Genomic DNA, 51,996 nt, shown 5'->3' with positions numbered 1-51,996 from the left:
TGGGCTTGGATTTGGGATCCTTTTCAGTTAATCGTATGATAAATGTTATTGTTTTTACAAAAATACCAATCCATGATAGATTGGAACTACGAGAGAGAGACAGAGAGAGAGAGAGAGAGAGAGAGAGATTGAAATTCCTCAGTTCCTGGTGAGGGGCTGCTGCTGTTTCCTAGTTAGCTGATGAACTGGCTTCCCCTTACAGTTTATATTTCATTTGTTTCATTTGTCATTTCAGGGTAACTCTGGGGAGAGGACTTAAAAATCTTTGCCCTCCGGTCACTATTTTACCCAGAAGTTCTAATGCTTATGGTTTTCTTGTATCAAAGTTAAAACATCCTTACGAATTATTCCAATATAGAAGTGATGCAATTTCTAGATTCTGAGGTGACATCAATGATTGTAACATCATTTTTGTATATTCATAACCGAGAGAGAGAGAGAGAGAGAGAGAGAGAGAGAGAGAGAGAGAGAGAGAAATAGGATAGCAAAACCAAAACCTGAGGGCAACATCCACAATAAAACTAAGTGGTGACAAGATATCCGCATGAACTCCAAAATCTGGACTGGCTCAAACCAAATCACCCCTCCTGCACCTGCTCCAAGATCTGCAGAGCCTTAGCATCTGAGGGAAGGAAGTGAGTGGGCACCTGGCAGACCCAGAATTCCAATACTTACGTGCCTTCAGGCAATTGCAACTACGGAATTCTTTGTGGTTGCCTCCACTACAAAACAAGGTAATAATAAAAATCATCTATAAATCTGTAGCTAACCATTTCAAAACACAAATGGACTATAATGAGTAAGCTCAAGTGAGACAAAAAAGTGATCAACCAGATGGTTTCATCACGTCTCAACCTGGTACTTGCAGAGGGTTCCATTGAGCAGAGCTTAGTGTTGAGGCTGTGGGTGCAGCTGTGGCTTCCTCACCCCCTCCAGGCAGGTGTGGAGCACCATGGTGAGCGGAGGGGGGCCAGAGTTCACCGTAAAACCAGAAATGGTAGTTAAGAAGCCAGAGGAATTCTGAGCCTCCCCCCACCAACCTTCCTGGCAACCAGAATTGCATTCCTGTGTATCTAGCACCAGAATTCCTAAGCAATTTACAAGCATTAGCACTGAAGTTGACAATCGGGAGAGTAGGGGGGGCCAATAAATAGCACATCTTCCCTGCTAGGGTTCCTAACCAACTGAGAAATTCCACAAATGTACCAGCAGATGGGGAAGCAGCCTTGGTGGATAGGGCTTGTCAGGAGAGCCAAATGGGCTTGCTAATTCCTCACAAGCCCCCTAGTCTAGACTTAGAGCGACCCACTGGAGGAAGGTTTTGGGTCTGTAGAACAGGCTCACATCCCCAGTATTGCTGTCTGCCACCAAACTGGGCAGGAAGGAAAGGAAAAAGAGGCCAGATCTCCCACAGTGAGAACTTTTGACAAATTAACCACTTGATCTAGAAATGTGGACCTATGGGTACCACCCACCAACTGGGTATTTTACTGCATCTCCATGGGGCATCTCCTTCCTCGAGGAGACTGGGGGAGAGAAGAGTTACTGCCCCAGCATGCACACCTAATGTTTCACAAATTTTTGTACCTCGATATGGTTTGGCTGTGTCCCCTCCCAGATCTCATCTTGAACTGTAGCTCCCATAATCCCCATGGGTCGTGGGAGGGACCCAGTGGGAGGTAATTGAATCACGGGGGCAGGTCTTTCCCATGCTGTTCTCACGGTAGTGAATAAGTCTCACGAGATCTGGTGGTTTTACAGAGGGCAGTTCCCCTGCACATGCTCTCTTGCCTGCCGCCATGTAAGATGTGCCTTTGCTCGTCCTTCGCCTTCCACCATGATTGTGAGGCCTCCCCAGCCATGTGGAACTGTGGGCCCATTGAACTCCTCTTTCTTTATAAATTACCCAGTGTTGGGTATTTCTTCATAGTGAAACAGCCAAGTAGAAAGGAGTCCCAGAGAAGCTCCAACCGGCTAGGGCACTGGGAGAACAGGGTAGCGCCATGGAAGTTCGTGCCATTTCCAGGCGGGAGGAGCCTGACCCCTCCTGTTCCTGTGTGGTAACCTGGGATTCAACCTGTGAGATGGGGGCCTGTTAACAGGAGCCCCTCTGGCTTTGCTGAGAGTCTTTTTCCTTTTCGCTCAATATATCCCATAACCCCTCACCCTTCAAAATGTCTGCATGCCAAATCTTTCCTGGTCATGTGACAAGAACCCAGTTTTTAGCTGAACTGAGGAGAAAGTCCTGCAACAGTAGCAGTGTGAAAATGGTCAAATACATACCTCTTAACCCATTGGGCTTAACTAGTAAGTCTATGGTGTACCCACAGCCAAAAGTTTACCCCTTACTCTGTTTGCTCATCCCAAATTATTTCTGGCCATCGTTGCCCACCATATCTCATCAGAGGTTCTGCAACAAGGTCAAATGGTGTCTATGAGATATTCTAACAATGACAGGCCGACATAGCACATGTCCCAAACGTAAACCCTCTCCCATGAAGAATTACCTGCAGAGACAATAAAGTTCAAAATTCTCCTGGTCAGCCTGGGCAACATAGGGAGACCCCGTCTCTACAAAAATAAAAATAAAAATAAATTAGCCGGTGTTGGGATGATCGAACTCAACACCAGGTCGTGGGGGTGACGAAGTCTGGCAGAGTCAAAGGAATAAGAAAAGACAGTTTGAGAGAGAAAGTGGGTCCAGGGGGCCATCACGAGTGTATGGAGGCTACGAAGACCCCGAGCTCTGGAAGCCCAGACAATTTATTGGTGATCAAACAAAGAAACAGGTGGTGAGAATGTGGGGTTGAAAGGGAGCGTTGCTGCATTAAGCACGTAATTTACAGCTGTGATGGTTTAGCATATGCTCTGCTACTTGAGATAATGGAGAGCAGATTCTTTTAACTCAAGATACAATTGATTCTGGGAGAGCAAGGAGCAAGGAGCCAGCAAGTCTAGACACATTCCAGAGCCATGAGCCCTGGATTCTATCCAAGCCACGCCCTGGGCTTAGATTATGGTGTGTGAGGGTAGCCTTCCACCCTTTAGCACAGAGCTTGGTGTTCCAAAGGCCACAAGGGGTTTTAGACCCTGGACCCCGGACATGTTCCAAGACTTTTACATTATGTCAGACATGGAAGCCCTGCCTCAGCTTCTCTCCCAACACTCAGCTTTTCTCCCAACAAGCTGGGCATTCACCTGTAGTCCCAGCTACTTGGGAGGCTGAGGTGGGAGGATCGCTGGAGCCTGGGAGGTCGAAGCAGCAGTGAGCTGTGATTGTGCCAGTGCACTCCAGCCTGGCTGACAGAGCCAGACCCTTTCTCAAAAAAAGAAGATGAAATAAAAATTAAATCTCCCGGCAAGCTGAAGCTCAAAGGCATTAGAGAAAAGCCCTGCCCCCCACCCCAGGCCCCTGCCCCCCAAAGTCTTTTGATCTTGTGAGCTGATGTTGGAAGAAACTGAAGTCCCCAATCACTCTCTCCAACCTCCTCTCTGCTCCCACTCAGCTAGATGCTCTTGATGGCTTGTGGGCCCAGAGGTCTGCAGTCTAAACCGCCATCCACAGGAATGGGTGCTGTTTATTCAGTGCCTCGGCAGTTGGGTTATTTAAATGCCAACTCACTGTCACTTTCCCCTTTAAAGAGTTCATAGGATGCACAGGAATATCTAGCCCCAGCCTTACAGCCACCAAATGTAGAAGACAAGCCAGTGTCCCTTCCCAGTAGAATTATGTTCCCAGAACTCAGTCCCACGTTGTCCCAAACCCTATCAGAATTGGTGATCTCTAACTGATATCTAAGTTGGGGGAGGTGCAGAAAGTCTGGGTAATTTTCAGAGCTGTGGTACCTGAGCTATTGCTGCTTTAGGATGTCTAGAAATTTGCAAAGGTAACAGCCACAGTTACTGAGGGGTCATTTGCAGCGCCTTTCTTTCAAAATGTTCAGTTTCTATTGGAATCTTCTTCCCTTTCCATTCCTCCCTCAGGGCCCTATGCCGAGGCAATCCTAGCCGGAAAGCTGCCTGCCGAAGGTGCCCCAAGGTCTCCCTGAGCAGGCACTCTCAGGGCGCTCCGTCATTCCCTGCTTGCCGGCCGCAGCCACTCTAGACTGCCAACCCCACGTCCACCACCACTGCCCTTTCCAGGTATACCAGTGCACAGGTCAATGCCACCTGGGCTTCTGGGCCAGCTGTCTCCCACAGTGTCCTTGGGTTTCTGCTGTTGGCCGGCTCAGTTCAGGAAGTCTCGGCAACTCCGGAACAGTCCCGCATGCTTCCCACTTGCAAGGCAAGATCCCTCGTAGGGCACCTCCCAAAGCCTGTTCCCTGGGTGCTGAGAACAATAGGGTTTCCATGGCCTGAGCCTCCATTATAAGCAGAAGAGCTCTGTTTCAGCAACTGTGGCTGAGATGAGATGGGTGCCCGAGAGGAGGAAGGGGGAAGAGCAAGGTGGAGGGGCTGGAAACGTGCCACTGTGCGATGTTGGGAGCCCCTTTGGGGATGGAGGCAGAGGCAGAAGCTACTGGAGTGGTTCGAGGGGGAGAGTGTGTGATTCTAAGCTCAGACAGGGCTGTTTGGGGGTCCTGTTTCCTGTTTTGTCGTTTCCAGTAAGAAGCCGAGCTGGCCCTCCAAGGACTGGAAGCTTCCGAGGCGTGGCAGTGGCATTGGCCTGTGCACTGGTATACCTGGAAAGGGCAGTGGTGGCAGACGCGGGGTTGGCAGCCTAGAGTGGCTGTGGCTGGCAGGCAGGGGAAAATGGAGCACCCTGACTGGGCTGGGCAGCGGTGACCTCGGTCCTGCTCTACTGAGAGGGTGACCGTGGTGCAGGCTGGACGTTGGGCTGCACCCCAGTTAGGAGTCATTGGGATGTGGCTACACTCACCTGGGGTGATGATGGGGTTAGGTGGAAGGTTAGGTCAGCTGAGTGGTAGCATTCTCGGGTTCTCTGACTCTGATTCCCCACCTCACTCCATGAAGATGACTCACTCACTTTGATGACTGTGGTTTTGCAGATTAAATGTGGAGGCCTTGAGAGCCCGAAGAATGTCCCCTCCGAGTTATTACAGAGAAGCACAGAATCCCAGTGCAGTTTGTGTGTGTGCGTGTGTATGGGGGGGGGGCGGGGGAGCGGTGTCTCAAAGGCCACCAATCTCAAGCCCCGTTGCCCACTTTATGCATCTCTCTAGCAACGCGTGGGCACGGGACTCCACCCAAGCCAACCCTCTGCATTTCTGGCCTCTGGAGTCAGCCTGAGGTCCATTCACACGCTGGTAATTGCACAGCAGGGGCTGCCTTTTCAGCAGATCTGACTGAAGCAACATCGCCCAGACCTATGCCATCTCTAGGGTTGGCACATAAGACACAAGTGGTCGGGATTTGGGTTCCACTGGGAACCTGAGGAACTGAGTGACCTGGGGAAGTCACTCCCCTCAGTGGGTGAGTCCCAGTACGGTGGCTGGCCAGCGCCTTCCTGGCCTCTCCTGGGACTTCCCGAGTCCCGCCTTCGCCGCTATTTAAGGCAAGTTGCAGACCTTGGCGACTCCTCGAAGGACACTCCCTTTCTAAGAGCTGCCAGCAAATCCTTCTGAGGGCTGCTCCCCGTGGTCCAGACAGGCTGGAAAGCCACCGTCTGAGCTCCAGGAAGCCACTGGGCCCCGCCACTGTTCACCCGAGGATGGACTCTTCTCACTGATAGCAGACGGTTCTCAACGGAAGAGTCTCCCAGACGGGGCTGCTCTCCGGATTTCTGCCCCTCCCAGGTCACCCCAGGCCTCCTCTCCAGGAGTGCTCAGGGGAGTGAGAAAAGCCAGGTATGCCATGCTCTATGCCAGGATGCGCTCGGTGCCATGGGCTGTGGTAAAAAATAAACGCCAGAAGCCACTTCAACAGCAAGGTACTCAAAGTCTGATGAAATTATGATTTATTTTAGTTAGATTTTATTTTTGCTTATGTGTGTTATTACTTTCTGTTATTAATATTAGTCTACAATTAGTTAAATTAGAGCGCATTCATACTGTGGAATGCAGCAGCTACAAAGAATGAAGTAAGCCAGTAAGTGCTGACTGAAAACCGCTCCCAGACATTTCGTTAAGTGACAAATTAAATCACTACAATAAGGGTGGGAAGTTTGTAGACTATGATCCCATTGAATGTTTGCAGTGGGTGAGTGGGGTGTTTGTGCACATGCACGTGTGTGTATGTGTGTGTGCGTGCGTGTGTGGGAACCCGTGTGTGCGCGTGTGTGCGAGTGTGTGAGTGCGTGTTTGCGTGCATGGCACCGAGCACGGAAGAAAATGTCCCTGGCAGCTAAGAATGGTTCTCTCTGGAGAGTGGGGAAAGACAGAAGAAGCAGGAACCTTCACTCTGACTTTCACGTCTTACTTTTCAAGTGTTTGCACGACGTGTGACTTTTACCTTCCTTTTTGTGTCTTTCTGTGTTTTCAAGGTTAAGGGCTCAAAGGAAACAAAGCACGCCCCACGTCTCTGCAGCGCTGTCATGGGAGAAAAGAGTGGACATAATTTGATGTGGCAAAGCTACAGGCAAGAGCACGAGTCCAAGGAAGACAGACATGAACTCAGAAAGCAGGTTCTCGCCTACCCGCAGGGAGGGCCGGCCAGGGACCATGGAGGGACTGCGGGAGGCTGGGCTGGGTCGCAGGAGGGGGCTGGGCCCTCTCTGGAGGGAACCCCTGTCTGGAGGGAGGCCGGTCACCCTGCCCTCTGCCTGTCCTTCCAGCCTGGGCTCCTGTGACCACAGCGAGAGGAGATGCCAGAGGGGAAGCCCGAGCTGGGCTGGGCTCCGTCCGGACAGGGGACCTGGGGCAGAAGCCAGGGACGGGGGCAGGAGCAGGAGGTGGGTCATCCAGGGAAGAAGGTTTCCTGACCCTGTGTTCTAAGGCGAGGAGTGGGCACGTGGCCCTCTGGGGACCTGTCCGGCTCAAAGACTCCAGGTGCCCTTCAGGTGAGTGAAACAACCGAGTAATCCTCAGTGCAACGTGAAAGCGGCTGGAAAGCTGGAATCACAGTCACCACCTATGCTGAGCAAAACCACGATTAAAATGGGTTTTTGGCTTTTGCTGAACCCACTTTGCGCCTCAGTGGTCCCAGTAGAAATGGCTCCTGTAGTTGACAGCTCCACCGGCACTGGACTCTCCTTGATTCTTACTTTGCTGAATCTCGAGAATCTTTTAAGATTGCTGGGATGGAGGGACGCACGGGGAGAAATGGCAGGCGAAACACCAGGTCCTGCCAAGGGAAGGAGGAAACAAACGCCTCCCCGATAGACTCCAGGGAAACAGACCAGCCAAGGGTGTGGTCCCACACCGGGTGCTTGAGCCCCTGTTGTCCTGAGACCATTCCCCCCCTGACCCTCTCCTAACTCTGTCCCCGTCGCTCCCACTCGGCGACCTGGCTCGCCCTTTGCCCTCTGCTCTTCTCACTCTATGCCTGACCCCGCACTAACTGTAGAAAATGCAGAAATGAGAAACAGACATTCATTCAACAAACACTTATTCTTTTATATTATTTATTTATTTATTGAGAGATGGGGTCTGGCTCTGTCGCCCAGGCTGTAGTACAGTGGTACGACCATAGCTCACTGCAGCCTCCACCTCCTGGGCTCAAATGATCCTCCTGCCTCAGTCTCCTCAGTAGCTGGGACCACAGGCGCATGCCACCATGCCCGGCTAACTTAAAACAATTTTTTTTTGGTAGAGATGGGGTCTCACTCTGTTGTGCAGGCTGCTCTCGAACTCATGGCCTCAAACAATCCTTCTGCCTCAGCCTCCCAAAGTGCTGGGATTACAACCATCAGCCACCTTCAGGCCAGCCAACAAACATTTATTGACACTCCTAATCTGTGCCAGCCGTGGTTTGAGAGGCCCCATTAACACACTGTGCCTGCCGTCATGGAGCTCATAGGCTGTTGCAGTAGACAGAGAAGTAAACAAAGAATTACAGGGCTCAGAGATAAATCACCCAATCGACTGGGGATGCCAGAGAGGCAGCAGATCCGAGGTGGGTTGGGCCCCTTCCGCTCTAGTGTCCTGGGCTCTAGCGTCCTGTGCTCTAGCGTCCTGGGCTCTAGCATCCTGGGCTCTAGCGTCCTGGGCTCTAGCGTCCTGCTCACAGTCGGCTGCTGGAACCCTGGGAGTTTGGAGGTGGTAGTCAGGGAAGGACAAAGTGGCTGACGCACAAAGCCAGGAGTGTCCACACCCTACGGCAATTCCCTACAGCCCGGTGACTGTGTCTAAACCTACTTAGTACCTCGAGCTCAGCCCCCTGCCCCCGCCCCAGAAAAGTCTTGAAACCATAGAACAGCGCTGACAGAAAGACTGTCTTTAGCATCTGGGAAAAACAACTTCGTGTTTAGAATTTGCTCATCTGGGTTCATTTTGATAATAATTCAGCAGGTGAACTGATGTGGCATCCCATAAGCAGTTCTTCATTTTCAGTGAACAGAGAGCAGAATTCGAAAAGCTGGTGGAGTGAAACCCAGGGCTAAGCCTGGAAAAGAGGGTTGGAGGGCTGCGAGAGCTGGCTGCACTCCCATTCCTGGAAAGGGCTTCAGGGCTTCTCATGACTTGGAGAATTGCTGGAAAAACAAAACAAAACAAAACCTAAACCCTGTAACCCAGTTCTACAAGGCAGCCTGTAGGATTAACCGATTGCAGAAAAACCACACCTTAAGCTCTGAGTTTGTTATCTTGGGCTTCGGGGACCTGGCGGAACTGCAAATCTTCTTTTTTGGACTGTTTCTAATCATGCATCTTGTCACCCTGGCGGGGCACACAACTATTGTGCTCCTCACCCTCATTGACTCCTGCCTGCAGACCCCCATGTATTTCTTCCTCCGAAACCTGTCCACCGTTGAGATTTGCTGTACATTGGTTATTGTCCCCAACATGCTGGCCAATTTCCTGTCCAGGAACCAGTGGATGCCCTTTCTGGGCTGTGCCCTGCAAATGCACTTCTTCGTTGCCCTGGGCGGGGCAGAGTGCTTCTTCCTGGCCGTGATGGCCTACGACCGCTTTGTGGCCATCTGCAAGCCCCTTCACTACACACTCCTCATCACCAGGACCCTCTGCCTGCAGATGCTGGCTCTGGCGTGCATTGGCAGCTTTGCGCTCTCCCTCACATTGACCACGCTGATATTCCTCCTGCCCTTTTGTCAGTCCCACGAGATCAATCATTTCTTCTGTGACATCCCCGCCGTGCTCTTCCTGGCCTGCTCGGACACTCGAGCCAATGAGATTGCTGTCTTCCTCGTCTGCACGCTCATCCTCTTGATCCCCTTCCTGCTGATCCTGCTCTCCTACGGATTCATTATCGCGGCCGTCCTCAGAATCCGCTCGGCCGCGGGCAGGAGCAAGGCCTTCTCCACCTGCGCTGGGCACCTGTTGGTCTCGCTTCCTCACTATGGCTGTGCAGTCTTCATCTACATTCGCCCCAAGTCCTGCTACGCCCCCGACCAGGACAAAATTGTGTCCTTAATCTACACCAATGTCACCCCCATGCTCTACCCTATGATCTACAGTCTGAGGAACAAGGAAGTCAAGGGTGCCCTTGGGAGACTTCTGCACAGTCACAGTCCATGAAGCAGCAGCCCCATGCGAGTTGAAGGGGAAGGCAGAGCCCTCTGAGAACGGCCTGGCTCCCTTGCCAGAACCCAGCCGTCTCCCGATGCACCTGGCGGCCCCACCCCTCCCTTTGAGGGCTTCTCCGTGGTTCTGAGTGCACCTGGGACTCACTGCCCCCTTTGCTGTGGCCAGACAGACGGAAGGGATGCAAAGGTTTGCTGAGACGCAGCAGGTCTGGGGTGGACAGTTCCATCCAGCACCCACAGCAATGGCAGAGACGTGGACACTGACAGGCAGAAGGGCCTCAGATGGCCCAAATGAAACATTAAGCCAGCTGCTTCTGTGACCAAACAACCAGCAGGGCTAGAAACACAAGGAGTTCCCAGATCCAAACTAGGGAAGGCTTGGATGGAAAGGCAGAACCAGCCTGGAAACAGAATCCCTGCGTCACCAGAAAACGACATCATGATCACTTGAGACACGAGAGTGTAATCCGAGGCAGCAGCTCCAAGGGCGTGTCAGGCTCGGCCCCACTTCTGCTCCCAGTGCAGCTGACCCCTCCTCATCCTACCAATGTCGGTGAAAGGGCCACTTGTTCCCAGAAGCCCCATGGGTGGTCTGTCTCCCCGGCTGAGCTGGAGACTCCTCGAAGGGGAGAACCAGTTTCGAGGTCTCTGCCACCCCAGCCCCTGGCACATAATAGATGCGCCATAAGCGGTAATGGAACTGAACGGTGAGCCCCCCAAGTTTTGGCACAGGAATGGCTTCAGATCCCAGTTGCTAATGAAACAGAAAGTTTTCATATCCTGCCGGGCTGAGGCCTCTGTGACTCGGGGACAAAGGTCAGGTGTAATGATCTCAAGAATGTGTTTGCTGGCCCCACTCTCACTCCACAGGCTGGCCAAGTGGTAGGATCTCTGAGTTTCCCTCGACCATAACACTTAGCAGGGAAGACACACTTCTTTGTTTCTTTTAGAGGCAGGATCTCACTCTGTAGCCCAGGCTGGGGGGCAGTGATGTGATCACAGCTCACTGCAGCCTCAACCTCCCAGGCTCAAATGATCCTACCACCTCAGCCTCCAGAGCAGCTGGTACTACAGGTGTGTGCAACTGCTCCTGGATAATATTAATATTAATCTGTTGTGGTTTTTTTTGTTTTGAGGAGACGGGGGGAATCTCACTATGTTGCCCAGGCTTGTGTCCAACTCCTGGACTCAAGTGATCCTCCCACTTTGACCTCCCAAAGTGCTGGGATGACAGGCGTGAGCCACCACACCCGGCCAGGAAATATTTCTTGAAAGAAAGAATGAGAGAGTACCTCCTGTCTCCCCGGTACAGGGTTTGGCACTGGGGATACAGAAAAGCTCCAGACAAGCTTCCTGCCTTTATGGAGCTCACAAAGTAGGCTGGGCTATAAGGCACTAAGACAAATCACTGTCATACAATGGGTACTCGCCATTCCTGCACAGGAAAGGGTCACTCACCCCTACCACCAAACCTAGGAACGGCCACATGCTGCTCAAAGGGTCAACGCAGCTGCCTTTCACTGTCCTCAAGTGATGGCGGGTGGGCGCTCAGAGAAGACCAAAGGCTCAAGGCCAGGTGACTAGGCCAGCCGGGGCTTCCCAACAGACCCCCATCCTGAGTCCCACACAAGAGCCCGCAATGACCCCCACAGGGTGAAACAAGCCGCTCTCACCAGCCCTGGTAGGTATGGCTGGGCCCTCCCCCTGGTCCACATGAGGCCAGCCTACACCATCCCCACTTAGACCACCCCACTCAGGCCAAATTCCTGGGAAAGGGGCTGGAAATCTGTGTAGAGCGGGGGAGATTGTTCTCATCATATAGGTGAGAGATGATGCCGACCTGGCCTGGGGAGGGTGGAGACGACACATTGAAGGAAACTGATTAGATGGAAGGTGAGATGACAGAGTGCGGGGCCATGGAAACACGTGTCGCCAAGACAGAGAACGAAGCAGAGGGAAGCCATTCCGGGAGTCGGGGGACAGGCAGTGAGGTCGGCTGGGGGCAGGTTGGGTTGGAAGTACCTACAGGCCATCCAAGCTCACATGACTGTACTGGTTTGAAACTCCGGAATTCAAGCAAAGAGACCCCTGCTTAACTTTAATTCGATGGCCCTCTCTGAATATAGACATCCTGGCCCTGTCACCTCTGAAGCTTCGCCATTCCAGATGATGCCAAATGTGATTTCAAATACATTTCATCCATTCCGAGCAAGTCTTCTCTGATTCGGAAACACAAAGGCTGTCACTGCCAGCGTGTGTGTGGACCAGGACCAGCCCTCTGGAGAGGAGGGGCTCTTACGGGCCTTGGTACATTTTGTGTTTAAGCACACATGTGTTCTTCATGAGTGCCCCCAAGGTGTGGAAGAAAAAAAAAAAATCTCATTGTGTGGTAGTGACAAAATGCTGATGAAGCAAACTATCAACAGCCCTCTGGAGGAATAACTTTCAAGGTAGGATGAACTGCGTGTATGGAATTTGGAAACAATGGTTTTTTGGAAGTGGCTGAAAGCCACAGAGACAACCGGGAGAGCCGGGCGACATCGGCCCCATGGTGTCTAGCGTGGGCCCCAAGGCTTGGTGACTTCAGGGACTTCATCACGGCACCGTCCGCCTCATTGCGTCAAGCAAAGGTGCCAATTAGAACAAGTTTCGGAGGAAAAATACGGCCTCCAGTGAATTGAACAGGCTAATTTAAACTTTGGCAAACTGGCTCACTCCGGAGCTCATTAGAAATTTTCCTCAACAGCAAGTAATGAATAACTTTCTTAATCACTTTCTGCTTATAAATGTAATACATGTTCACTGTAAAAGAAGAGGAAATGTGGGCAAGTTTGGAAGAGAAAATAAAAAACCAACCATTATCTCGCCGCCAAGGATAACGACAATGAAAATGTGGTGTATTTCTGGATAAATGAGCTGATTCTTGTCTAGTGCCTACGACAGTGGTTTGGGACGTGGTAACCACCCAACAAATGTTACTGGTTATCATTATTCTCATTGCTAGTAGGCTTAGAACAGTCTTTTCCGACGCTATCCCTCCCCCAGCCCCCCACCCCCGACAGACCCCGGTGTGTGATGTTCCCCTCCCTGTGTCCGTGTGTTTTCATTGTTCAACTCCCACTTATGAGTGAGAACACGCAGTGTTTGGTTTTCTGTTCCTGTGTTAGTTTGCCGAGAATGATGGTTTCCAGCTTCATCCACGTCTCTGCAAACGACACGAACTCATTCTTTTTCATGGCTGCATATATTCCATGGTGTATATGTGCCGCATTTTTAAAATCCGGTCTAACATTGATGGGCATTTGAGTTGGTTCCAAGTCTTTGCTATTGTGAACAGTACTGCAATAAACATACGTGTGCATGTGTTTTTATAGTAGAGTGATTCATAATCCTTTGGGTATATACCCAGTAATGAAATTGCTGGGTCAACGAGTTGATGGGTGCAGCAAACCAGCATGGCACACGTATACCTACGTAACAAACCTGCACATTGCGCACATGTACCCCAGAGCTTAAAGTATAATAATGGAAAAATGAAAGAAAGAAGAAAGAAAGAAAGAAAGAGAGAGAGAGAGAGAGAGAGAGAGAGAGAGAGAGAGAGAGAAAGGAAGGAAGGAAGGAAGGAAGGAAGGAAGGAAGGAAGGAAGGAAGGAAGGAAGGAAGGAAGAGAAAGGAAGGAAGAAAGTCTTTTCCATTCCAACAATCAAATAAAGTTCATCTAAATTTTTTCCCAATGTTTTCACTTTTATTGTTCCTATATTAGGTCAATACATTCTAAACTCTTCAGATACTATAGCAATATTTCTCTATATAGCATTCCCCCTCCCCTGTGCTTCTACTGAGATACGTATCGGCAGCCTGAGAAGTCGGTGTTCCTTTGTCCACACCCATCGCTGTGCATCCGTTTCATTTCATTCGCTCCACAGTCAGCTACACCTCAGAGTTGTCCTTCAAAGGGTGAGAAACTAAGACATTTATCCAGTGACTCTTGGCCGCATCGGTGGGGGGCTGTGTCCAAGGGTACAAATTCCCCCGAGCTTCTAGGCCCACCCTGTGCAGGGCACAGGAAAAAAAAGGAGATGTGTCGGGAGCTGCAGGAGGGTCGCTGGCACAGGGCACAGAGGTGCCCATCCCAGCAGCTGAGAGTCAGAAGGCACGTGCAGGGGGCCCAGAGGCTCAGCAGGATCTGAAATGTGAGAAGATGTCTACAAACACAGAGGTGCAGGAGGAGGCCGGAGATGACAGTCACTGGAGGGGCTCTGAGATGTGCACAGAAAACAGGACAGAGCTTGGTAGCAGCACTCATTTGTCGCCCTGGCACACACAGCCTGTGTTTTCTCCTTGACGGCCCCATCTCAGTAGGACCCAATAATGCCAATGCCTGGAGATCCCCCTGGACAATGGTCTTTGTCCTCCACATCTGGTCCTCCCCTACACCTGGGGCTTGGACCTGCTAAGGAGCTCTTTCCAGCTTTCTAGACACCTGTGGAATCCCTTCACCCATCCTTCCCCGCCAGTGTGGCTGCTCTCCAGCCCACTCTCATCCTGCTCTCCCGCCAAGTGCCTCGGCTCCAGGGGGACGAGGCTTTCCCTGGGCTGCTGCCTTCCCTGCTCCCTTCCCAGTCCCCAGAAGGGTGCCGGCTGCAGAGGCCTCCAGAGCAGAGCCTTGCTCACCGCATCAGCTCCAGCTGGAGGAGGTTCCCCCTACCTCCTGTACCCCAACCCCTTCTTAAAGCAGCAGAGGCGGAAGCCGGAGCCTGCTTTGGAAAATGGCATGCTTTTATTGCTGTGTCTGCATTGACTTTTTAGCGCTCTAAGAGTGTCCCCGCAGTCCTGCCGCCCTCTGCCAGCCCCAGCCCTCCAGCCTCTGTTCCCGTGTCGGGGAAGCCTTTCTCAGGGTCACTCAGCTGTCTCAGGACTGGATGTGGCACAGACATACGTAGGTAAAAGCTGCTACACGGAAGACTGGAGGTGCAGGAAGTGCATTCGCTTTAAGCCTAGAGGTGGGAGCCGTGTCCGGGGTCCTTTCCTGGGGGTGTGCCTGTTACCAAAATACCAAGGGTTTGGTCTAGGTCCTGCTGCTGGCGGCACAGAAAGCCAAAGACAGACGAAGACAATTACCAGGGAAGACAGCTTTAATTGGGTGCTGCAGCCGGGGGATGGGAGTTAAGTCTCAAATCCATCTCCCTGACTAAAACTAAGGGTTTATATAGCAGGGAAGAAATGCACCAATGTGTAGGAAAACAGGAACTCGGGAGGGCCCAGAAAGCAATCCTGATGAATGAGGGGGTCCAGCATCTCATTGCCTGGATGTGGTGATCTGGTGAGTTTCGGTTCTTTGATACTTTGAGAGGCCCCAAGGTCATTTCCTGAGGAAGGAATTCAGATAAAACAACTGTAAGGTTCAAGCTTGAAGACCAGAAGGGTCAGTTTCTATGTTTATCAAAAAGAACAGCCTACGGGACGATTGGATCGGTTTCATGCCCAGCCCAGGGTGCAGGATGTGGGAAGCCTGAGTTGGCCTGGTGAGCAGCCCAGACACCCGGGATGGAGGAGTGCAGCCTCTCCTCCCACAGACTTGTGAACAGGGTGTGGAGACAGACACCCAGCTCCTAGGACCATGCCACCCCCACCCCTGCCTACCTCTCGCAGCACCTTTCCTGTGGATCTGACGCCCTTCCAGACACAGAAGTAGGCCAGCACCCGGCAGGCCAGCAGACCACAGGGCCACCTCCCAGCTGAGGGCCCTCCGCACCTCCGACGCTGCCAGGGGAGCAAGGGAAGGAGGGAGAGAGGGAGATCCCATGAGGTCTGTGCTGGGAGACAAGGGAACTATGGGGTCCCCCCAAGGAGTCCTGGCTCCCTTCCCTCCCCCAGCTCTGGTCCCGCTGGTGCCTCCCATCCACATGGGCTGGACCTGGGGCCACCGGAGCCCCTGGGTTTTTGGGGGCCCGACCTGGGGCCAGGGAGCCCCTGGGTGACGGGAGGCCACCCCCGAACCACCCGACCTGCAGCTCCAGCTCCCCCACCAGGCTGGGCGACCAGGACAGGGACCGAAGCTGCTGAACCCAGTTAGAGGCCTGGCCCCGGGGTCTGTCCTGGGCACTCCCCCAAGGACAGGCAGGGCAGGCAGAGTCTGGGACGATGGCCGCACAGCCCTGGCCCCATGTTCCCAGACCTGCCTTGCTCCTCGGTGTGAGGGAGACCAAGGGGACGGGACAGGCTGGGCCCCGCCGTGCCTGACTCCCTGCAGGGCTCCCGGGACAAGGGCCCGGCGGACAGCCGGCTGCTCAGGGGTGAGGGGTCCAGGCTGGCATCGTGGCCACCTTCCGGCCCGGGCTCTCTTGGGGCGGGGCGGGCGGGGAGAACCAGTCACGTGCTCCAGGGCTCGCCCAGGGTCTCTCAGGGCCGGAAGTAGGACCCCTGTGCGCAGGCGCCCTGAGGATCCCGGGCTGCCAGTCGCACGCACGCCAGGGGGCGGAACTTCCTGCAGCCTCACTGCCTCCGCGTCCTCGTGGGCCCCGACTTTGTCTCTGAGCGCGCCACAGAGGCCCAGGAGCCATGCAGGCCGCAGGCCAGGGCACAGGGGGTGCGGCGGGCGATGCTGATGGCCCAGGAGGCCCTGGCGTTCCTGGTGGCCCAGGGGGCGATGCTGGCGGCCCAGGAGAGGCGGGTGCTGCGGGCGACGGAGGTCCCCAGGGTGCAGGGGCAGCAAGGGCCTCGGGGCCGGGAGGAGGCGCCCCACGGGTGCCGCGTGGCAGTGCTGCTTCTGCACAGGATGGAAGCTGCCAGTGCGGGGCCAGGGGGGCGGAAAGACGCCTGGTTCAGTTGTATCCTGTTGGGGGCAACAGGGTCAAGAGGTGGGGGGCAGGGCCAGGAGGTGGGGGAGGGCAGGGCCAGGTGCAGGAGGTAGGGTTTGGGAGATGGGGGTAAGGGGCCGGGTGGGGGGGGAGTGGGGGCTGGGAGTTGGAGGTGGGGAGGTGTGGCTCGGAGGAAGGGAGCAGGTAGGGGATGGGAGGTGGAGCGTGTGCACGGTGGGTGCTGGGCGATGGGGTGACGGGCAAAGCGCCAGGAGGTAGGGGATCTTGGGTATGAGAAAGGATCAGGAGTTGGGGGGAAGCGTGCAAGGTGGGAGCCGGTGGCTGGGGTGTGGGCTGGATGGGGCTGGGGGGGTTCAAGTGATGGGGGGACGGCTGATGCGGCAGGGGTCATGGTGGGGAGGGCCTTGGAAGGGCACACAGGAGTCAGCTTGGGGTACAACAGAGGAAAGTGGGGAATCAAGACAGCTGGGTGGGGTTGCTTCAGGACCTGGGCCAGTGCGTGGGAAGACAGCCTGTGGGGATGAGATGGGCACCGGCCAAGTCCTAGGCATAGTCCAAGCTCCTTAACGGGGTCCCCACCGGGAACATCACGATGCCTTTCTCATCGCCCATGGAAGCGGAGCTGGTCCGCAGGGTCCTGTCCCCGGATGCCACACCGCTCCCCCGACCAGGGGCGGTTCTGAAGGACTTCACCGTGTCCGGCAACCTACTGTTTATGTCGGTTCGGGACCAGGACAGGGAAGGGACTGGGCGGACGATGGTGGTGGGTTGGGGGCTGGGATCCGCCTCCCCGGAGGGGTAGAAAGCTAGAGACCTGGGAACACCCAAGCACAGGGTCTCAGAACAGAGACCTGGTACACCAGGTCCGCCGCCACCCGAGGGAGCCCGGGGAGATGGGTGCAGAGGTGTCGCCTTTAACCTGATGTTCTTCGCCCCTCACATTTAGCCGACTGACTGCTGCAGACCACCGCCAACTCCAGCTCTCCATCAGCTCCTGTCTCCTGCAGCTTTCCCTGTTGATGTGGATCGTGCAGTGCTTTCTGCCTGTGTTTTTGGCTCTGCTTCACTCAGGACAGAGGCGCTAAGCCCAGCCTGGTGACCCTTCCTAGGTCGTGCCTCCTCCCCTAGGGGATGGTCCTTGCACGAGTGGCCACTTCATTGTGGGGGCCTGATTGTTTGTCGCTGGAGGAGGCCGGCTTACATGTTTGTTTCCGTAGGAAATAAAAGTGAGCTAGGATTCCGTGTCTGAGTCTCTTTTCGGCGAGCGATGCCCTTTCCTTCGGACTTGCGTGCCCTTGTCCTCGGGTTGCAGGGGAGGCTCTGGGATTCAGAGATTGAAGTAGCACAAGGTAATGGAAGACAATTTGGGAAATGGGGGAAAATGAAAAGCCACTGGGTCCCGCCATTCAGCTTTAACTACTGTGGACATTTTAGAATACTTTCCTCAATATGCTTGCATTTATATGTTAAATGTATGACAGCAGCATATATGATGTTTTTCCAGCTCAGCATTAAATTTGTTCCCAAATTGTCTTCATTGAGCATATATGAGCTTTTGTGCTTTCTAAAAATGCTTCAAAAACATGTGCTTGAACAGATGCATAAAACCAGCATTATCATTTCACCATTAAACATGTGATATGGGCCGGGCATGGTGGCGCGCACCTGTATTCCCAGCGTTCGGGGAGGCTCAGGTGGGAGGATGGCTTGAGACCTGCAATTGGAGGCCACTCTGGGCAATGTAGCGAGATTCTGTCTCTATGAGAATCATTTAAAAATTAGGGGTGGAGGGCGTGGTGGCAGGCACCTGTAGTCCCAGTAACTCAGGAGGCTGACGTGGGAGGGTGGCTTGAGTCCAGGATCTCGGGGCTGCAGTGAGCTATGAATGCACCCCTGAGCTCCAGCCTTGGCGACAGAGCGAGACCCTGTCTCTAAAATAATAATAATAGTAATAATGTGAACAACGTAAAATGTTTGTAAACACGGAATGTTAACAAAACGCAGATTCTCTTACCGCTTGCAGAGTCCAATGAACAAGAGCGATGTCTGCTATTAAGAAACGGACTTTCTGCCATGCTTGGTTTAGGGGAAGACGTACAGGCTCCTGCCTTTAAGGGCACTGCTTCCCTCTGGGGGCAGAAAGCAGGGCCTTTTAATGGGGGACTTGGCATGAATGGCACACAGGAGAGGAAGCAGGCAGCTGCGGGGTCTCTGTGACTTGCTGAGTTGCCTTGTCTACCGGGTGGTCACGCTGGCACCATCTTGGGCAGAGCTAGTTTGGAAAGTGGCTGTTGTTTGTCAAAGCAAAAGAGACATATTCTTGAGCTGTCTTCTGGGATGCTCTTAAGTTGCTTGGAAACAAGATCCCTTTGAGTCTTGCTTTCAGGATTTATTCAGTGGGACCAGAGCATATTTTAATGTAAGATTAAAGTATTAGTTGACAATCTCCAGTGCTTGGCAAGGCTGTAGTTGGAAACAAGGACTCATACGCTGTCAGTAGCAGTGGTAGTAGCATCTATTTGGACATTTATTTGGCATTTTCTATTAAGGGGAAAATGTGCATACCCTTTCACCCACCTTGAGGAATCCATCTGAGAAACTCCTGGATAGGCAAGTGAGGTCGAATCCACCAGCATCTTAATGACACCATCACATAAATAGTTTTTAGAATGTAAATGTTCATCAGCTGCAGAAAAATTAAATAAATCACTGCACAACTGCCCCAGGGGAAAAGTGTGAGGAAGCTAGAGAGAGAGCATGGTAGATAGTCGGGTACTAGCATAGAAAGAGGTTAAAACAAGTCACCAGATCTCTGCATATAGGCTATGGCACACTCTTGTTTTGGCAGTGTGCTCCCGCCATGTGAGCGTGTAGGGATGTGCACAGTAACTCCCTGGACAGCCACCTCCACGCTCAAGAGTGCTCATCGCTGGACAATAGCGTTAGGGAAAGAAAACCTTCACCTTTTAAACCTCAGACTTCCATGCTGAAATATTTTCATCAAGCATGTATTACTTTGGAAATACACGTCTTTACTTTGTAAAAGAAGAGTCTGCTCGAATAAGAAACCATCTCTCCTAGTCCTGTTCTTTCAAAACATTGGAAGTGGATTTTGAGTGTGTTGAAATGTCTGTGCCACAGCAGAGGGCATCTGTTGGTTTTGTCAGCCAACCTCTGTTCCCCTGTACCAGTGTCCATATTTCCCCTAGAACCACTCCCTCCCTTTCCCTTCAGCAGTTTTGATTCTGCTGGAGTTGACTTCACCCCAGATTCCAGGTGGAATGGCTCATCCTTCCTCTCTCACCACGCGATGCCAGCTTTCCGCCACCTCCCGCCAGGAGTAGATGCGGTCTGAGGCCCTCACCAGAAGCAGATGCTGGCACCACCCGTCTTATAGCTGCAGAACTATGAGCCAAATAAAACTCTTTATGAATTTCTCAGCATCAGGTACCCCTCTATAGCAACACAAATAGACTAAGACAGGGATTGAGTCCTTGCGGATAAGCCCTCAAAAGCTGTGATGGTAGAAAAAGCAGTGAAGGAGTCTTCTGTGGATACGAATCCAAATAGGGAGGGGTGAGCCTGCAAGGGAGTCCCAGGAGGAAAGGGAGGAGGAGAACGGGCACAGGGACCAGCTCTTTCCAGATAGGGCTCCCCAACCTGGTCCACAAGTGTGGATTTCATTCACCCAGAGCATGAGTCTTTAGTTTCGTTGTCCCATGACCCCATCCCGCCACCTCTGCTCAAACATGGCCCAGGTGCAGCCGGCCACCCTAATCCCACGGCCGGATGGCTGGAGCTCGTAGCTTTTAAACCCAAGTCAGGTGGCCTCAGTCCTCTGCTCTAAGCTGTCCAGCGGGCTTCCCTCACTCACAGTGAAAGCCAGAGCCCTGACGGCAGCCTGCAGACCCGACATGATCAAGCGTTTCCTCTCTGGCCTTCTCACCTCCCACACTTCCCCTTGCTCACGCTGACGCAGCCACACAGGGCCCCTGGCCCTTTCTGGAACACACCAGGCACACTCCTGCCTCACGGCCTTTGCACTAGCTTTCTCCTGTCGAGAAATCTCTTCTTCCAGCGTTGCACACAATTGTCACCCTCTCAGAGAGGCTTTTCTGGCCAGCCTCTTTAATACCGCATCCGGCCTCCCCCGCCTTCTGCCTGGTCCTGTCTGTCACTCCCTCTCCTTTCAGGGCCCAGGTGTGCGGGAGACATCCTGGCCAGGGTGACCTGCCCCGCAACACCCAGCTCAGGGCTCAGCCCGGGGACCCAGGCTTGAGCCAGCCGCTCCCCAGGACAGGAGGACGGCTCAAGACTGAGAAGCCCCCTCCTCACCCATTCCACCACCCATAGCTTTCACTGGGCACGAGGCTGACGATCTTCCAGCTTCTGTCGCCTTGAGGCATCTCGGTCCAGAACCGTGAGAATCTGGGGGAGAAGGGATCCCCTGGAGCTGGGCTCTGTATGGGGAAGCAGCTCCTCCCGTGCAAAGCCCCCATTTCCCAGCTGGGCTCTTCCCTCCCACACACCTCACCCCTCCGTTCTCCCCCACAGCACCTGTACAAGCCCACCAGCTTCTCCTCAGCCCCAAATGCCCCTCCAACGACAGCACTTTCTCCTCCTCCTCTCCACGGCTAGGGTGCGGCCCTTCCCCACTGTGGTCTGGACTGTGGACTCGCCGTGCCCCACTCTTCTTCCCCATTCCTTCCTGGCCCAATCATCTCAGCTTTTCCTCTTAAGACCCTAGAGAAAAAGAGAAAGCTAGCCCCAGACAAGCAGGAGGAGGACCTAATAAATCACAAAGCAGACATCAGTGAAACAAGTCAAAGGCTAGTAAAAAATGCTCTTGGCAGGGCGTGGTGCCTCACGCCTGTAATCCCAGCACTTTGGGAGGCTGAGGCGGGCGGATCACAAGGTCAGGAGATCGAGACCATCCTGGCTAACACAGTGAAACCCTGTCTCTACTAAAAATACAAAAAAAAAAAAAAAAAAAAAAAAAAACCGCCGGGCGTGGCGGTGGGCGCCTGCAGTCCCAGCTACTCGGGAGACTGAGGCAGGAGAATGGCGTGAACCTGGGAGGCGGAGCTTGCAGTGAGCCAAGATCGCGCCACTGCACTCCAACCTGGGCGACAGAGCGTGACTCTGTCAAAAAAATATAAAAATAAAATAAAAAAAAGGAATGCTATTTAACAACTCTGTGACAATAAATTCAATGACTTCGATGAAATGTATAATTTCATTGAAAGATACATATTACTAAAACTGACCCAAGGGAAAAAAAAGGAGTTTTATATCAACTACCCATATCAGTTCATAATTAAAAACCTTCCCACATAGAAAACTCCAGGCTGGATGCTCTACTGGTTAATGAATCAAACATTTAAGAAAGAAATTCTGGCCCCCTGAGGTGGCTCATACCTGTAATCCCGGCATTTTGGGAGGCCAAGGGTGGGAGAATTGCTTGAACCCAGAAGTTTGAGACCAGCCTGGGCAGCATGGTGATACCTCGTCTCTACTAAAACCAGAAAACATTAGCCAGGCAATGTACGCCGTGCTTGTAGTCCCAGCTGCTCGGGAGGCTGAGGTGGGAAAATCACCTGAGCCTGGGGAGGTGGAGGCTGCAGTGAGCCTTGACTGTGCCACCGTACTCCAGCCTGAGCAACAGAGGAGGTGCTGTCTCAAAAAAAAATTTTTTTTAAATAAGGGGATGAAGATGTCCCTCTTATGGGGCACACCATGTCTCAGGTACTACAGTCAGCCAAAGAACAGATCAAGTGGTCACTCCTTCAGTGAATAACTCACCATTTCTGGCTCCTCACCTCCTTCCAAACAATGCACGTCTGCCGTGAATTTTCATCCGGTTCCCCAGCTGATGCTCTCAGGGTCATCTCGGGAATCACAGGGATCCTTAAATCTCCATCCTGTCTGTGGTTGCCCCATCCCTCCTCGCCCCCGCTCCCAACCCTCCCTATGCCCTTCCTGTTCCTTTGCTTCTCTGGCCTCTTTTTAACTTGAATTATTAGACTTTTTTTCTTTCCCCCCTACAGCATTGTTTGAGTTCCTTATGTATTCTGCTCATTAATCCCTTATCAGATGGGTAGTTTGCAAATATTTTGTCCCATTCTGTGGGTTGTCTCTTCACTTTGTGAATTGTTTCCTTTGCTGTGCAGAAGCTTTTTAGCTTGATGTGATCTCTGGTTAAATAATTTTTGACAAGAGTGCCAATCCTGCAATCTCTTCAACAAACAGCGCGGGAACAAGTGGAATTACTCCTGCAAAAGAATGATGTTGAACCCCCATGTAACACGGTAAGTACAAATTAATGCAAAATCGATCAGCAACCTAAATGTGAGAGCTAAAACCATAAAACTCTTCAAAGAAACCACAGGGTGAATCTACATGACCTTGGATTTGGCAATAGATTCTTAGATATGAAACCAAAAGTACATGCAGCCAGAGAAAAGATAGTTAAACTGGACTTCATCAAAATGAAAAACTTTTGTGCATTAAAGAACATTATCCAGAAAGTTGTTTTAATTTTTTACTTATTTGTATTTATTTAGTTTTTTATTATATTTTATGTTCTAGGGTACATGTGCACAACATGCAGATTTGTTACATATGTATACATGTGCCATGTTGCTGTGCTGCACCCATTAACTGGTCATTTACATTAGGTATATCTCCTAATGCTATCCCTCTCCCCTCCCCACTCCCCATGATAGGCCCCGGTGTGTGATGTTCCCCTTCCTGTGTCCAAGTGTTCTCATTGTTCAGTTCCCACCTATGAGTGAGAACAAGCGGTGTTTGGTTTTCTGTTCTTGCGATAGTTTGCTGAGAATGATGGTTTCCGGCTGCATCCATGCCCCTGCAAAGGACATGAACTCATCCTTTTTTTTTTTTTTTTTTAATTTATTTATTATTATTATACTTTAAGTTGTAGGGTACATGTGCATAACGTGCAGGTTTGTTACATATGTATACTTGTGCCATGTTGGTGTGCTGCACCCATCAACTCGTCATTTACATCAGGTATAACTCCCAATGCAATCCCTCCCCCCTCCCCCCTCCCCATGATAGGCCCCGGTGTGTGATGTTCCCCTTCCCGAGTCCAAGTGATCTCATTGTTCAGTTCCCACCTATGAGTGAGAACATGCAGTGTTTGGTTTTCTGTTCTTGTGATAGTTTGCTAAGAATGATGGTTTCCAGCTGCATCCATGTCCCTACAAAGGACACAAACTCATCCTTTCTTATGGCTGCATAGTATTCCATGGTGTATATGTGCCACATTTTCTTAATCCAATCTGTCACTGATGGATATTTGGGTTGATTCCAAGTCTTTGCTATTGTGAATAGTGCTGCAATAAACATACGTGTGCATGTGTCTTTATAGCAGCATAATTTATAATCCTTTGGGTATATACCCAGTAATGGGATGGCTGGGTCATATGGTACATCTAGTTCTAGGTCCTTGAGGAATCGCCATACTGTTTTCCATAATGGTTGAACTAGTTTACAATCCCACCAACAGTATAAAAGTGTTCCTATTTCTCCACATCCTCACCAGCACCTGCTGTTTCCTGACTGTTTAATGATCGCCATTCTAACTGGTGTGAGATGGTATCTCGTTGTGGTTTTGATTTGCATTTCTCTGATGGCCAGTGATGATGAGCATTTTTTCATGTGTCTGTTGGCTGTATGAATGTCTTCTTTTGAGAAATGTCTGTTCATATCCTTTGCCCACTTTTTGATGGGGTTGTTTGTTTTTTTCTTGTAAATTTGTTTGAGTTCTTTGTAGGTTCTGGATATTAGCCCTTTGTCAGATGAGTAGATTGCAAAAATTTTCTCCCATTCTGTAGGTTGCCTGTTCACTCTGATGGTAGTTTCTTTTGCTGTGCAGAAGCTCTTTAGTTTAATGAGATCCCATTTGTCAATTTTGGCTTTTGCTGCTGTTGCTTTTGGTGTTTTAGACATGAAGTCTTTGCCCATGCCTATGTCCTGAATGGTACTAGAACTCATCCTTTTTTATGGCTGCATAGTATTCCATGGTGTGTATGTGCCACATTTTCTTAATCCAGTCTGTCATTGATGGACATTTGGGTTGGTTCCAAGTCTTTGCTACTGTGAATAGTGCCGCGATAAACATACGTGTGCATGTGTCTTTATAGCAGCATGATTTATAATCCTCTGCGTATATACCCAGTAATGGGATGGCTGGGTCAAATGGTATTTCTAGTTCTAGATCCTTGAGGAATCGCCACACTGTCTTCCACAATGGTTGAGCTAGTTTACTTTAGTTCCTTTAAAATGGAGAGTACTCCTTCAGCGATTAGAAGAGCCAGAAGACGGAAACAAAGAACTTCTGTTATTCATAGGTTACGGTGGCTACACGGAGGTCAATCAACATGTGCAGAGGGTGTGCGTGGACCTGGGGCACTTGCCTTTATTTGGGTCCAGGGAAGTGGTCAGAGCATCACAGTAGGGGGTGAGAAGATTGGAGCATTCGAAGCAAATGCCCAGAAAAAGGGGCCTAACCTAACTACGTGGACCTAACCTAACTTTACATTTGGTCAAGCAGCTGGGTGTGTGTGTGTGTACTGGTGAGACGGCTTTTAGGGGAAGGAAAGTGGAATCTAAAGGCGGCGGTTGGGAACTGGGCTTAGGCTATTAACCAAGGGCATCGTGTGGCATCTGGGGACTCATGTCAAGACGACAAAATGGATGCCGGGGCAGCATGGTAATATTAAGCCTCAACCCAAAAGTGAAAAGACAAGCTGAAGAAAGTGAGAAAATATTTGCCAGTCATATATCTGATAAGGGTTTAGTATCTGTAATACACAACACACTCCTAAAACTCAACTCATAATACACAACAAACTCCTAAAACTCAAGCAAAGCGATAAACAATTGAGTTAAAGAATTGACAAAAGACTTAGACATTTCTCCAAAAAACATAACAGAAATGACCAGTAAGCACATGAAATGATGCTTAACATCCTTAGTCATTAGGGAAATGCAAGTCAAAAGCACAATGAGATACCACTTCACAGTTACTGGGATGGTTACTTAAGAAATAGAAAATAGTAAGAGTTGACGAGGATGGGGAGAAGTTGGAACCCTCATCTATTCCCGATTGGAATGTAGTCGTGCAGGCACTATGGAAAACTGTTTGGCGGCTGCGCAAAAAACACAGGTGCTCAAACAGATACTTGTGTGCCAATGTTTGTTGCATCATTATTGACAATAGCCAAAAGGTGGAAGCCATCCAAGTGTCATCCATGAACGGATGAATGGATAAACAAAATGTGACTGTAGTGAGCTAGGATTTCACCACTGCACTCCAATGTGGGTGACAGAGAGAGACCCTGTCACATACACACACACACACACACACACACACACACACACACACACAGTGATCAGGCTGACACCACCTGAACCTAAATAACATCACAATGAAGACAAACAGAGATGTGGTGCACTTCCTGGTGCAATGTAATGGGAAAGCACAGTCCCACTTGGAGAGCAGTCTTGGCCAAAAAGAAAAATGTTATATGTTTCTCGAGTTCATTATATTTTCCTAGTACAATGTCCAGTTAATCGTTTTTTAAATTTACCGCAATGAATTTATCTTACTGTTTTTAAAATCTCTGCTATACCTATAGCTATATATATTTTTTCCATTTCTAACATTTGTATTATGACTTTTCTTTTTCTTTTTTCTTTTTTCTTTTTTTTTTTTTTTTTTTTTTTGAGGCAGAGTCTCACTCTGTGGCCCGGGCTGGAGCGCAGTGGCGCGATCTTGGCTCACTGCAAGCTCCGCCTCCCAGGTTCATGCCATTCTCCTGCCTCAGCCTCCTGAGTAGCTGGGACTACAGGCACCCACCATCATGCCCCGCTAATTTTTTGTATTTTTAGTAGAGACGGGGTTTCACCGTGTTAGCCAGGATGGTCTCGATCTCCTGACCTCGTGATCCGCCCGCCTTGGCCTCCCAATGTGCTGAGATTACAGGCATGAGCCACCGTGCCTGGCCGCTATTATGACTTGTAACGTTTGTTTTATCCATCAATCAAGAAGGGATATCTTGCACTACTGTCCCTGCCTTTACTCGGCTCTTTTTCTAACGTATAGACTTGTAGGCTTAGGTCATTCTTTTCAGTCATTGTTTGTTTATTCTAAGCCTTCAAAACTTTAAATTTCCCTTCAAGAACCACTCATGGCACATTCAACAAGTCTTCATAATTATTGTTGAAGACACATTTTGATAATTGCATCTTACTGTTCATTCTGCCCAGAAGGAAGTTGCTAAAAGCATAGATCTATTTGAGTCAATGGGAAGTTTATAAGAGTTTGTTCATATGTTGGTGACTTGGAAGTAACAATATTGGAAGATTGACAGCAAGGCATCTTGGAGAAGAGGCATGTGGATGGACTTCCCAGATTGGGCCTAGAATACCAGGAAATGCACATCCCTTGTGTGTGTTCCCGAGGTGCTTTCGGTACTCACGTGGATGTGATGACCTGCTCTGGGGATGTGAGTTAACTTCCTTCCTCAGTTACTCCGATTCTTGCTCAGTGGGCTCATGATAAATGTGGCCATGAGGACAGAAATGGAAGTTACTCACAGGCTCAACAACATGGTCTTCACCAAGTGCCAAATCTCCCAACAGCAGAGCCTCATATATGGGCTCATCCCACAGGGGTCTGTCTTAGCCCATTCAGGCTGCCACAGCACAATACCATAGACTGGGTAGCTTATAAACAACAGAAATTTATTTCTTACCGTTTTGGAGGCTGGAAGGCTCAAGATTAAGGAGTCAGCAGATTTGGTGTTTGGTGTCAGCCCACTTTCTGGTTCATAGATGGTGCCTTCTAACTGTGTTTGCACATGGAACCTCTCAGGGGTCTCTTTTATGAGGACACTAATCCCATTCTTGAGGTCTCTGCCCTCTTGATCTAATCACCATTCAAGGCTCCACTTGGTATGTCTTACTGTATGGACATACCAATTAGTAAACCTATGTCATTTTTAATTTTGTTACCCCAAAATGGTATGAAAAATGACAACTCAATCATTACTTTCAGAAACTACAGTGATGCTAGAGACTATAAGTTTTCTATTTTATCACCAGAGTAATAAACAGAGTTGTGTCATCCCTACATCAGTTGCTTAAAAATTATTCCCTTAGTTAGCCAAATACAGTTTTTATCTGCAACAAGATATTTCTACGACAGCAGAAACATCATTTGCACTGCAATTGTCATTCATCATCTTCCCCATTTATTCCTAGTATTTTTCTGAAACAACATAACGATAACGATGATTCCTATATTCTGCTATATTACAGTAATGATTCTATATAGTGAAGAAAAGCGATCATAAAATTATAAGGTTACCCAGAAAGGTACTCGAAAGTCATTTGCCAGTGAAAATAAGGATGGTATTTTTACACTAGAACAAACAAAAGCGTACATATCTCCTACTTGTCTGACGCTCCAGCCCTTAGCTATGGCAATGAACCATCCCTCTTGGGATTCCTTTTGCTTCCTGAAAAAGTGCCCCAAGTATTTAATCAATGTTTCCTAAGGCCATGATCTTAAAGTTTAAAGTTATGTTAACTGTGCAAAATAAAACTTGAAGCCATTTCATATGTCCAGAAATTGCACATCAGTTCTTATGTAAATTATGGGCACAGTTTGGTTCTATTACAACAGTAAGGCAGTTCCTGAAATTGAAAATAAAAGACAATCGTCAAGCTTCAGAGGCTTGTAGTCTTAGAGAAATTATCAATGAATGATAAGCTTGGAAAGATACATTGTGGTGATTGCATGAAAAGTTATAGTATTCATCAAATCAAGTATACAGACAAGCAGCACATACGAGGCATGATAGTAAACTAACTTCTTAACCTAAGGAGCTGTATTGTGTAAAGATTCTAGAGAAAACAGATTGGATGCATATCTTATTTTGGCTGGTGATTATTCTAATACAATGTAAAGCCAAGCGGCAAATCTTCATAAGGCAATCAATGTCAACAACGAATCTGCCAATACTACTATCATAAAACAACATAATCGCATAAACTTCAGGAAATGAGTAATGACAGCAGGATAGATTCCTTATAAATCATAGTAATTCCACATGAATCACATTTGTTGATATGTCCAAAGCATCCAACATTTCTAACATGTATGTTCATTGCCTATTTGAGAACTGCAGGAAATATTGAATGTCTCGAGACTTTCATGAAAGTTCGAGAAGCAGGTTTCCCACCTCTTCAAAAGCCATTTGGAGCTCTGCTACCATCTTAGAATGGCAAAATCTAGGGATTTTATCTGATTATACATGAAAAAGTAAAATTCCCATGCTAAGTCAAATTAGCAGAACGTTCACCTTTTAAAAACACAAATGCAGAAGTGCCCAATTTGAACTTTCCAAGAAATGGATACTGGTAAGCTACAAAATAAGACAGGGCTATAAAATAATGAAGACAAGGCTGGGCGCAATGGCTCACACCTGTAACCCCAGCACTATGGGAGGCTGAGATGGACGGATCACGAGGTCAGGAGATCAAGACCATCCTGGCCAACATGGAGAAACCCCATCTCTACTAAAAATACAAAAAAAAAAAAAAAAAAATTAGCTGAGTGTGGTGGCACATGCCTGTAATCCCAGCTACTCGGGAGGCTGAGGCAGAAGAATCCCTTGGACCAGGGAGTTGGAGGTTGCAGTGAGCCGAGATCGTGCCACAGCACTCTAGCCTGGTGAGAGAGTGAGTGAGACTCCATCTCAAAAAAAAAAAAAAAAAAAAAAAAAAAGAAGACAAAAAACCATTAGAGTCACTGCAGTGGTTTGCAAAGGAACCACAGGTTCCTCCCATCCCTGGATGTGACTTTGCAAAGTGACTTTGCTGTTTGTTCCTCCCGACGTGAAGTGAAGTCAATTTCTCCATCGCTTAACTATGGGCTCACCCTCCTGACTTGCACTGGCCAAAGGGACACAGCACACTTGCCACAAGCAGAGACTTTGGAAGCATTCTCACCTTGGGCTTCTCCCTCTCTTGCCACCAGGGAGCCTTTGTTCACCATGTGATCTAGCCAAGCTAACCTCCTACGGGATGACAGATGTATGGAGAGAAGAGGCAGCCAGCTCAGTCATCAGAGCTAACCCAGTAGGGTGCACTAAGAAGTTCTAGATCAGCCAGCCCCAGCCAGTTAGCCTATACTAGAAAAGCTGCCCAGCCAATCCCACAACTGAGACCAGTAACAAATGCTGGCTCAAAGCCATTAAGTTTTGGTGTGATTTATTTTGCAGCAAAAACAACTGAGTTCGTCTTCATGTATCTTTATCTAGCTTTCACGCAACTAAGCTCTTTCTCAGAACCATCATGACAATGAAAAGTTTACAAAACCCAACATGATCAGAGCAAAAAATTAAGTTTTATGTGATAACATGATAGTATGCTGTAAAAATTTTAACTTATCAAAATTCATATTTTTATAGACTTTCCCATAGGAACTATGTTACTGTCCACCAGTTTCATGAATTATGGAATAATTTACAGGATTAGATATTTGATAGACTATGTACCCAACTAAACACAATTCCCAATAAAATGTAAGGCACTGGTGTATTTTTTTTTTTTTTTTTTTTTTTTGAGACAGAGTCTCACTCTGTTGCCCAGGCTGGAGTGCACTGGCCAGATCTCAGCTCACTGCAAGCTCCGCCTCCCGGGTTTATGCCATTCTCCTGCCTCAGCCTCCCGAGTAGCTGAGACTACAGGCGCCGCCACCTCGCCCGGCTAGCTTTTTGTATTTTTTAGTAGAGACGGGGTTTCACCATGTTAGCCAGGATGGTCTCGATCTCCTGACTTCGTGATCCGCCCGTCTTGGCCTCCCAAAGTGCTGGGATTACAGGCTTGAGCCACCGTGCCTGGCCGGCACTGGTGAATATTAAAATCACTTTCTCCAAAAGAGCCTTTTCCTGGCTTGCATGACTGTCAGCATCTCGCTGTGATAAATTCTGTTCAATGTGGCCTGGTCAGAGGAATTTTGATTCCACCTTCCTGATGTAGTTTCTGAAAATCAAAAGAGGAAATCAATGTGGCAAAGGTGTAGGAAGGTGAGCAAAGCACTGCTTGAGATGCAACCCGTGCTGTATAGTGGCTGAAAAGCTCCCCAGTTCTCTTCCAGCTGCTTTACCCTTTTTTTTCTCCTTCCTTTATCACACCCCCCCTTGTAAAACCTGGCTCCTATGTGGCAGCCGGCCAGGCTCTAACGTCTTCTCTTTTCTCTTCTGCCTGCCTTAAATCTGCTGTTACTAACCTGCTGATGTTGAGATAAAACTCATTATTCGTGGTCTTACTACTCTGTAAACACTGGAAACTCATTTGAAACTAAAGGAGAAGAAAAAGGTAAAAGAGTATTTTGAAAAATCAAACCATCATAGAGGCTGCTTTACCCAAATTTTACTTCACAGCTTTCATTTGGATCACATATTGGAGTTAGCAAGGTCCAGCCATGTAAACAGATTGAATTTAATCAAAGAATAATGTGGATCCAGCTATCTTCTATAAAGGCGTCAATTTGTGTAGTTATCTTATGGTAGGGTTTCACACAAAGGTTACAAGGGTGTAAAAAGAAACAAACCCAATAACCTTTGATTTTGTGAATTTTGGTTGAATAAGTCTAACTTTATTTTATTAGCTCAATAAAAAAGTTAAATTCTTCTGAGCTATCAACAAAATACCCATATGTATAACTTTAAGGTTCTGACACAGATAAACACCTAATATTCACAGACTATAAAAATGGTGAACAGATGCTGAGATAACTGGTTAGCCATGTGCATAAGATTGAAACTGGATCCCTTCCTTACACCATATAGAAAAATCAACTCAAGACGAATTGAAGACTCCAAAACTATAAAAATCCTGGAAGATAACCTAGGTTTACTAATTTATGTTTTTGGTGCAATTGTGTCTTTGTCATGAAATCTTTGCCTGGTCCTATGTCCAAAATGGTATTTCCTAGGTTTACTAATTGGCATGTCCATACAGTAAGACCTGAGTGTGAACTGTACTGTATTTTTCTTGGAGCCCAAGATTGTTGGTGTGCTTGCTGCCTCCGTCCCTTCAGCTCTGTCTCTCTCTTTTCTCTCTTTCTCACTGTGTGTCTTCCTTCCTTCTGTCCTTCCTCCCTTTATTTGACTGTAGAACTTTGTTATTTATTAATGAATATGTAATGCATAGATCTTCTGGGTGACATCACCAAAAACGCTACTAGATAGGGAACTCTGGGGCTCTGTTCCTCTACAAAACAACTACTGATCTGGTAAAAACTGTCAGAATCAACTTTTATACAATGTGGGATCTAGTCAAAAATCTACAACCACCAGGGAAAGACTTGGTGAAGAAAGAAAGTGCTGCTTTTGTGGTAAGAGTGCACTGCAACATCTCCCAATACCCAGATCAGCAACAGGTGTGAGGACTACAGCCGCCACACCTGTCCCAGGTAGCCAGTGCCAGCAGCGGCAATATGGACTTTCTTCCCAGAGAATTTTGATTTCCCGTTTCGACCCATCAGGGGGCTCCCTGAAGTGCCAGCTAAAGGGGTGTCCTTAGTTTCACCTGACCCTAGAGAGTCCCCAAGGCCAGGTACTGGGGGAGGAATTTATGACAAGTAGGCATGAGGGAAAATTTGTGACCAACTGTATGCACCTGCCAAAATTCCTATGAGGGTACACAGAAAAAGGATGAATTTCACACTGTGTTAATGGTACCTCAGTAAGCCTGAGTTAAAAGAAACATATACAGCTAAACAAAAATATGGAATACAACGGACAGAGCAAGACAGGTGCAGCAACCCACATCCAAGAGAAGTCCAGGATGAGGCTGTGTACTCAGTTAACCCAGACAGAGGCAGCCCAACAGACAGAGGACAGAGGACAACAAGGGAGATAGTTCCAAATACTACCATTGTGAGATTACAGAAACTAAGCCAAAAGAAAAGAAACAAGGCAGGCTCGGCTTGGTGGCTCATGCCTGTAATCCCAGCACTTTGGGGAGGCAAAGCGGGCAGATCACCTGAGGTTCGGAGTTTGACACCAGCCCAACCAACATAGAGAAACCACGTTTCTACTTAAAAAAAAAAAAAAAAAAAAAAAAAATTAGCTAGGCGTGGTGGCACATGCCTATAATCCCAGCTACTCAGGAGGCTGAGGCAGGAGAATTGCTTGAACCTGGGAGGCAGAGGTTGCAGTGAGCCGAGATTGTGTCATTGCACTCCAGCCTGGGCAACAAGAGCAAAACTCTGTCAGAAAGAAAGAAAGAAAGAGAGAGAGAGAGAGAAGGAAGGAAGGAAGGAAGGAAGGAAGGAAGGAAGGAAGGAAGGAAGGAAGGAAAGAAAGAAAGAAAGAAAGAAAGAAAGAAGAAAGAAAGAAAGAAAGAAAGAAAGAAAGAAAGAAAGAAAGAAAGAAAGAAAGAAAGAAAGAAAGAAAGAAAGAAAGAAAGAAAGATGCTGGGATTCAGGTAGTCAAGTAGTACAAGGTGTAATTGAAGACAATTTAGGAAATGGAAGAAGGCGAAAGTCAGTTGAGTCCTTCCTCAGCATTAACTACTGACAGCATTTTGGAATAGTTTTATAGTTTTCTAATTGTATTAGACGTTAACTTTATAGCAAACACATAAAGGTATAAGGTTTTGCAAGTTAAACGTCCGTTTTTTCCTGAAATTTCTTCCTGCGACATATGAGTTCCACCTCTTTCTCAAAAACTTCAAAAACAGGCCGGGCGCGGTGGCTCAAGCCTGTAATCCCAGCACTTTGGGAGGCCGAGATGGGCGGATCACGAGGTCAGGAGATCGAGACCATCCTGGCTAACACGGTGAAACCCCGTCTCTACTAAAAAAATACAAAAAACTAGCCGGGCGAGGTGGCGGGCGCCTGTAGTCCCAGCTACACGGGAGGCTGAGGCAGGAGAATGGCGTGAACCCGGGAGGCGGAGCTTGCAGTGAGCTGAGATCCGGCCACTGCACTCCAGCCCCGGCGACAGAGCGAGACTTCGTCTCAAAAAAAAAAACAAAAAACAAAAAACACAAAAAAAACAAACTTCAAAAACATGTTATTGGAGGGCTGCATGAAAGATCCATTACAATGGAATTGTTGAGCATTTAAATTGCTCTCAGTTTTCCACCTGTTGTAGATAAGGATTCAAAGAGATTCTTGTCTAAAAGTCTCAACAGGAATGGTTGTTTCTTTAACGCGGATTCCAAGAGATAGAAGTACTTTCCATTACATTTCTATTTATGCACTTAAGGCTCGGGATGTACAGTACAAAATTGCTCTTCAGAGATGGTGCCTTCACACCAGAATGCTGGTTTCAAAGTATTAATTTTTGTTCCCCCATGCAGCTTTTTGGGAGGCATCTTGCAAAATTGAAAGTTTTTTGCCTGTGGTTCCATGAAATGGAAAAAGGTGGTTTTCCTTTGTGATATGACTTGGCCCCCACTGCTGTGATGTGGCGAGCAGGGTTGCCAGGGCTGCTCAGAGAAAGGGAACCCAGACACCTGGCATGCCGGCGAAAGGGTAAGAAGTCAGGCTTCTGGCCTCTCTCTCTCTGTGCAAACTGGTGAAGTGAATGAAAAGGAACTCAGACACAGAACAGTAGCTCAGTTTTATTTTCAGCAGTAACATTGCAGCACCAATCCAAACACGTGGGGGAGAGAGCAGTGAGGGGCCAGTCCAGGCACACAATTCGCCTCACCCCTCAAAAACACAAAGTGGCAACTGCTGTTAAGGAATCATTTCCCTAGGGAAGGATGCACTGCCCAGGACCGACACAGGTTTAGGCCTCAACCCCCTTTTCCGGGCTGACGCTTAGCCAAATTTGGCGGCACCAAGCGCTGCATGGTCCGTATCACCATGGAAAGCTGGTTGAGCAAGAAGATGACGGAAAGTTGGAGGAGACCAGAGTTGTTCGAAATTAATCGGCTAAAAGTGAGAGGAAAGAAAAAATTCTATTAGAGAGGTGGCCTCCTGTTCCTCCCCCCACCCCCACGTCATTAGACTTAATCCTCAGGCGCCTCGCATAGAGTGCCGACATCAGGCGGCGACAAGCTCAGTGTGTCATACTCCCTCCTTAGACCCAAGCTGTAGGCGTCTGCGTGCGGCCAATAGCGCCCCTCTAGTGGAGAGATGGGCCGGGTCCCACTGCCCCTCCCTCCCCGCCCCACCCCATCTAGAACTTACATAACCAGGTCACTGCCAGTCACCGTGAGCTCCCTGCGGACGCCCCCTCCGAGGTCTTCATATGTTGGGCCCAGATAGTGGCGGGCAATCTCAGCCTCCAAGCTGGACAGGAATGGCACTGTGAGGGTGCTGGTGGAGATTCCGTTAAGGCGATGGCGAGTGTGTGCTTCAGGTCTCCTTCCTCCCAGGCCGCCCTTTGGGCTTCCCAAGACCCCTCCCTGTGCCTCTGCAGGCCACGCTCCCCCTCAAAACGTCTTGATGCCAGCTGCAGCAGCTGCTGCCCCCCAGGCTGCTGCGTCCTGCAGCCACCCTTGGTTCCTCCGACTCCTCTTTCTACCCCTCAAGGGCATTCCCCCTGCCCACCCCCTCAAGCCTCTCTCTGCACATCCTCGGCCATCCCCAGGCCAACCTCCACCCCCTGCCCTGACCCTAGGGGCTCCTTGGGAAGGATACAACTGCCACTCTTGGTGTCCTGAGCCTCCTGCGGAGGCTGCGGCTGAGGCTGGGGCCAGGGCCTGGGCCTCTTCACCCTGCCCTGGGGCTTGTGAGGAGCCCTCAGCCTGGGGAGCTTCCCCAGCAGCACCGCTCTCAGATCCTGCGAAGCCCCAACCTCCAGCGTCTTCGGGACCTCCATGGCCTCCGGGGCCTCCAGCACCTCCGGGGGCACCAGCGCCTCCGGGAGCACCAGCACCGCCCTCCGCACCACCACTGGCATCATCACCTGCTCCTTTGCCTGAGGCCTGCATGGCCGCCTCGCCTCCACCTCAGAGTTAACGTTGAAGCCGCCTGTCCTCCTGGAGGGCCACTGGTGGGATGAAGTTCCCACACGAAACCCCCGCTTCCCCCACAATGCAAAGCTGGATGCCCACGGCGCCTATGCGTGAACAGGCCCCTGTCATGTGGTGGATTCCGCCCTCCCACCCACGGGCCCCTGGGTAGCCCAGTTGGCCCTGGAGAACCGGAAGCTACCTCAGGAGGCCCCACCTCTTTGGTGCATGACGTGCCTCTGGCTGCTCAGGGCGCCTGCGCAAACAGGCCCCTGGCATGTGGTGGCTCCTGGCCCCTGGGAGACCCTGTTAGCCCTGGAGAGCCCAACGCTCCCTCAGGAGGCCTCGCTTCTTGGCTTCTCAGAGCGCCTGTGGAGGTAGACTTACGACTACTGGACAAGAGAGGCTGGGGACAGGCCAGGGATGGGAAGTGGGGAAGGGAGTGGAGGGAGTCCAGACGGGAGGGCAGAAAGATGGGGCAGTGTGTGGTGGCATAAATGGGCTCCAGAGACCTTCGAGGGACTGACAGCCTGGGGGTGAGATTTGCCACCACGCTTTGGGCCTTGCACCGTGTGTGCAGAGAGGGGAGAAACACTTGTCCACGGCCCGTGGTCCCTCTGTGAGTCTAAAGGTGCCCGTCTCTTAATGGCCAGGGGAAGGAGAGCAAGCTGGGGGATACTGGGTCAGTCCGAAAGGCTCTGCCAGCCTTAAACTGTTCAGACTTCAAGAACACCAGTGTTTCTAATAACCATTCATTCGAGTGGGCACCTGTCTTTCAAGCAACCGGCTCGCTTGGGCCAAGCTAGAAACTTACCTCCCATGAGGATGGATGCCGAAAGCCCCCAATTGCCCGTGCAGGCACCACAAGAGGTGAATGCAAACTTCCCACTCCCGAGGCCTTCACAGCATCTCCCTGTACCCTCCTGGCCTCCCTGCAGCCGCATCTCTCCTCTCCATCTCAGGGAGACCTCCTCCCTGTGAGTGGCCGAATTCCCCAGGGGCTCTCACTCTCACCAGGATGCAGGAGCATCAGCCGCTATGCTTGTCCTCCTCTCAAGCCTAGGTTTGGTAAAGGCTTCTCTTGGTGTCCAACCATCCCTTGTTGACAGTGGTATGCTGGTAAATGTTTGATAACCGGTTCTCTGAGGTGGGAAGGGCGGGGCAGGGGAGTGGTAGGAGGTATGTCTACACCTATGTATGTAACTATATTATAATTTCGACTCCCATTTGGAAGGTGTCGCACACAATTGACAAACAGTCATAAAATACAAAACATTCTTGATTGTAAAATCCGTACACAGAATGGATTCTCACAGGCTGCTTCCGTGACTTTTTCCCAGACTCTTGTGTTTGTGATCACTCTGTGGTTGCAGGCGATGAAGGATACGGGTTCTCACATGAATGTTGGTTGATATTTTCATTTAGGTTAACGACACAGACAACAGTGAAAGAAGACCCTTCACGTGTTAATAAATGCCATGAAAGACCTCTTTGCTGAGCCAGATAATAGTTTTTGAATGCTAGGAAACTATTTCCTCAAATTGTGAGGCTACTCACCTTGAGACCACGACAGACGATGTGGTGCACTTTAAAGGTTAATTTCCATCATTAGTATTTTCACCATCATGTGCTTAAGACTGGGAAGTCAACAGAACAGTAAGTGGAGCCCTGAATTGCAGTATTCACCATTGTCCGTGGTGTAAATACTCCCAGCATGGATGATGCCAAGTAACAAATATGTCATCGCTCCTCACAGAGTCAGGAAGATGTGGACCATATCACACAGCTATACAGTATTTGCAGCACACAGATGCCATAGGCGTGAATAACCACAAGGGCATGGATATCAGTAAAATAATTATAAAATAATCAGTTCTTATATAATCATCTTAGTTATTTCTTATTGTTTCTTAATCTTTTAGTTGAATTTTTGTGGGTACTTTAGTAGCGGTACATGTTTCTGGGGCACATGAGATGTTTTGAGATAGGCATGCAATGTGTAACAATCACATTGTGGAAAACGGGGTATCCATCCCCTCAAGCATTTATCCTTTGTGTTACAATGATGCAATTACACACTTTCGGTTATATATATCACCTTAGAGATTCACACAATTTATTGAATTGTAAGTTTATGCAGCAAACAAACAATTTGGAAATGGTACCAGTTGACAACTGGCTCCCACATTTCGGACAATGCAACAGCCAGCTCTCAGGAGCCCACATGGGGCAGCTCCAGCACTCCCACCGAGGAGAAGAGCACACCTCTCCCCTACTCACACCTCTCCCCTACTCACACCTCTCTAGACAGTCCTTTTATTAAATGCTCTTCAGTTAAATATGTTAGAGTGTGCCACCTGGTTCCTGCCGTGCCCCGACTAACACTCCAAAGGTAGATGCAGGCATCTTATTATAGAACTACACGGGCACATCTTCGTGTATCAGTTGGGGTGTGAGTGCAGATAACGGAAACCTCTCTGGCTAGTTTGGCACCGGGACCTTAACACACAGAGCCAGTTGCTTACAAAATCGTTCAAAGACCTGTCAGAATGAAATGTAGGCTGCAACTCTGGGAGTGACTCCCAGAACACCACAGAACTGACGTGCCCAGGAGCCAGTACCTGTGCCACACGTGGAAGGGAGAGAGTCAGGAGGCTGCTGGCTCCACCTTTGGTCCTGGGAACACAGCGCCTTTGCTGTGGGTCAAGGATCAGGAAGTTTCCTCTCTAATATAGGTTCCAGAGCCACTGCAGCTGCTAGGTCTGAACGGGCCATGAAAAAGGATGCCTTGGACCCAGTGGTGTGCCAGTCCAGGTTGAACAGTGGGCTCTCGAGAGGCAAGGAGGAGCCCTGACTGGTGGCATTTGCTGACTGCCTTGGTGTACGTACTCCCACCGAGGCCGATTGTGGAGTCTCTGGAGTGGAGTTGTGAAGGGATGTTCCCCCTGGGCTGTCACCACCAGCAAGTACAGGCTGGCTCCGGCACACCTCTGCATGCCTGTGTCGCACCACACGCAGAATCTCCCCTAACACTGACACAAAAACCAGAGTCTCTGTGACCTGCAGAGAGGACAGAGGCCGCTGATTCCACCTCAATTTGCCCTCCAAGTCACCTGCTAGTGCAAACAATTGTCCAGGTCTAGACCGCATACATACTGTGAGGCTGCACAGAATGCCACTTCAAAAGGGGCCAGGGACACGACGTTGTTTTTTTGTTGTTGTTGTGTTTTTTTTGGTTTTTTTTGTTTTTTTGAGACGGAGTCTCGCTCTGTTGCCAAGGCTGGAGTGCAGTGGCTGGATCTCAGCTCACTGCAAGCTCCGCCTCCCGGGTTTACGCCATCCTCCTGCCTCAGCCTCCCGAGTAGCTGGAACTACAGGCGCCGCCACCTCGCCCGGCTAGTTTTTTGTATTTTTTAGTAGAGACGGGGTTTCACCGTGTTAGCCAGGATGGTCTCGATCTCCTGACCTCATGATCCGCCTGTCTCGGCCTCCCAAAGTGCTGGGATTACAGGCTTGAGCCACCGCGCCCGGCCCGACGTTGTTATTTCTTTAACATCTGCTGTATGAGAAGGCTGAGGAGCCGAGCCACTGAATGCACCATGGCTCTCCCTTGGGTTACTCCACATCCATAAGTATACTTGTATTATATATATGTATATGTATGTGTATACTTGTTTCACAAAGTGTTTAGACAAAGCCTTGCTCTTTTAACCAAGTACAAATTAAAGAATCTCTGAGTCCAACTATGACCTGTAAGCCCTGCTTCAGGATACCCCAATGTTTTGGCTAAACCAATGTATAAACTCTATGTATTGATTTATGACTTTGCCTGTAACTTCTGCTTCCTTTGAAATGTATAAAATAGAGCTGCAGTCTGACTGTCTCGGGGCCACTGCTCAAGTCTCAGGTTTGTGTCTTCTCCAGGCTGCGATCATTCATATTGGCTCAGAACACACCTCTTTGAAATAGTTTACAGATTGTGCTTTTGCTGCCAACAATGATGCTGGTTTGAGAGCCTATCATCTGTAGACTAAATTACAAAATGGAGGAGAGAAGGTGGGGAAGGGGGGAAATGAACTAATACAAATAAAATTATGTACCAAATAACAATGAAGTAAAGTAGGCATGACCTCCTGTGATCCTCATTTTTGGAATTACATACATACCCATAGTTGACCTCAGCGAACATATTGGCTGATTATGATTTTTCACTCGGTGGGTGACACAGTCTTCTGTTCCTGAGGGGTCTGAGCCCTTTTTGGGCCTGTCTAGGAGTTGTCACCTTCCACCAAATTTTACCACTGTATATAGCAATATTAGCAAATGTTCCCTAAAATTCGGTGAATCTCAGAAATATTTTGCTGTGACCCCACATATGTAGCAGAAATTATATCTCTTCTTGACAGTCAGGGCCCGTTACCTAGCCAACACAATAATCCTCCTCTCATTTGTTAGCTCAGTACCACAGGGATCCCAGATTTTCAGATTACAGTGTCTAATCCATTTCATTGCAGCTTTCGAGTAGGATATGGTGATGGTGAATGAGCCCGTAGTACATCCGTGGATGGTGGTGTTGGCGAAACCGCGGCAGTGGAGAGCATGTATATACACAGAAAAAGCATCTATTCCAAAGAGAAAAACTTGCTGCCCCCTGCAGAATGGAAGGGGTTTGATATGATATAATCATCTTTTCACCAGGTAGGTCTGAATGTCTGTAACCCCAAATTTCATATGTTGAAACCTAATCACCGATATGATGTTATTGCAAGTGGAGCCTTGAATGGTGATTAGATCAAGAGGGCAGAGACCTCAAGAATGGGATTAGTGTCCTCATAAAAGAGACCCCTGAGAGGTTCCATGTGCAAACACAGTTAGAAGGCACCATCTATGAACCAGAAAGTGGGCTGACACCAAACACCAAATCTGCTGACTCCTTAATCTTGAGCCTTCCAGCCTCCAAAACGGTAAGAAATAAATTTCTGTTGTTTATAAGCTACCCAGTCTATGGTATTGTGCTGTGGCAGCCTGAATGGGCTAAGACAGACCCCTGTGGGATGAGCCCATATATGAGGCTCTGCTGTTGGGAGATTTGGCACTTGGTGAAGACCATGTTGTTGAGCCCGTGAGTAACTTCCATTTCTGTCCTCATGGCCACATTTATCATGAGCCCACTGAGCAAGAATCGGAGTAACTGAGGAAGGAAGTTAACTCACATCCCCAGAGCAGGTCATCACATCCACGTGAGTACCGAAAGCACCTCGGGAACACACACAAGGGATGTGCATTTCCTGGTATTCTAGGCCCAATCTGGGAAGTCCATCCACATGCCTCTTCTCCAAGATGCCTTGCTGTCAATCTTCCAATATTGTTACTTCCAAGTCACCAACATATGAACAAACTCTTATAAACTTCCCATTGACTCAAATAGATCTATGCTTTTAGCAACTTCCTTCTGGGCAGAATGAACAGTAAGATGCAATTATCAAAATGTGTCTTCAACAATAATTATGAAGACTTGTTGAATGTGCCATGAGTGGTTCTTGAAGGGAAATTTAAAGTTTTGAAGGCTTAGAATAAACAAACAATGACTGAAAAGAATGACCTAAGCCTACAAGTCTATACGTTAGAAAAAGAGCCGAGTAAAGGCAGGGACAGTAGTGCAAGATATCCCTTCTTGATTGATGGATAAAACAAACGTTACAAGTCATAATAGCGGCCAGGCACGGTGGCTCATGCCTGTAATCTCAGCACATTGGGAGGCCAAGGCGGGCGGATCACGAGGTCAGGAGATCGAGACCATCCTGGCTAACACGGTGAAACCCCGTCTCTACTAAAAATACAAAAAATTAGCGGGGCATGATGGTGGGTGCCTGTAGTCCCAGCTACTCAGGAGGCTGAGGCAGGAGAATGGCATGAACCTGGGAGGCGGAGCTTGCAGTGAGCCAAGATCGCGCCACTGCGCTCCAGCCCGGGCCACAGAGTGAGACTCTGCCTCAAAAAAAAAAAAAAAAAAAAAAGAAAAAAGAAAAAAGAAAAAGAAAAGTCATAATACAAATGTTAGAAATGGAAAAAATATATATAGCTATAGGTATAGCAGAGATTTTAAAAACAGTAAGATAAATTCATTGCGGTAAATTTAAAAAACGATTAACTGGACATTGTACTAGGAAAATATAATGAACTCGAGAAACATATAACATTTTTCTTTTTGGCCAAGACTGCTCTCCAAGTGGGACTGTGCTTTCCCATTACATTGCACCAGGAAGTGCACCACATCTCTGTTTGTCTTCATTGTGATGTTATTTAGGTTCAGGTGGTGTCAGCCTGATCACTGTGTGTGTGTGTGTGTGTGTGTGTGTGTGTGTGTGTGTGTGTGTATGTGACAGGGTCTCTCTCTGTCACCCACATTGGAGTGCAGTGGTGAAATCCTAGCTCACTACAGTCACATTTTGTTTATCCATTCATCCGTTCATGGATGACACTTGGATGGCTTCCACCTTTTGGCTATTGTCAATAATGATGCAACAAACATTGGCACACAAGTATCTGTTTGAGCACCTGTGTTTTTTGCGCAGCCGCCAAACAGTTTTCCATAGTGCCTGCACGACTACATTCCAATCGGGAATAGATGAGGGTTCCAACTTCTCCCCATCCTCGTCAACTCTTACTATTTTCTATTTCTTAAGTAACCATCCCAGTAACTGTGAAGTGGTATCTCATTGTGCTTTTGACTTGCATTTCCCTAATGACTAAGGATGTTAAGCATCATTTCATGTGCTTACTGGTCATTTCTGTTATGTTTTTTGGAGAAATGTCTAAGTCTTTTGTCAATTCTTTAACTCAATTGTTTATCGCTTTGCTTGAGTTTTAGGAGTTTGTTGTGTATTATGAGTTGAGTTTTAGGAGTGTGTTGTGTATTACAGATACTAAACCCTTATCAGATATATGACTGGCAAATATTTTCTCACTTTCTTCAGCTTGTCTTTTCACTTTTGGGTTGAGGCTTAATATTACCATGCTGCCCCGGCATCCATTTTGTCGTCTTGACATGAGTCCCCAGATGCCACACGATGCCCTTGGTTAATAGCCTAAGCCCAGTTCCCAACCGCCGCCTTTAGATTCCACTTTCCTTCCCCTAAAAGCCGTCTCACCAGTACACACACACACACCCAGCTGCTTGACCAAATGTAAAGTTAGGTTAGGTCCACGTAGTTAGGTTAGGCCCCTTTTTCTGGGCATTTGCTTCGAATGCTCCAATCTTCTCACCCCCTACTGTGATGCTCTGACCACTTCCCTGGACCCAAATAAAGGCAAGTGCCCCAGGTCCACGCACACCCTCTGCACATGTTGATTGACCTCCGTGTAGCCACCGTAACCTATGAATAACAGAAGTTCTTTGTTTCCGTCTTCTGGCTCTTCTAATCGCTGAAGGAGTACTCTCCATTTTAAAGGAACTAAAGTAAACTAGCTCAACCATTGTGGAAGACAGTGTGGCGATTCCTCAAGGATCTAGAACTAGAAATACCATTTGACCCAGCCATCCCATTACTGGGTATATACGCAGAGGATTATAAATCATGCTGCTATAAAGACACATGCACACGTATGTTTATCGCGGCACTATTCACAGTAGCAAAGACTTGGAACCAACCCAAATGTCCATCAATGACAGACTGGATTAAGAAAATGTGGCACATACACACCATGGAATACTATGCAGCCATAAAAAAGGATGAGTTCTAGTACCATTCAGGACATAGGCATGGGCAAAGACTTCATGTCTAAAACACCAAAAGCAACAGCAGCAAAAGCCAAAATTGACAAATGGGATCTCATTAAACTAAAGAGCTTCTGCACAGCAAAAGAAACTACCATCAGAGTGAACAGGCAACCTACAGAATGGGAGAAAATTTTTGCAATCTACTCATCTGACAAAGGGCTAATATCCAGAACCTACAAAGAACTCAAACAAATTTACAAGAAAAAAACAAACAACCCCATCAAAAAGTGGGCAAAGGATATGAACAGACATTTCTCAAAAGAAGACATTCATACAGCCAACAGACACATGAAAAAATGCTCATCATCACTGGCCATCAGAGAAATGCAAATCAAAACCACAACGAGATACCATCTCACACCAGTTAGAATGGCGATCATTAAACAGTCAGGAAACAGCAGGTGCTGGTGAGGATGTGGAGAAATAGGAACACTTTTATACTGTTGGTGGGATTGTAAACTAGTTCAACCATTATGGAAAACAGTATGGCGATTCCTCAAGGACCTAGAACTAGATGTACCATATGACCCAGCCATCCCATTACTGGGTATATACCCAAAGGATTATAAATTATGCTGCTATAAAGACACATGCACACGTATGTTTATTGCAGCACTATTCACAATAGCAAAGACTTGGAATCAACCCAAATATCCATCAGTGACAGATTGGATTAAGAAAATGTGGCACATATACACCATGGAATACTATGCAGCCATAAGAAAGGATGAGTTTGTGTCCTTTGTAGGGACATGGATGCAGCTGGAAACCATCATTCTTAGCAAACTATCACAAGAACAGAAAACCAAACACTGCATGTTCTCACTCATAGGTGGGAACTGAACAATGAGATCACTTGGACTCGGGAAGGGGAACATCACACACCGGGGCCTATCATGGGGAGGGGGGAGGGGGGAGGGATTGCATTGGGAGTTATACCTGATGTAAATGACGAGTTGATGGGTGCAGCACACCAACATGGCACAAGTATACATATGTAACAAACCTGCACGTTATGCACATGTACCCTACAACTTAAAGTATAATAATAATAAATAAATTAAAAAAAAAAAAAAAAAAGGATGAGTTCATGTCCTTTGCAGGGGCATGGATGCAGCCGGAAACCATCATTCTCAGCAAACTATCGCAAGAACAGAAAACCAAACACCGCTTGTTCTCACTCATAGGTGGGAACTGAACAATGAGAACACTTGGACACAGGAAGGGGAACATCACACACCGGGGCCTATCATGGGGAGTGGGGAGGGGAGAGGGATAGCATTAGGAGATATACCTAATGTAAATGACCAGTTAATGGGTGCAGCACAGCAACATGGCACATGTATACATATGTAACAAATCTGCATGTTGTGCACATGTACCCTAGAACATAAAATATAATAAAAAACTAAATAAATACAAATAAGTAAAAAATTAAAACAACTTTCTGGATAATGTTCTTTAATGCACAAAAGTTTTTCATTTTGATGAAGTCCAGTTTAACTATCTTTTCTCTGGCTGCATGTACTTTTGGTTTCATATCTAAGAATCTATTGCCAAATCCAAGGTCATGTAGATTCACCCTGTGGTTTCTTTGAAGAGTTTTATGGTTTTAGCTCTCACATTTAGGTTGCTGATCGATTTTGCATTAATTTGTACTTACCGTGTTACATGGGGGTTCAACATCATTCTTTTGCAGGAGTAATTCCACTTGTTCCCGCGCTGTTTGTTGAAGAGATTGCAGGATTGGCACTCTTGTCAAAAATTATTTAACCAGAGATCACATCAAGCTAAAAAGCTTCTGCACAGCAAAGGAAACAATTCACAAAGTGAAGAGACAACCCACAGAATGGGACAAAATATTTGCAAACTACCCATCTGATAAGGGATTAATGAGCAGAATACATAAGGAACTCAAACAATGCTGTAGGGGGGAAAGAAAAAAAGTCTAATAATTCAAGTTAAAAAGAGGCCAGAGAAGCAAAGGAACAGGAAGGGCATAGGGAGGGTTGGGAGCGGGGGCGAGGAGGGATGGGGCAACCACAGACAGGATGGAGATTTAAGGATCCCTGTGATTCCCGAGATGACCCTGAGAGCATCAGCTGGGGAACCGGATGAAAATTCACGGCAGACGTGCATTGTTTGGAAGGAGGTGAGGAGCCAGAAATGGTGAGTTATTCACTGAAGGAGTGACCACTTGATCTGTTCTTTGGCTGACTGTAGTACCTGAGACATGGTGTGCCCCATAAGAGGGACATCTTCATCCCCTTATTTAAAAAAAATTTTTTTTTGAGACAGCACCTCCTCTGTTGCTCAGGCTGGAGTACGGTGGCACAGTCAAGGCTCACTGCAGCCTCCACCTCCCCAGGCTCAGGTGATTTTCCCACCTCAGCCTCCCGAGCAGCTGGGACTACAAGCACGGCGTACATTGCCTGGCTAATGTTTTCTGGTTTTAGTAGAGACGAGGTATCACCATGCTGCCCAGGCTGGTCTCAAACTTCTGGGTTCAAGCAATTCTCCCACCCTTGGCCTCCCAAAATGCCGGGATTACAGGTATGAGCCACCTCAGGGGGCCAGAATTTCTTTCTTAAATGTTTGATTCATTAACCAGTAGAGCATCCAGCCTGGAGTTTTCTATGTGGGAAGGTTTTTAATTATGAACTGATATGGGTAGTTGATATAAAACTCCTTTTTTTTCCCTTGGGTCAGTTTTAGTAATATGTATCTTTCAATGAAATTATACATTTCATCGAAGTCATTGAATTTATTGTCACAGAGTTGTTAAATAGCATTCCTTTTTTTTATTTTATTTTTATATTTTTTTGACAGAGTCACGCTCTGTCGCCCAGGTTGGAGTGCAGTGGCGCGATCTTGGCTCACTGCAAGCTCCGCCTCCCAGGTTCACGCCATTCTCCTGCCTCAGTCTCCCGAGTAGCTGGGACTGCAGGCGCCCACCGCCACGCCCGGCGGTTTTTTTTTTTTTTTTTTTTTTTTTTTGTATTTTTAGTAGAGACAGGGTTTCACTGTGTTAGCCAGGATGGTCTCGATCTCCTGACCTTGTGATCCGCCCGCCTCAGCCTCCCAAAGTGCTGGGATTACAGGCGTGAGGCACCACGCCCTGCCAAGAGCATTTTTTACTAGCCTTTGACTTGTTTCACTGATGTCTGCTTTGTGATTTATTAGGTCCTCCTCCTGCTTGTCTGGGGCTAGCTTTCTCTTTTTCTCTAGGGTCTTAAGAGGAAAAGCTGAGATGATTGGGCCAGGAAGGAATGGGGAAGAAGAGTGGGGCACGGCGAGTCCACAGTCCAGACCACAGTGGGGAAGGGCCGCACCCTAGCCGTGGAGAGGAGGAGGAGAAAGTGCTGTCGTTGGAGGGGCATTTGGGGCTGCGGAGAAGCTGGTGGGCTTGTACAGGTGCTGTGGGGGAGAACGGAGGGGTGAGGTGTGTGGGAGGGAAGAGCCCAGCTGGGAAATGGGGGCTTTGCACGGGAGGAGCTGCTTCCCCATACAGAGCCCAGCTCCAGGGGATCCCTTCTCCCCCAGATTCTTACGGTTCTGGACCGAGATGCCTCAAGGCGACAGAAGCTGGAAGATCGTCAGCCTCGTGCCCAGTGAAAGCTATGGGTGGTGGAATGGGTGAGGAGGGGGCTTCTCAGTCTTGAGCCGTCCTCCTGTCCTGGGGAGCGGCTGGCTCAAGCCTGGGTCCCCGGGCTGAGCCCTGAGCTGGGTGTTGCGGGGCAGGTCACCCTGGCCAGGATGTCTCCCGCACACCTGGGCCCTGAAAGGAGAGGGAGTGACAGACAGGACCAGGCAGAAGGCGGGGGAGGCCGGATGCGGTATTAAAGAGGCTGGCCAGAAAAGCCTCTCTGAGAGGGTGACAATTGTGTGCAACGCTGGAAGAAGAGATTTCTCGACAGGAGAAAGCTAGTGCAAAGGCCGTGAGGCAGGAGTGTGCCTGGTGTGTTCCAGAAAGGGCCAGGGGCCCTGTGTGGCTGCGTCAGCGTGAGCAAGGGGAAGTGTGGGAGGTGAGAAGGCCAGAGAGGAAACGCTTGATCATGTCGGGTCTGCAGGCTGCCGTCAGGGCTCTGGCTTTCACTGTGAGTGAGGGAAGCCCGCTGGACAGCTTAGAGCAGAGGACTGAGGCCACCTGACTTGGGTTTAAAAGCTACGAGCTCCAGCCATCCGGCCGTGGGATTAGGGTGGCCGGCTGCACCTGGGCCATGTTTGAGCAGAGGTGGCGGGATGGGGTCATGGGACAACGAAACTAAAGACTCATGCTCTGGGTGAATGAAATCCACACTTGTGGACCAGGTTGGGGAGCCCTATCTGGAAAGAGCTGGTCCCTGTGCCCGTTCTCCTCCTCCCTTTCCTCCTGGGACTCCCTTGCAGGCTCACCCCTCCCTATTTGGATTCGTATCCACAGAAGACTCCTTCACTGCTTTTTCTACCATCACAGCTTTTGAGGGCTTATCCGCAAGGACTCAATCCCTGTCTTAGTCTATTTGTGTTGCTATAGAGGGGTACCTGATGCTGAGAAATTCATAAAGAGTTTTATTTGGCTCATAGTTCTGCAGCTATAAGACGGGTGGTGCCAGCATCTGCTTCTGGTGAGGGCCTCAGACCGCATCTACTCCTGGCGGGAGGTGGCGGAAAGCTGGCATCGCGTGGTGAGAGAGGAAGGATGAGCCATTCCACCTGGAATCTGGGGTGAAGTCAACTCCAGCAGAATCAAAACTGCTGAAGGGAAAGGGAGGGAGTGGTTCTAGGGGAAATATGGACACTGGTACAGGGGAACAGAGGTTGGCTGACAAAACCAACAGATGCCCTCTGCTGTGGCACAGACATTTCAACACACTCAAAATCCACTTCCAATGTTTTGAAAGAACAGGACTAGGAGAGATGGTTTCTTATTCGAGCAGACTCTTCTTTTACAAAGTAAAGACGTGTATTTCCAAAGTAATACATGCTTGATGAAAATATTTCAGCATGGAAGTCTGAGGTTTAAAAGGTGAAGGTTTTCTTTCCCTAACGCTATTGTCCAGCGATGAGCACTCTTGAGCGTGGAGGTGGCTGTCCAGGGAGTTACTGTGCACATCCCTACACGCTCACATGGCGGGAGCACACTGCCAAAACAAGAGTGTGCCATAGCCTATATGCAGAGATCTGGTGACTTGTTTTAACCTCTTTCTATGCTAGTACCCGACTATCTACCATGCTCTCTCTCTAGCTTCCTCACACTTTTCCCCTGGGGCAGTTGTGCAGTGATTTATTTAATTTTTCTGCAGCTGATGAACATTTACATTCTAAAAACTATTTATGTGATGGTGTCATTAAGATGCTGGTGGATTCGACCTCACTTGCCTATCCAGGAGTTTCTCAGATGGATTCCTCAAGGTGGGTGAAAGGGTATGCACATTTTCCCCTTAATAGAAAATGCCAAATAAATGTCCAAATAGATGCTACTACCACTGCTACTGACAGCGTATGAGTCCTTGTTTCCAACTACAGCCTTGCCAAGCACTGGAGATTGTCAACTAATACTTTAATCTTACATTAAAATATGCTCTGGTCCCACTGAATAAATCCTGAAAGCAAGACTCAAAGGGATCTTGTTTCCAAGCAACTTAAGAGCATCCCAGAAGACAGCTCAAGAATATGTCTCTTTTGCTTTGACAAACAACAGCCACTTTCCAAACTAGCTCTGCCCAAGATGGTGCCAGCGTGACCACCCGGTAGACAAGGCAACTCAGCAAGTCACAGAGACCCCGCAGCTGCCTGCTTCCTCTCCTGTGTGCCATTCATGCCAAGTCCCCCATTAAAAGGCCCTGCTTTCTGCCCCCAGAGGGAAGCAGTGCCCTTAAAGGCAGGAGCCTGTACGTCTTCCCCTAAACCAAGCATGGCAGAAAGTCCGTTTCTTAATAGCAGACATCGCTCTTGTTCATTGGACTCTGCAAGCGGTAAGAGAATCTGCGTTTTGTTAACATTCCGTGTTTACAAACATTTTACGTTGTTCACATTATTACTATTATTATTATTTTAGAGACAGGGTCTCGCTCTGTCGCCAAGGCTGGAGCTCAGGGGTGCATTCATAGCTCACTGCAGCCCCGAGATCCTGGACTCAAGCCACCCTCCCACGTCAGCCTCCTGAGTTACTGGGACTACAGGTGCCTGCCACCACGCCCTCCACCCCTAATTTTTAAATGATTCTCATAGAGACAGAATCTCGCTACATTGCCCAGAGTGGCCTCCAATTGCAGGTCTCAAGCCATCCTCCCACCTGAGCCTCCCCGAACGCTGGGAATACAGGTGCGCGCCACCATGCCCGGCCCATATCACATGTTTAATGGTGAAATGATAATGCTGGTTTTATGCATCTGTTCAAGCACATGTTTTTGAAGCATTTTTAGAAAGCACAAAAGCTCATATATGCTCAATGAAGACAATTTGGGAACAAATTTAATGCTGAGCTGGAAAAACATCATATATGCTGCTGTCATACATTTAACATATAAATGCAAGCATATTGAGGAAAGTATTCTAAAATGTCCACAGTAGTTAAAGCTGAATGGCGGGACCCAGTGGCTTTTCATTTTCCCCCATTTCCCAAATTGTCTTCCATTACCTTGTGCTACTTCAATCTCTGAATCCCAGAGCCTCCCCTGCAACCCGAGGACAAGGGCACGCAAGTCCGAAGGAAAGGGCATCGCTCGCCGAAAAGAGACTCAGACACGGAATCCTAGCTCACTTTTATTTCCTACGGAAACAAACATGTAAGCCGGCCTCCTCCAGCGACAAACAATCAGGCCCCCACAATGAAGTGGCCACTCGTGCAAGGACCATCCCCTAGGGGAGGAGGCACGACCTAGGAAGGGTCACCAGGCTGGGCTTAGCGCCTCTGTCCTGAGTGAAGCAGAGCCAAAAACACAGGCAGAAAGCACTGCACGATCCACATCAACAGGGAAAGCTGCAGGAGACAGGAGCTGATGGAGAGCTGGAGTTGGCGGTGGTCTGCAGCAGTCAGTCGGCTAAATGTGAGGGGCGAAGAACATCAGGTTAAAGGCGACACCTCTGCACCCATCTCCCCGGGCTCCCTCGGGTGGCGGCGGACCTGGTGTACCAGGTCTCTGTTCTGAGACCCTGTGCTTGGGTGTTCCCAGGTCTCTAGCTTTCTACCCCTCCGGGGAGGCGGATCCCAGCCCCCAACCCACCACCATCGTCCGCCCAGTCCCTTCCCTGTCCTGGTCCCGAACCGACATAAACAGTAGGTTGCCGGACACGGTGAAGTCCTTCAGAACCGCCCCTGGTCGGGGGAGCGGTGTGGCATCCGGGGACAGGACCCTGCGGACCAGCTCCGCTTCCATGGGCGATGAGAAAGGCATCGTGATGTTCCCGGTGGGGACCCCGTTAAGGAGCTTGGACTATGCCTAGGACTTGGCCGGTGCCCATCTCATCCCCACAGGCTGTCTTCCCACGCACTGGCCCAGGTCCTGAAGCAACCCCACCCAGCTGTCTTGATTCCCCACTTTCCTCTGTTGTACCCCAAGCTGACTCCTGTGTGCCCTTCCAAGGCCCTCCCCACCATGACCCCTGCCGCATCAGCCGTCCCCCCATCACTTGAACCCCCCCAGCCCCATCCAGCCCACACCCCAGCCACCGGCTCCCACCTTGCACGCTTCCCCCCAACTCCTGATCCTTTCTCATACCCAAGATCCCCTACCTCCTGGCGCTTTGCCCGTCACCCCATCGCCCAGCACCCACCGTGCACACGCTCCACCTCCCATCCCCTACCTGCTCCCTTCCTCCGAGCCACACCTCCCCACCTCCAACTCCCAGCCCCCACTCCCCCCCCACCCGGCCCCTTACCCCCATCTCCCAAACCCTACCTCCTGCACCTGGCCCTGCCCTCCCCCACCTCCTGGCCCTGCCCCCCACCTCTTGACCCTGTTGCCCCCAACAGGATACAACTGAACCAGGCGTCTTTCCGCCCCCCTGGCCCCGCACTGGCAGCTTCCATCCTGTGCAGAAGCAGCACTGCCACGCGGCACCCGTGGGGCGCCTCCTCCCGGCCCCGAGGCCCTTGCTGCCCCTGCACCCTGGGGACCTCCGTCGCCCGCAGCACCCGCCTCTCCTGGGCCGCCAGCATCGCCCCCTGGGCCACCAGGAACGCCAGGGCCTCCTGGGCCATCAGCATCGCCCGCCGCACCCCCTGTGCCCTGGCCTGCGGCCTGCATGGCTCCTGGGCCTCTGTGGCGCGCTCAGAGACAAAGTCGGGGCCCACGAGGACGCGGAGGCAGTGAGGCTGCAGGAAGTTCCGCCCCCTGGCGTGCGTGCGACTGGCAGCCCGGGATCCTCAGGGCGCCTGCGCACAGGGGTCCTACTTCCGGCCCTGAGAGACCCTGGGCGAGCCCTGGAGCACGTGACTGGTTCTCCCCGCCCGCCCCGCCCCAAGAGAGCCCGGGCCGGAAGGTGGCCACGATGCCAGCCTGGACCCCTCACCCCTGAGCAGCCGGCTGTCCGCCGGGCCCTTGTCCCGGGAGCCCTGCAGGGAGTCAGGCACGGCGGGGCCCAGCCTGTCCCGTCCCCTTGGTCTCCCTCACACCGAGGAGCAAGGCGGGTCTGGGAACATGGGGCCAGGGCTGTGCGGCCATCGTCCCAGACTCTGCCTGCCCTGCCTGTCCTTGGGGGAGTGCCCAGGACAGACCCCGGGGCCAGGCCTCTAACTGGGTTCAGCAGCTTCGGTCCCTGTCCTGGTCGCCCAGCCTGGTGGGGGAGCTGGAGCT

At 49.4% G+C, this 51,996-nt stretch overlaps 3 protein-coding genes and 2 long non-coding RNA genes across 5 annotated transcripts; 3 read left to right on the top strand and 2 right to left on the bottom strand.

Moving 5' to 3' along the window:
• The first annotated feature begins 8,669 nt into the window (after positions 1-8,669).
• On the top strand, positions 8,670-10,618 carry LOC140710716 (olfactory receptor 10Q1-like). Its single transcript, XM_073013123.1, has one exon. It carries the CDS (start codon positions 8,760-8,762, stop codon positions 9,591-9,593), a length of 834 nt encoding a protein of 277 aa, XP_072869224.1. The 5' UTR covers positions 8,670-8,759; the 3' UTR covers positions 9,594-10,618.
• A 5,439-nt stretch (positions 10,619-16,057) lies between these two features.
• On the top strand, positions 16,058-17,646 carry LOC140710715 (cancer/testis antigen 1-like). The gene is made up of 3 exons (XM_073013122.1): positions 16,058-16,433; positions 17,007-17,139; positions 17,369-17,646. The coding sequence occupies exons 1-3, from the start codon at positions 16,163-16,165 to the stop codon at positions 17,505-17,507; spliced, it is 543 nt and encodes a 180-aa protein (XP_072869223.1). The 5' UTR covers positions 16,058-16,162; the 3' UTR covers positions 17,508-17,646.
• Positions 17,647-24,325: 6,679 nt separating this feature from the next.
• LOC140710814 (uncharacterized) lies at positions 24,326-27,396 on the bottom strand. Its single transcript, XR_012091880.1, has 2 exons — positions 26,931-27,396; positions 24,326-24,742 (listed from the first exon to the last, which is right to left on the bottom strand). It is a non-coding gene; the product is annotated as an uncharacterized lncRNA (long non-coding RNA).
• A 12,468-nt stretch (positions 27,397-39,864) lies between these two features.
• On the top strand, positions 39,865-43,284 carry LOC140710813 (uncharacterized). Its single transcript, XR_012091879.1, has 2 exons — positions 39,865-40,676; positions 42,868-43,284. It is a non-coding gene; the product is annotated as an uncharacterized lncRNA (long non-coding RNA).
• Positions 43,285-49,967: 6,683 nt separating this feature from the next.
• On the bottom strand, positions 49,968-51,550 carry LOC103232838 (cancer/testis antigen 1). Its single transcript, XM_073013296.1, has 3 exons — positions 51,177-51,550; positions 50,471-50,603; positions 49,968-50,241 (listed from the first exon to the last, which is right to left on the bottom strand). The coding sequence occupies exons 1-3, from the start codon at positions 51,445-51,447 to the stop codon at positions 50,103-50,105; spliced, it is 543 nt and encodes a 180-aa protein (XP_072869397.1). The 5' UTR covers positions 51,448-51,550; the 3' UTR covers positions 49,968-50,102.
• Positions 51,551-51,996: the final 446 nt, after the last annotated feature.

This window comes from Chlorocebus sabaeus, chromosome X (assembly GCF_047675955.1).
Source record: "Chlorocebus sabaeus isolate Y175 chromosome X, mChlSab1.0.hap1, whole genome shotgun sequence".
In the NCBI taxonomy this organism is placed as follows: Eukaryota; Metazoa; Chordata; class Mammalia; order Primates; family Cercopithecidae; genus Chlorocebus; species Chlorocebus sabaeus.
The sequence above is the reverse complement of the archived record's forward strand: the minus strand, read 5'-3'. Positions and strand labels throughout refer to the sequence as shown.

Excerpts from the sequence above, each read along its gene's own strand:
- LOC140710716 (XM_073013123.1), top strand. The coding sequence starts at position 8,760 with ATGCATCTTGTCACCCTGGCGGGGCACACAACTATTGTGCTCCTCACC.
- LOC140710715 (XM_073013122.1), top strand. The coding sequence starts at position 16,163 with ATGCAGGCCGCAGGCCAGGGCACAGGGGGTGCGGCGGGCGATGCTGAT. Across the intron at positions 16,434-17,006 it reads AAGACGCCTGGTTCAGTTGT|ACATCACGATGCCTTTCTCA; the intron begins ATCCTGTTGGGG and ends TCCCCACCGGGA. Across the intron at positions 17,140-17,368 it reads TCCGGCAACCTACTGTTTAT|CCGACTGACTGCTGCAGACC; the intron begins GTCGGTTCGGGA and ends CCTCACATTTAG.
- LOC103232838 (XM_073013296.1), bottom strand. The coding sequence starts at position 51,447 with ATGCAGGCCGCAGGCCAGGGCACAGGGGGTGCGGCGGGCGATGCTGAT. Across the intron at positions 50,604-51,176 it reads AAGACGCCTGGTTCAGTTGT|ACATCACGATGCCTTTCTCA; the intron begins ATCCTGTTGGGG and ends TCCCCACCGGGA. Across the intron at positions 50,242-50,470 it reads TCCGGCAACCTACTGTTTAT|CCGACTGACTGCTGCAGACC; the intron begins GTCGGTTCGGGA and ends CCTCACATTTAG.